At 36.8% G+C, this 72089-nt stretch overlaps 1 long non-coding RNA gene and 1 other non-coding gene across 2 annotated transcripts; both read right to left on the reverse strand.

Moving 5' to 3' along the window:
- Positions 1-894: 894 nt before the first annotated feature.
- LOC103791512 (uncharacterized) lies at positions 895-44055 on the reverse strand. The gene is made up of 3 exons (XR_617931.5): positions 43988-44055; positions 26544-26691; positions 895-1577 (listed from the first exon to the last, which is right to left on the reverse strand). It is a non-coding gene; the product is annotated as an uncharacterized LOC103791512 (long non-coding RNA).
- Positions 44056-53963: 9908 nt separating this feature from the next.
- Positions 53964-54094, reverse strand: LOC118151931 (small nucleolar RNA SNORA70). The gene has a single exon (XR_004740323.1). It is a non-coding gene; the product is annotated as a small nucleolar RNA SNORA70 (small nucleolar RNA).
- Between the last annotated feature and the right edge of the window lie 17995 nt (positions 54095-72089).

Consider the following 72089-nt stretch of genomic DNA (forward strand, 5'->3'; position numbering starts at 1 on the left):
CGCTTTTTAGGTTCATCAGTTCCCCTCTTCCCTCACTGTTTTTCCTCCTCATCACCACCATTGCAATTTCAAAACTAAAAATCAGATGCTTGGTATGAAGACACCATAACCCTGTTATTTGAAACTTGCTCTGAACTAGCTGGTTGACTTTCTGCTCCCCAACGTCTTCCTGGTGCCTCCCTGTAAAGGCGGCATGTCCAACATATGCCGGCATGTGGACCTTAGTTGGTCATGATATGCCAGGAGTGCCTGTTTTAAATCAACCCTTTTAAGGTTAAAAGGACTTTAATGCTTGGCATATTTATTTGCCCTTTCATAACTTAGCTTATGAGATGTAGACGAGTGCTTACAGGGTTCCTGGAATGGAAAGAGGCTACAGGATGAAGGAGCATGGGTTCAGGGTGGCATATTTTCAGCCTTTCCTCCAAAAAAGAAAAAAAAAAGGTCAATGACATTTCTTTTCCAGGATGGCAAAATGAAAACATTTCATGAATAAATCCACAAATAAAATGATATCACTTTAAAGATGTGAAAAAAACTAGGTGTACTTTGTAAAAGATTTTCATTTTAAATCGGTAGCCAGAAGCAGGTATGTGCAAATGAAATGTTTACTATTCATCTAATTTCTTTTTCTAAGAAACACAAAAATGATGATGTCAGAAAGTATTCAAGTAATTCTCTTCAGTGTGTAGGAGGATGTAGGAGTTTCAACTTCCTTTGGTTTTCTATTTGTGGTCAAGAATTCATACAAGAAAGTCCATTTTGTACAAAATAATTTTACAAAATTACTTTTAAGATGGTCAATTTTCATAGATCAACTTCAATAGGTCATATAATATATCTTTTAATATGCGCTCCTTAACTTTATTAGTGAATTGAAAATTATTTATCTTGCAAAACAATAAATTAAAAACAGAATTAGAACGTCTTTGGTTTATATAGCCACAGTATTAAGTTAAAATAGGATAATGCATGTTATACAAAGAGAAATGTAAATGGGGCCTAAAAGAACATTTTTAAGTCAGCTTGACATTAAACATTGAATAGAAAAGTTGACTTATCAAGTTAAGCAAGTCACTACATCACTCTGCTACAAGCAAACGTTTCTTTGTAAATAAGGATGAACTGACAATGCTTGAAAGTATAGTTCATTGAAATCACAAGAAACTAAATATTATGAATGCGTAAAATTCCATGTTTATTTAATATCAGTTACACAGCCAGTTTATTGAAACCAGACTTTGTAAAGAAAATAACATGTCTGATGAACATAAACAATATCATACAGTTGAAATTCATTCTGTATTTTCACCTGAATAAAGATGTCATTATCCAAGAGTTTCAACGATAAAGGCCTTGCCTTGAATTGGTATGGCATCTCTCAGAGGTTCAAGGCAGCACAGGCCTCCATCCAACTCCAGAGAGGTTATCAGCTCTGCATCAAGGAAATTCAGTGATTAGTTTGTCCACACTCAGCTGCCGTGGAACCTTCCCTCAGTATCTGCTTCAACTTCTGGTGTGGATGGTGTCATGAGCACCTTCTCAGAGGACATATCCAGAACTGGAGCTGGGTATTCCTGGGACAAAAAATATGCAGAAAATGTAAAAAGGTTCACTACAGTCACAGAGAAGTATGAGTGTTACAGTATTTAATAATGATACCAACAAATATCAATTTTATTTTTATTGTTGCCTATATATATTAAGGTTTACTATGTGCCAGGTTTGGGTTAAGCACTTTACATTCACTAGCTCATAAAATGGACATCAGAACCTTATAAGTCCTAAAATTATCTTTGCTCCAGGGGCCAAGAACCTTGAAAAAGTGATAGAAGCAGGGTCCTTTTGTGTCGTAAAACACAGCCCAGGCAAGACTAGTAGCTTCCTTTTCCCAGTGTTGTGATGAATGAATAGTTCCCTCAAAGTTACTCACAACACTTTTTCCACCCTACATTTCTCTCTTTCATTCAAATTTATTTTTTAAATTGACATATAAAATGTTATGTATTTACTGTGTACATCATGATGTTTGGAAGTATATATACATTATAGAATGGTTAAACCTAGCTAATTAACAAATTTATTACCTCATGTAGTTATCACTTTTGTGGTGAGAACACTTAACATCTACTCTCTAAGCATTTTCTGAGATACAATCTATCATTATAGTTGCCGTGCTGTACAATAGACCTCTTGAACTTATTTCTCTGATCTAGCTATAAATATGTATTCTTTAACCAACTACATCTCCCCACCCTCAATCACCTAATCACCCCAGCCTCTGGTAACTATCATTATACTCTCCACTTCTTTTCTTTCTTTCTTTCTTTTTTTTTTTTGAGGTGGAGTTTCACTCTCATTGCCCACTCTGGAGTGCAATGGCATGATCTCAGCTCACTGCAACCTCTGCCTTCTGGGTTCAAGCGATTCTCTCACCTCAGCCTCCTGAGTAGCTGGGATTACAGGCACTCGCCACCATGCCCAGCTAATATTTTTTGTATTTTTAGTAGAGATGGGGTTTCACCATGTTGGCCAGGCTGGTCTTGAACTCCTGACCTCAGGTGATCCACCTGCCTCGGCCTCTGAAAGTGCTGGGATTAGAAGCGTGAGCCACCGTGCAGGGGTTTATACACTCCACTTCTACGAAATCATCTATTTTAGATTTCACATATAACAGATCATGCAGTACTTGTCTTTCTGTGTCTGGTTGATTTTATTTAACATAACACCCCCCAAATTAATCCATGTTGTCACAAATAACAGGATTTCCCTTTCTTTTATGACTGAATAGTACTCCGTTGTGTGTATATATACCATATTTTTTTTTATTCATTCCACTGTTGATGGGCATTTAGATTGATTCCATATCTTGGCTATTGTGAATAGTACTGCAATAAACATGGGAGTGCAGCTGTATTGTCAACATATCGATTTCCCATTTTTTCTGGATGTGTATTCAGTAGTGAGATTGCTGGATCATATGGTAGTTCTATTTTGAAGTTTTTGAGGAAGTTCCTTATTGATTCTGTAATTGCTGTATTAATTTAAATTCCATAAACAGTGTGCAAGTGTTCTCTTATCTCCACATTCTCACTAACACTTGTTATCTTGTTTTGTTGATAATAGCCATCCTGATAGGTGTGAAGTGATATTTTATGTTTTTTCATTAGTGTTTCCTGTATGATTAGTGATGTGAAATGTTTTTCTCATATATAGTACCTGTTGGCCATTTGTTTGTCTTCTACTAAAAAAAAGGTCTATTCAGGCCTTTTGCCCATTTTTAAATCAGGTTGTTTTCTTGCTATTGAGTTGCTTTTATAGAGACCAGAGAACTAAAATTCTTGATATTCTAGGAAGACCTCTATATGTCTCTCTGATAATATTTTCCTTTTCCTTACAATTTTTATATTCAAAACCACAACAGTTTCTCTTTGCTGCGAGGAGTTGCCATGTGATGGATTCTGACCAACAAGATGCAAGCTGAAGTTGCTAATTAGGACTCCTTAAACACTTTTAAAAAGAGACGGACTCATGCTCTCTTCACCCTTCTTCTCTGCCCATTTTGAATTGTCTATCGTTAGACTTCTTGATACATGAAAAAATTATTTTCTGCTAGGCCATGTTAATTTGGTTTTCTTCTGCTTGCAGCTGACTGTACTGATTATCTAAAACTGCATTATAAAGTTTTGTGACTAATTAGAGGGTGGGAGTAATGATCACTAATATTCGTTAAGTAAAAGGGTAGATGATTGAATCGTATATCTTAATTGTGGTCTATTCTGTACCACATTTTTACAATAAATTAATGTTGAATGAACTTCTTTCTATTTGATACTAAACACTCACACATCTGAAATAGCTGTCAGTATTTCTCCTTGCTAAAAGTATACAGATGAAAAATAAGATAAACCGTCTGGGCCATGTGTACCTAAAGAACGGCTATAGGGCTTGCCCTGATCAGAAGGTTCCACAAACTAGTACTGAACACACCAGGGGCCCAACAGAGAAGAAAATGAGGAAATCTAGGAGAGAAAATAGGGAACTGTAGGAGAAGGTAGGATACTCAAATTTTATGAAGAATTTTTCGATTAAATTGAATAAAACTTGCTTTCTAATCTCCCGTTAATGATTGAAATCCGATTTCCAACACTTATTGGGTATGTGATCTTAGACAAGGTTGTTTCACCTTTCTGAGGTTACCATATTTTTTTAGCCATAAAGTCAATATTCTACAATCCATCTCATAGTATTGTTTTGAGAATTAACTAAAGCAGTGGCTGTGAATTGCCTAGTACTGCGCTTGGCACATAATATGAAGTTAGCAGATTTTAATTCCCTCTCTGCCTCCTCTCTACCTGATTCCCCACTGCTCATCTCCATTGGCAGAAGAATGACTTTAAAGACATCTGTCTAATCTCTAAAAGCATTTTCCTTTTCTTACCTCACCACTCAGTCATTATACAAAGACATCATTTCGTTAGACACAGATACTAGTGAAAACAATGCCTCCGACAAGGGTGTAAGTTTCTGGAAGGCATTAACCATCACTTAAAATGTCTATATCACTTACATAACTTGAGTTTCTAAAGATTTCCAGCTATGTTATCTGAAAAGAAAAGAACTTTGAGCTATTTAATTTTTAAATAGTTTTTTAAAAATATATATTTTATTGCATTTTAGTTTCTGGGGTACATGTGAAGAACATGCAAGATTGTTGCATATGTACATACATGGCAATGTGGTTTGCTCCCTTTCTCCCCATCACCTACATCTGGTTTTTCTCCCTATGTTATCCCCCCGCAACTCCCCACTCCTCTCTGACCCTCCCCTATTTCCCCCCGACAGACCCCAGTGTGTGATGCTCCCCTCCCTGTGTCCATGTGTTCTCATTGTTCAGCACTCGCTTATGAGTGAGAACATGCTGTGTTTTATTTTCTGTTCTTGTATCAGTTTGCTGAGAATGATGGTTTTCAGGTTCATCCATGTCCCTACAAAGGACATGAACTCATCGCTTTTTATGGCTGCATAGTGTTTATCAGTCCAAATGACTCTCGTTTTTCAAGATATAATCTTGTCAGTATTTACCACCAATTAAGCACAATACTTGAGGACCCACAAAGAAGTTCTGAACATAGACAAACCCACATTTTTTATGATAACAAGAAGGCATACCAAAAAGAAAAGAACCCCAATGTAACATATAATATAATGGTTGCTTACTATTCACTATGCTAAGCATCTTCATACATTACCAATAATCCTTTCTAAAACTCTGCAAAGCAGGTGTTGCTAGCTCCATAGTATGGAAAGAAAAAACAAGGATCCAAGACTTGATTAGCACTAACTGCTAAGTGAATCCAGAATGCCTTAGCCAGAGTGTGAATTCGTATCTTTTATGTTCCAGTGTTTGAGTTCTTTGCACTTACACACTGCAGAGCAGAGGACATGCAGATTATAGAGTTCTGGGGGGAAAAAGTAAAAAATATCATCCATATAGGTTTTTTGTTTTGTTTTTTTTTTTGTTTGTTTGTTTTTTGAGGCAGAGTCTTGCTCTGACGCCCAGCCTGGAGTGCAGGTTTCGGCATGATCTTGGCTCACTACAACCTCTGCCAATGGGTTCAAGTGATTCTCCTGCCTCAGCCTCCCGGAAAGCTGGGACTACAGATGTGTGCCACCATGCCAGGCTAAATTTTTGTATTTTTAGTAGAGACGGGGTTTCACCTTGTAAGCCAGGATGGTCTCAATCTCCTGACCTCATGATCTGCCTGCCTTATAGAACACAACATTTTGGGATCTTAATTATTCAGATCCATGGCATCAAAATTAATTGTTGTTTATACAATAAGCAATAAAATAACAAATATTTTTAAAGAAACATATAAAGTTCTCACTTAATTTTTACAACATTTCTGTAAGGTAGATATTATTACATCTTCATATGAATAGTTGTTGAAATTCAGAGAGATAATGACTTTTGTAGATAACAAACCTTGAACCCACACCCTGGCCTCATGATGTATTCTAAAGTTCTTTCTTCCACACCACAATATTATACTTTCTGTGTTATTTTGATTGAATTTCAATGAACAAAATAAATAAATAAAGAGATGAAGGGTGTTATGGTTTGGCTCTGTGTGCCCACCCAAATCTCATCTCAAATTGTAACCTCCATGTGTCAAGAGAGGGAACTGGTGGGAGGCTATTGGATCATAGGGATGGTTTCTTCCATCATATTTTCACGATAGTGAGTGAGTTCTCACAAGATCTGATGGTTTAAAAGTGTAACACCTCCTTCTTTGCTGTCTTTCTCTCTCTCCTGCCATCATGTAAGACATGCCTTGCTTCCCTTTCACCTTCTGTTCTGATTGTAAGTTTCCTGAGGCCTCCCTAGCGATGCAGAACTGCGAGCCAATTAAATCTCTTTCATTTATAAATTACCCAGCCTCAGGTAGTTCTTTATAGCAGTGTGAAAACAGACTAATACAGAAAATTGGTACCAGGAGACAGGCACTATTATAAAGATGATCTGAAAATGTGAAAGTGACTTTGGAACTGGGTAACAGACAGAGATTGGAACAGCTTAGAGGATTCAGAAGAAGATAGAAAGATGTGTGAACGTTTGGAACTTCCTGGAGACTTGTTGAATGGATATGACCAAAATACTGATAGTGATATAAACATTGAAGTCCAGGTTAAGGTGGTCTCAGATGGAAATGAGAAACTTATTGGAACTGGAGCAAAGGTCACTCTTGCTATGCTTTAGCAAAGAGACTGGCAGAATTTTGCCCCTGCCCTGAAGATGTGTGGAACTTTAAATATAAGAAAGATGATTTAGGGTATCTGAGAGAATAAACTTGTAAACAGCAAAGCATGAAGATGTGACCTACTTTTTCTGAAAGCATACAGTCATATGTACTCATAAGGAGATGGTTTGAAATTGGAACTTACATTTAAAAGGGAGCAAGGCATACAAATTTAGAAAATTGGCAGCCTGACCATGTGGTATAAAAGAAAAGCCCATTTTCTGGGAAGAAATTCAGGCTTGCTGCAGAAATATTCAAAATTAATGAGAAACCAAATGTTAATAGCTGAGACAATGGGGAAAATGTCTCCAGGTCATTTCAGAGATCTTCATGGCAGCCCCTACCATCACAGGCCCAGAGGCTTTGGAGGGAAAAATGATTTTGTGGACAGGGCGCAGAGCTCTGCTGCTCTGTGCAGCCTTGAGACATGGCACCCTGCATCCCAGCTTCTCCAGCTTCAGCGATGGCTAAAAGAGGCCATTGCACAGCTCAGACCATTGCTTCAGAGGGTGCAAGTCCCAAGCCTTTGTGGCTTCCACATGATGTTGGGCCTGTGGGTATGCAGAAGACAAGAGGTAAGCTTTGGGAACCTCTGCCTAGATGTCAGAAGATGTATGGAAATGCCCGGATGTCCAGTCAGAAGTCTGCTGCAAGGGGAGAGCCCTCATGGAGAACCTCTACTAGGGCAGTGTGAAGGGGAAATGTGGGGTTGGAGCCCCCACACAGATTCCCCACTGGAACACTGCCTAGTGGAGCTGTGAGAAAAGGGCCACCATCCTCCATACCCTAGAATGGTAAATCCACTAACATTTTGCACCATGAGCTTCAAAAAGCCATAGGCACTCAATATCAGCCTGTAAAAGCAGCCACAGGGGCTGTACCCTGCAGAGCTGCAGGAAAGAGCTTCCCAACACCTTGGGAGCCCATCTCTTGCATGAGCATGATCTGGATGTGAGACATGGAGTCAAAGTGGTTTATTTTGGGGCATTACAATTTAATGGCTGCCCTGCTGGATTTGAGATTTGCATGGGGCCTATAGCTCCTTTGTTTTGAACTATTTTTTCCTTTTGGAATGGAACATTGCCTATACTCCCATTGTATTTGGAAGTTACTTGTTGTTTTTCTTGGTTTACAGACTCATAGGTGGAAGGGACTTGCCTTGTCTCAGATGTGGCTTAGACTTAATGCTGGCATGAGATAAGACTTTGGAGGACTGTTGGAAAGGCATGATTGATTTTGAAATGTGAAAAGGACATGATATTTTGGAGGGACAGTGGGTGGAATTACATGGTTTGTCTCTGTATTGCCACTCAAATCTTACCTTGAATTTTAATCCCCCCATGTTGAGAGAGGGACCTGGTGAGAGGTGACTGAATCATGGGGGCAGTTTGCCCCATGTAGTGGTTTATCACAAGATCTGATAGTTTAAAAGTATGGCACTTCCTTCTTTGCTCTTTCTCTCCTGCCACCATGTAAGAACTGCCTCACTTCCTCTTTGCCTTCTGCCATGATTGTAAGTTTCCTGAGGTCTCCCCAACTATGCAGAACTGTGAGTCAATTAAACCTCTTTCCTTTATAATTTACCCAATCTCAGGTAGTTCTTTATAGCAGTGTGAAAAGAGACTAATACAAAGGCATGGACTAATCACTGTCTTTAGCCCTTCTTACTTACATCATCTAAATTACTTCCTTCTGAACAAATACTTTTTTTCAACAGGTATATTCTGAGAAGTCATTTTGATAAAGTATAAATTCAATATGGCAAGTCTTCCATTGAGCATGCTTGGACAAGTAGAGAGTTTCTACAGGTCTTTAGTCTGTGCTTGGTGTTCAGCATGTCCTTTTTCTCCTCCTTAATGTTTGTTTTCAAATGAGCAGTGAAAAATCACTTTAAGGGCTAGAATAGCTCTGGGGTATTTAACACTTGCTGAAACTTACGTTTAGGTCACCAGCTATGGTCCAAAAATATATGGTTCTCTCTTCTATTACTCGTGATTTTAAACAGGAAGACCAGACCAATATCTTTAAACCAGCATGTCCTATCATAAAACCATTCTTCCCTACCTTGATTGAAGGTACTGGTGAGGAATCACCTAGGGTTGTTACCACTGAGAACTAGCAGAGCAGTATCCATCATTCACTCCAATGACACATGGTATGTCTCTTACGCTATTAGAAGCAGGACAGCTGGATATAAGCAACCAGGTGAGGTGGAATGACACATATTCCTTAAAAAAAAACCTTGAGTTTGGGAAAGGTGGGATTATGGTGAGAAGCTGAAAGAAGAGAAAAGAGTAGGACACAAAGAGAAAAGACAATAATCCAAGTTTGGGCTAAATTAGGACAGAAAGAATGATCAAATGGATCAATAGCTTAACAGGTGAGGGAAAAGCGGTCAAATGTCAAGTGTATCAACTCTGAAGAGTAGCGAACTCTAGATAGTATAGGTGAAGTTCAAAGCAAAAGGCACTCTACTCTGTTATTCTTAATTATCCTTCTTGGCTTTTTATTATCTGTAAGTGTTATAAACATTACTAAGAAAAGATGCTGAATTAGGAAGACCCAATAATATTTGTAGTTAATATCTGGTTCCTGCAGTGGATGTACCAGTGTGCACCAAAATTTAGGATCTGAAAGGGCTCCTTACCATTTGGGTGTGCCAGACAGTGCATTTTTTTTCCTTCTCAAACCTTTGTTTGCTATTGTGCAATACCTCATTAGCAAGAGTGAACACTTTTATTTTACTGTTCTCTGTAACAAAATCATTACTAATTTGATCATTGCAGCAAACTTGTGAGATCAAATGTATTATTATCCACATTTAACAAATATGGAAACAATGCAAGAGAAAGCCCTGGTGACATTCCCAAGTGTGTAGTTGGTTAGTAAAGTTAGGATTTAAACTAGGGTAGTCTTCTCCACATCCTTCTTCCTAAGCACTACACAACAATGTCTTGCTTAGATATTTCATGCAGTTAAAATATTTCAGCCTTTTAAGGGTGAACCTTCAGTACATAGTTATGTTTGTCAGAATTTAGTGAGCCCATCACTGACCTAAAAATACAAAATTGTTTTGTATTATAAATCTATGATTTAATTCCTAATCCATTTAGGTAAGAAAATTATATTTTTTAGAAATAAGAGATTATAATATTCTTTTATCTACTTAATGATTATTATAGAAATATGAAAATTTTATGTAGAACTTAAGAATTATAATATTTAAATAATTTTGTTCAAAAAGCTAAGCCAGAACTAAATAGGGCACCTCTTTGAGGAATGTCTAGTTTACAAATAATAAAAGATTCCTATATTCCTGCCACCATTTCTGGGCACTGTAAACATTGGTTGTATTAATGAAAATGGTACTTCTGTTGGTGGCATTTCAAAAAAGGAAGCAGAAGCTGTACGTTGGAGCTGAACATAAATACAATCAGAAAAGATGATGAACTAAATCATATTTACAAAAGGATTTAAAATAATGGCTCATTCTGTAAAATATTTTTCCCTTTTTAACATAGAATTATATATAGTATCCTATTGGTTCATTTTTTTGGTGTCATTTATGCTATAAATCTCCTTGCTAGATAGGAAATCTAGACCATTTCATCATCATTCTTCAAATGAAGCTCATTGTTCTTGTTTGGTGATTGGATGAAATAAAATCTAAAGATTACTTCATTTGCTTCATTTCATTGTTAAATCAGAATTTAAATCAGTAGCAATTAGAAAGGCAAATTCCTAAAATTTATGGCATGATCAGGGAGTATATGCATGGGAGTGTGCATGTGTGTGGGTGGCTGTGTGTGTATATGTATCTGTGTGTAGTTTAAGCATGTGCCCAACTGGAGACTATTGCAGTGATGACAAATATTTGGTAGTAGAGACTGGTAAAAAGGGGAAAAAAATTTGAAATGAGGTGAACTTTTCATCTATTGCATATTTATCTACCAAAGTCACAGAAAACCTAAACTCATTTTAGGCTTCTTGAAAAGTAATTCAAAAACTGATTTAGCATCTCTTATAAGATATGCACATATGGCTGGAATGCTGAACATCACATTGAAAAAAAGCTACTTTCTACATTTTCCCCCCAAAGCCCTATTCTGACTATATTGGTCTGCTTGGGCTGCCATAATAAAATACTATAGGTTGGGTGGCTTTAATAACAGAAATTTATTTTTTCATAGTTATGGGGGCTGGAAAGTCTAAGATTTAAGTGTTGGCCCATTTGGTTTCTGCTGAGAGCTCTCTTCCTGGCATGCAGACTGCCACCTTCTTGCTATGGCCTCACAGGGGACAAAAGCATTCAGGCCATAGCACTGACCAAAAATTATTTCCAGGCAATTCCCATGAGCAAAGTCTGACTGTTTTAGCCTGAAGCTTTTCTGAAATATTTCTGATCCGCACAGCTCAATTTTCCATCTCTGGCCTTACTAGAAGCATAAACTTTCTGGCTATACATCCCAGATATACGCTATCGAAGCAAACACCATCATAAAGTACAATAGAAAAGTGTTTCTCAAAATGTGATTCAAGAATTCCTGAAGTTCTGTGAAAATCCTATGTAGTCTATGGGTGGTCTCTGTGTTATGTAAAGTTGTCAGTTTTGAGTGATAATGTCCATCCTTTTTGTTCTGACATGAGCTAATAATTTACTCATCAGATATAGCAGAATTAGATATTAGTTCATTATTGCATCATCAAAAAGAGCACCAATTCCGATGAATTACTTTGACAGGTACAGCTGGAATAGGAAAGATAGGCAGTGGATTCTTTGGCTTCATTCAAGTGGGCTGAGGATTGAAGTATTTTTCCAGTCATGTTCTTGAACACCTACTTTTATGGCATTCTGACATTTCCAGACTACTGAAGATGTGATGATTAACTGATCCTACATTTGATGAGAAAAAAGTTTGCACATTCTAAAGGAGATGGGTTTCAAATGACTATAAAAGGTATAATTTCCACTGAAGTGATGTCTCTTAATCTTGATCCTTAACCATACTCACTGCTACAGTACCTTCCAAAAATGAGCATAGTTCAGAAAGTCTTCAGACTGCCTTTCAGCATGTTAACATACTCTTCACAATCCCACAGTAAGAGCACCTTCAGTGCAGGAATATTTTTCTTTCTTTCCTGTCTTTCTTCTTCCTTTCCTTCCTTCCTCTCTCCCCTTCTCCCCTACTTCCCTTTCTCTCTTCCTTTTCTTTCTCATCCCCAGTGCTTAAGAATTTGTTCTATGGAAGTCTATTTGAATGAATTCATGGAGATACCTAAATTGAATGATTCGTTGTATAGTGATACTTCATCACCTATATGTAAATAACTATCATAAGGAACGTGAAAAAAACATTAAAATGTACAACCATGTCAAACCATGCCAAAATGTCTGCTAATATAAAGAGCTCCTCTCACTCTCTTATATATTCATTTACAACAGAACAATGGTCTCCAATTTTATATCATCACATGCCTGCCTAACATATAGGATTCCATGTGAATTTAGAAAGCCACTTTCAATCCCAAGGTTTAGACTCACTAACTTTAGGCTTCAGTGCCCAATTCTATGAAGTTTTAGAATAGCATCTACATTATAGTGCTCAAGCATCTTACAACATGCTCTTTGATGAGCTCGTTTTGGCAAAAAGTGACCAGTCTCTGTCACTATTCAGATCTCCTAATTTCAGCTCACTTCTCTACTGGCATCTGTTTGGCCCACCAGAGATTGAGGATGAAGAATATTGTGAAAAGATTATTTAAGTCTGGTCACTGAAGCAATTAGACAGTGCATTAGATTAAAGTGATATCTCTGTTATAACAAACTAGCTTTCTTATAGCACTGGAGAAAAGAAAATTTACTGATGAACTTTGGCTTCAAATCTCATAGAACTCTAATTTCAGTTGTCATTTATCTTGAAATACTTTGAGATATTTACCTCCTGAGCTTAAAATGTCCAACTTTCATACTTCTGCACCTTTGCATAATTTTTTCTTCTTTGTGAAATATTCTTACCTCTTCCAAGCAACAAATGGCAACTCAGTCTTCTGGGACCATATCCAACATGGTCTCTTCCATGAAATCTTTCCTGACTTCTTTACTAAAATATGTGCTTTGTTTAATTTTTCTGACAAGTATTTCTCCTCGGTCCAGGCCCAAGGCCTGTGTCTTACTCATTTGCCTGTCCCTAGCATTTAGTAGAGCATCTGACTGGTACATGTCAGGTACTCAGCAAACGTAGGTTAAATGTATATAGTTAATGAGTGCAACCACCTCCCAGACATTTCAGCTTCCCCCTAAAGTGGCATATAAATTGAAGTCATGATGGAGGAAGCCATCTTAAAATTTCATATTTATTATTATTAAAGAAGCCACTATTTTGGGAGGAATGAAAGATAAAAATATTTTCTTATTCAAACATTCCCAGGGAGGTCATGTCCTTATATTATCAGAGTGGGCAAAATCAAAGCACATTATTAAGATCAGTTTAATTCTCATTGTTCTGGAGCCATTTAACATTTGATGCAATAATCTGCTTGTACCATGAATAAGGAAGAGGAAAATGTATACAAAATAAAGGTATTTACCCTGACAAAACCAAGTTTCAAACAATTCCATACTCTTCATTCTTCCCATGTTTATTATGTCTCTAAGAGATCAATGTTAGAACAGATTTTAAACTCTTGGTCATTTCCTCAAGCAAATATTCTGAAACAAAGGATTCAATAACAATTTTCAATTTATAATATCTCACTACAAATTTTTAATTTTTAATAAATGAATTATTCAAGTTGCAATTAATAGTGGATTCCTTTGAACATTATTTAAAGCTCTTTTTAAGTACTTAAAGGATAACAGAGAATAAGAAAATTCTTCTGTGATTGGTTAAAGAGCAAAGGTATGTGTGCTATGGACAATATGAAAAAAGTCTGCCAGGTGATTTTAAGCCCAATAATGTGAACCCACACTTGATGAGTAGGAGAACTAGGCAAGAAGCCAGTCATGGAGGATGACATGAAAGATGGGAGATCATTGAGTCTGAAACTCTGGAAGCAAAGATAAATGACTTTTTTTTTTAACCAAAGGAATCAGTACCTTTATGACTAACTTAGTTGGCTTTTCCTCCATCAACTAGGGTATATTCTTTCCTCTCCTGAAGACTGTTTTCTTTTCTGTAAAGTGGGACCACTGTAATATCCTTCATAAATGACCAGGATAGGCAGACCTAAAATAACAGTACTTCCTTAACTCAGTCAGATAGGGTAAAAGCTGAGATAGAGAATGCTACTGGGAATTGCATTGCAAAAGAAACATCTGGCTGGACACAGTGGCTGGTGCCTGTATTCCTAAAACTTTGGGAGGCCAAGGCGGGTGAATGGCTTGAGCCTAGGAATTTGAGACAAACCCGGGCAATGTGGTAAAATCCCATCTCTACAAAAATTACAAAAATTATCCAGGTGTGTCGTGCATGTCCGTAGTCCCAGCTACTTGGGAGGCTGAGGTGGGTGTATCACCTAAGTCCTGGAAGGTTCAGGCTGCAGTGAGCTGAGATGGCACCACTGCACTCCAACCTGGGTGGCAGAGTAAGACCCTATCTCAAAATATAATAATAATGATGATGACAAAAAGAAATAAAAAGAAACATCCAAATGGGAGGCTGAATATTGGAGTTTATTCCAATTATGACACAGCTATGGGTGACTTGGTGTTGATAAATAAGTAAATAGTTCTTTGTGTTGGATTCCTCCCTGATGAAACAAGGGAGATTTGCAATATACATAAAGCAGTTGACCCTTCTAAGCAAGAGCAAAGTCCTGAAAACAATTTGTGGGTTATATAAACCAAATTAACTAACACTGACATGGATTGCTAAAGAGGAATCCACATACAAATAGTGCTGCTTCTAGTCTACCCCATCATCCTCTTTTCAGGAGAGATTACAGGAGAGATATTTATTTTTTATTTATTTATATTATTTTTTATTTATTTTTATTATTTTTTTATTTTTTATTATACTTTAGGTTCAGGGTACATGTGCAGATCATGCAGGATTGTTGCATAGGTACATACATGGCAAGGTGGTTTTCTGCCTCCATCCCTCCCTCACCTATATCTGGCATTTATCCCCATGTTATCCCTCCCCAACCTCCCCACCCCGCTGCTGTCCCTCCCCTAGCCACCCCCCATCTCCCAACAGACTCCAGTGTGTGATGCTCTACCAGGAGAGACATTTCTAAAGATAGGACACTTAAACTCTCAAATGACGTGGGCTGCATGATCTGTTGCTATTGGATGAATGACAGTCTCATGAGTGAGTCAAGGAACTGTAAAGATGAATTTCAAGCCTTTGTGAAAATGGTTCAAAAGCGGTCCCCAATTTAAAATGATTGTCATTTCTGTTTCTGTTCAGATATTCTGCAACAGAAACAGGACTGCTCATGAATCCCTGCAAGAAAATCTAACAGGGTACAGCAGTCTTCCCTTTCCTGGTGAGCTGATGCCAGGAATCTCCATTTTAGAGTCCATGTTGTGCATGGAATGATGGTTCTTGGAATTTCCCAAGGACTGAAACTTCTCCAACGACTATTCAGTTGGGCTCTCAGAATCAGAAATAAATATGTCAGAGCCAGAGGGTGGGGCCTGAAAATGGAAATCCTCAAGATGAGACAATGTTAGTTGGAAAAGGTGATACGTTTTCTCTGTCCCTATTTCACAACCTCAGAGTGATTTAGACATTAGGATACATAGCCTAATGTCCCATTTCAACCCTTCGCTTTGTACTTCCCTAACTGCTGTTAGTTATTTCTTTAGATAACCCAGTAACATAATTAGTCCCATTATTTGAATAAAGAAAACTGAGGCAGAGCAAGGATAAAAAATTAGTTCTTGTCTGGCTGGGATTTTAAAATGTGTTAAATGTCTTACTCTGCTTCACCTCTTTCCATATACAAAATTGATTTTAACAACCAATCAATTGATGAACCAGCTTGACTTTGCTGCCCACCTCTTCGTTCCCTCCACTCTGACAAGAGACAGGCTTCAATAAATAGATAATTAGAAAAGGTGATACATGTTCTTAGTTTAATTTATTTTAATTTAATCTATTTTTTTGAGGCAGGATCTCACTTTGTTGCCCAGGCTGGAGTGCAGTGGGACAATAATGGCTCAGGGTAGCCTCAACCTCTTGGGCTTAAGAGATCCACCTGCCTCAGACTCTGGAGTAGCTGGGACTACAGGTGTCTGTCACGATGCTCAACTAATGTTTTTTAACATTTTGGCTGGGTGCGGTGGCTCACGCCTGTAATCCCAGCACTTTGGGAGGCTGAGGTGGGCAGATCACTTGAGGTCAGGAGTTCGAGACCAACCTGACCAACACGGTGAAACCCCAAATCTACTAAAAATACAAAAATTAGCTGGGTGTGGTGGTGGGCACCTGTAATCCCAGCTACCCAGGAGGCTGAAGTAGGAGAATGGCTTGAACCCAGGAGGTGGAGTTTGCAGTGAGCCAAGATCACACCACTTCCCTCCAGCCCAGGTGACAGCAAGACTCCATTTCAAATAAAGTGAAAACACCCACTTGGTAAGTGGCCTACGTCCTGCAGCCCTTATGATTTACTGACCTCTCTGGGCTTTGGATTTCCCATCTGTCCAGTGAGGGAGTAGGTTATAGCCAACTCCCCAAGCTATAGTCATTCCCACAGCTTTGTGCTTTTTACCATGTCACTGACTACAGCCATTATGTAATACTTGCACTGCTGTATTCACTGCACTTATTTTCACTTAATGTTTGTCTTTAAACTAACTCTATTTTTATTTTTAACTTTAAGCTTGTTTTAAAAGGAAGCTTTATGTATCTGCCATTTTAGAAAGTGTCATCCACATAGTTGGTAACCCAAAAAGTTCTGTTTTAATGAAAACCATCTAGTATTATTAAATTCTGGCTGAACATAGTTATCTGCTGAAGATGCTGAGCCTGAGGCTTGTTTTCTATTTCTCAAAAAGGAAGATAAAAGTGTTAGAGACTTCTTTGTTAGCACCAGACTGAGACTTTCTTCTTGATATAATTAGAAGTCTCAAAAAACCTGAAAGAGGCTAATTTTCTCATTGTGTTATTCACTATCCATATGCTTTCTAAAATTATGTTGTATACATTAGTGATCCATACTCCTCATCCCAGAAAGAAAACTGGGCTGGATGTTGTTCTTAACAGTTTATTATATTGCAGATCAGTAATTTCAGTTTACGGACACACAAAAGACACAGAGGTACGGTTCTCTTCTGGTGCTTCAAAAAGCTGAAGCACAAACATCTTGTAAAAAGAGTTGACTCCTCTTTGCTCCATGACTCTGGGCAACTTGTTCAGACACGAAAAGGTAATAAGGAAGTGTGAATAAGAGCAAAAATGAGAATCCAACTGGTCAACTTGATTTGGTTGTTGTAAAAGACCGTTATCTAACAATCAGATTGAAAAATATCATTAAATCAGTCAAAACGATTTTTGTCAGAGCTGAAAGGCAAATGCTAGAATCCATTTGACAAGTAGTTGTATTTTAATAGAGAATTGATGCAGTTTGGGTAACAACTTGTTCTAACTACAAGTAGCCATTCATAGAGTAAAAGTGAATCTTTCAAAAGCTGAAATAAATATTTCTGCTGTACTTATTCATAGTTTTGTTTGTATGTTTGTAGTTTTTTGCCATAAGCTTACATAGTTAGACACAAAGTAAAACTTCAGTTCCAAAACTTTACTTTCCCCTTTGTTTCCCCTTTGCTGCTAGAGTTACCCAAATGGCCAAAGTTTAGAATCTTTTCATTATGCAGCGTGAAGTAAAAAGAATAACTAAAGCAGACTCATATTGAAAGTAACAGTAGAAAATTAGTGGGATAACTCACTGCTTTTTGTTTTGTTTTTACTTCTACTGCCAACATAAAACAGCATAATGACAATTGAGATATCAATATTTTTAATACTCTCTTTTACTTGGCAGGAGCTGCAAGGAAACCTATCCATCTCCCCGGGTCTTCAAGACAATTCAAGACAAAGCTGGTGTTAGCCATTTCTGACACTCACTTCTGAGTAGGAGATGGGTGGCTCACCTTCGCCAGAAGCAGTCTCAAAAAATCACCATGGCATCTGCCATGATGAGAGAATTTTCAGTTTGTGCAAGCTTCAGTTGCTCCTTTATGCCTTCACCTGCTTAATTCCTACTTTACCTTGTCTAGAGAAAGAATAAATGAACACAGTCTGGGTCCACAGACTGCAAGGCAAGTTCCCCACAGGATCTGCAAAATCAGACCCTGGGTTGGATCTTAAAATTCTGTGACTTGGTGTTGTGGAGAACAGTGGCCTGGGAATCAGGAGCCCTGGGCTCCAGGCCCAGCTCTACCACTAACTGTGTGACATTGAGTAACTCTCCTGTATTTACTGGTCTTCGGTATCCCCATCTCTAAGGGAAAAGGCAAGAAGGGATCTAGATAGTCATTTCTTGCTCTAACATTCCATGATTCTGTCTACTTGCTATAGCGTTACGGTAGTTGTCTAGTGTTAAAACATAATGTCCAATAATCTCAGACTTCAGAGTAGCAACCCATTGTGGTTAAAAGTTTTAAAAAGACCAGGCAGCGTGAGTTCTCATCAAGTCATGCATTTTATTAAGGAATTAATGATAGTCTCACAACTAGATAGATACTGTAATTTTGATTGGCTGGTTAACTCATTGACTCTACTATGTATTGACTTTCAGGACGTTAGAGAATAATATAGACCTAACCATTAAGCAGTTGATCTTCAAATACACTTGTATTAATATTTTGTTAATTGCATTTTAATTGTAGTGTGGCTAAAATTCCAGAGATAAATATCTTCCTTTATGTGAAGTTCTTAGGGAACAGCAGCATTTATACATTTATCATTAAAATAAATGTAGCTATTTATGCAAAAATTATGTATAAAAATGCTTTTGAGTGACTATGCCAATATATGCCTTCATATTTAGTTAATTCTATTTTGTTTTGTTTTTTAAAGAGACAGGATCTCTCTCTGTCTCCCAGGCTAGAGTGCAATGGAGTGATCATAGTTCACTGCAGCCGCAAATTCCTAGGCTCAAGGAATCCTTCTGTCTCAGCCCCTCAAGTTTCTGGGACCACAGGCGTATACCACCACACCTGGCTAATCCTTAAAAGTTTTTGTAGAGACAATGTCTCACTACGATGCCTAGGCAGGTCTCAAACTCCTGGGTTGAAGTGATGTTTCCACCTTAGCCTCCAGAGTAGCTGGGATTATAGGCGCAAGCCACTGCACCCAGCTTAATATAGGCCTTCATGTAAAAGCAATGGCTAACATCAAGTTTCACAGGAAAGGCATGTTTCCACAGAAACGTGGATCATTCCCAAGCTAGAGGACTAGCTGAGAAAATGCACCCAAACTTTATTTACCTAAACTCTTTACTTTTCCATAGCAACTCCAACAACAGTGTAAAACTGAAAACCAAAGACTATGTTTTCCAAATATTTTTTCAAAAATAAAAGACTATATTTATTTATTTTAAATTTCAGCCAAAATGTGATAACTTATAATCACACAATATTATTCTAATAGTATTTTTTTCCCAAGAGCAGTATTCTGACTTTAAGAAATGTAGTAGATAATAGTAAGTTCCTAAAAGAGTCAGTCAACATCTGTTGAAATTCAGCTATTCTAAATAGATAGCTGGTAAACTTTAGTGAGATTTTGTGCCTCAGCTTGTTATTAAAGTTACACCTGAGAAATGAGCTTCAGTTTGGTGAAGTTCCCTTCCGTGGAGCATTCAGCAAACTAATATGAAGGGCCTATTATGTGTCAGACACACAGTAATCTCATGTGTGTTCCTTCGCACACTCCTTTCTGATGGAAGTAGACAAAAATCATCCCATGGCTCAAGCTTGGGACCACATCCCAGAGGCCAAAATGTCCACCCACTCCTACAAAAGAACAGAAAAGAGAGTCCGAGGCTAGAAACCGTGAGAATGTGTTCTATACCAGAGACCCCAAGGTCTCCTTTAGCTCCTCTCTGATTTACTTTCCTCATTTCCATACTTACACCTGATTTTCTTCATCAAGAGGAGGCAGCATAGCAAAGAATAAGAATACTGCCTCCGTGCCCAGACAAATTTGTTTCTGAATCCTCACTTCCCCGCTTACTAGATGTGGAACTTAGGGATGTTCTTAAAACCTCTTTAAGCCTAAGTTTCTTCTTCTCTAAGTTGGAAATATGCTGCAGGGATAAAATGAGATAATGTGAGTAAAGCTCTTAGTACTGCGCCTGGCAAATGATAAGCACTCAGGAAAGTGTAGCTTCAATTTAATCTTGTCATTAGCTGAGCATAGAGATGACAAATGAACTAAGATTTATTAAGTTCCTAGTGCTCCTTGGGCAAAAGGAGATTCTGGAAATTACCCTCTCCCCTTCTCTCTCCCCACTCCCACCTCACACAAGTTTCTTCTTTATGGATTTGAGAGCTAATTCCCTAGCTTGTGCACCATGCTTCTCCTTAATATCCTCTTTCTAATTCCTCATGATTTACTTTGGAAATAACACTGTATATCATGAAAACCATCAAAAAAGGAAAAAGGAAAAATGGTAAACGTTTATATCATAATCTAAGAGACATTTATTAGCAGCTATTTCTATGTGGTAGAATTAATAATGATTTTTATTCTTTTGACTTGTGCTTTTTTGTATTTTCCAAATTTATACATTAGCGAGTATTACTTTTCAAAGAACAAAAAAGGTTTTTTAAAAGTATGTGTGTGTATGAGAGTGTATAGCTGAGGAAGTGACGTATTGAAATCAATAAAGATGTGGTTGTAGGAAACTATGTGAAAGTAACTGAAGCAGGCATGACAACTGAAAGAAAATTATTTTAGTAAAAAGCCCAGGATTTAGAGCTAGAAGACAATGGGTTAAATTCCTTTTCACTGATTTGGTAGCTATGGGACCTTGGTCATTTAACCTTGCTAAGCCTCATTTTTCTTATCCATAAAATGGGAGTAGTAATATCATTCTCCAGTGATTCCTCAAAATTTAAAAGTGAGGTTGCATGTAAAAAATGTATGACGCATTGCACAGTTAATGCTCAGATGGGTTAGTTGACTTACGATCTGAAGAGTACCTACTTTTAAAAAAGGATTAATCAGAAAACTTAGACAAAAGCTCCTGTACTAATTAACATTATCTCATGTACTTGGTTGTCTCATCCATACCTGATGTGTAACATGGTAAAAAATGAATGTAACTTTTTTTTCTCATTTTCCCCACTAAAACCATCTCCCTTTCTTATATTTATTATACCGTTGATGAAAAGTTCCACTGCAGTGTATTTTCCCACATTAATAATATTGATTTATTCCAGCTCTTGGTTTTGTAATATTCAATCTGTTCCTTATTCCAATTGAGGTTTTCCCTGAAATATTGGTTTAGTTCCATACTTTTTCTATATTTCCATTGACAGTCCTGACATATGCTGCTCTTTTCCCATTCAAAATGGATTTTTAAATTTTTTTTTTTGAGACGGAGTCTTGTTTTGTCACCCAGGCTGGAGTGCAGTGGTGCAATCTCGGCTCACTGCAACCTCTGCCTGCCAGGTTCAAGCCATTCTCCTGCCTCAGCCTTCCTTGTAGCTGGGAATACAGGTGAGCGCCATGATGCCTGGCTAATTTTTGTATATTTAGTAGAGATGGGGTTTTGCCATGTTGGCCAGGCTGGTGTCAAACTCCTGATGTCAGGTGATCTGCTCACCTCAGCCTCCCAAATTGCTAGGATTGCAGGAGTCAGCCACCACTCCCAGCTTCAAATGGATTTTTATGATTCCAGTCTCTCTTCTCCTGAACATATTCAAGTGGCCTACAAATCTTCAAACTTCATGCTCATCACATCACTCTTTTTCATTAAAACCTTCTATTTTGGCTGAGTGTAGTGGCTCATGCCTGTAATCCCAGCACTTTGGGAGGCCACGGTGAGAGGATCGCTTGAGAACAGGAGCTTGAGACCAGCCTGGGCAACACAACGAGATCCTGTCTCTACAAAACAATTGAAAAATTAGCTGGGTGTAGAGGCAAGCCTGTAGTCCCAGCTACTCAGAAGGCTAAGGAAGGAGGATTGCTTGAGCCTCAGAGTTGGAGATTGCTGTGAGGTGTGATTGCACCACCCACTCCAGCTGTCCTCCAGTCTGGGTGACAGAGTGAGACCCTGTCTCTTAAAATAAATAAATAAATAATACATAAAATGAAAATAAAGCTTGCAATCTAAATTCTTCATGTTACATTCAAGACTCTCCATGAAATTATAACCAACTGCCCCTCCACCCAATTCTTTATTTCTCCAACATTAGTTCTGAGTATTCTAATGGCCCTAACTTGGCCCTGTCCTATACCCAAATTTACTTCATCATTGTTCTTTACACAGAACATACCTTTGAACACTGTTGTCTTTCAGAGTTTGTGAGCCTCAGCACTATCAACATTTTGGCCGGTATTATTCTTTGTTGTGAGGGACTGTCCTGCACATTGTAGGATGTACAGAAGCATCCCCGACCTCTATTTTGTGACAACCAAAAATGTCCCCAGATATTGCCACGTCTTCCAGGGCAGGGGTAAAAATCATCCCCATTTTAGAACCATTGCTCTGCTTCTATGTTTTTGCCCATATCCCATACCAATTGCACTCTCAGATTACACTATAGTGGTACATAATAGTAATAGGGAATTTTTAGAACATGTACCCCAGATTTAGCATTTGAATCTAAATTTGCTATAAGAATTCTCCGTGTAATTGCCAGGGAGTTGTACAAGAAAATATTGAGTACATTGCATTCATTTCTTGAAAATCATCAGGATAGGATGGTGCTTCATGTTTTCCTTCTTTAAAGGAGCTACATTTTATTAAATGAAAAGGTCTCTCTCACCATAAGTCTTCAGGAAAGTAACAATTTTTCTAAAAAGTCCTCTTTTAGCTATGTGAATTACATTAATCTGTATTTTTACATCTTATATTATCTTGTTTGTCTATATTAGAATACATGTTCTAATTGCAGTGTAGGCGGAAAATGCAGTTCATATCTGAAGCTGTCTATAATTTTCACAAATGTATTCACTAATATGTTCATTAAATGTTAAATAATCAAGTATTAAGTGCTTTTATAATGCATAAAGTCTTAGTAGATTATTAAATACATGTTTAAGAGAGTTTTATTGATTAGTAGAGAAATTGGGGTTTTTGCATGTACTAAGGATGCATTATTAGTTTTCCCATTTACAATATAAATTATTTGCTTCTGCTATGCAAAAAAATGCCTTCTCACATGTTTCCAGGAGTGGATTAGATTTAGATAATTAGGAATGGCTATAGTTACATTACTTGAGCACTTATCTTATGTAAAGCTTTGTGCTAAACATTTCATATACGTTATTTCTTTAAAATAAACACCAGCAGACATACCTAGCAGGGAAAAATAGAGAATAGATGTGAAAAAGAGGTAGAATATCTCATTTTAATTTTTTTAGAAAATATGTAAGTAATTTTTGTTCTTAATTCTGAGATGAGACAAAAATCTGCCTGTTACTGTAAGGTAGGACATTTGGTTCCCTTACTTTCCAATTTATTTCTCCATCCACTAAATTCTAGCTTTGACCCCCACCATATCACTAAAACTCAGTTTGCCATATTCATCAATAGCATCTTGTGGTTAATCCGATCGGTTTTATTCTTTATTATATGTGATTTCTTGACTTTCTTTAACAAAACGTTTGACCATCGGGTCCTTTTAAAAATACTCTGTTCTCAAATGTTTATCCCAAGCCTAAGTTTCTTGCCTCATCTGCAGACCCAATATTCAACTAAACACCAGGCATCACAACTTAGATGTCTTACAGACACACCTATGATTCGATTATGTGACTGAATTCATCACATCTTCCTCCTCTGTTCGCCATTTAAATAAATGGCTTCTTATCACCTCAATGTTTTGAGCCAGAAATAAAGAATGATCCGTGATTTTGTCCTATCCTTTGCTCCTTTACCCAACCAGTCATCAAATCTGTAGATTTTCTGTTTTTCATAGCTCTTAAATGCTTCATTTCTCCATCCTCACTGCTGCCACCTTAGTTTTGAACCTCATAGTCTTTGACTACTTTATGCAGCTATTTCCTAATTGGCCTCCCAGGTGGTCAACTAAGTATAAAAATAAAGTGCTTATTTTCCTGAACTGACCAATCATGTGTGCCAAAATAGATAAGACACCTGACACAGCTGTCAGACAATGCACAACGTGGAACTAGGTACAGCAAGACTGCAGGAAGAAGGCAGTGAGCGTGCTACTAAAGTGCCAGGGGACCTTAGTTTAGGTGAGTGATAAAAGGCAGCCAAATTTGACTACCAGGAGTCATAAGGAAAATACAAAATTCTAAGGCAAGAGAAAAACCAAGGATTAGCAACTACTGAAACCAACCAGAATTACAGACAGAAACCAGGCAGCATCAGCAGAGGGATTTAAGGATTCTGCAGGATATCTTATTTTTGTCCAGGTCGTTTTTCACAAACTAGATGTACACTTGCAGGTTCTTATACAATGGCATCTTGAAAGATGTCCTTCAGCATCTTCCTTGAGATACATGGTCTTAAGAAGTGGAGTAAAATATTTCAACTGTATCCACAGTTAGAGACGATTGTATTGAGTCACAATTGGTCAATATAATAGAAAAACTGAGTAAACTGTTCTGGAAAAAGATAAAATGTATGTCTAATTATTTGTCATTTTTAGCTCCTCTACCTCAACTTCATTCTAGGAGATCTTAAGGCAAAGAACTTTGCCTTTGTCTCGTATATAACTATCTGTTTCTGCTTTGATATCTGCTTAGGCTACATTGGCCTCTCACTTAGTAGAATTTTGCTTCTTTAGATACAAGATTTTGTACAATTTGTTCTTGCTGCTTGCGATTGTATTAGACAAAATGTTGGCATGATATGTTGTTCCTTAGATAGTAAACAGTCTGTGAAAATAATTAGTTACAGATAATGTGTATAGTAAAGGATGTCATTTTAGCTAAAGTAAATACATGGAAATTGGCAGATTCTAAGCAATAAGTTTCTTTAGGCATAAATTAAATTCATGTTTTGAAATATATATACCTACTATGTACCCACAAAAATAAAAGATAAAATAATAATAAAATAAAATGTTTTGTTTTCCAATCGTAACTTCTTGCAAACAATTCTTAGGCTCTGAAAACTACCTTCTCTTAATTTTTTGTGAAAATTTTAATGAAAGTAGATAAAATTGTTCTTTGTCTTACCAAATGTTACAAACTTGTATAGATAAAAATGTGGGGTCACCACATCGTTTGGCTAGTTGATAAATACAAGAAATGTACACAATAGAATATGAAGATTGTATTGTTTTTCAATTTCAAGAAATTTAATCTGATCCAGACAAAATAAACATAAAGATTTGCAAGGTCTGTCTAGCTCTTCATTTTGAAGTGCTAAATACTTTTATATATTGGTTCTGATTATTGTCCATAACTGATACTGTCTGTTTCATTGTTCTCAGGGGTAGCTCTGAATTCTTTTCAAAGATGAAGAATTATGAACAGATTATATAAAATGTTGTTAAGAGTAATTAATAATGATTTTCATAGCAATTAATTAGTAAATTCATTCTATTTATAATTATTTATAATAGTGAAGTAGAAAGTGACTTTATGTTAATGGGTCAATCAGAGAAAAAGGAAAGTTTTTTTTTTCTGCTACCCAGTGGCATGATGATAGCTCACTGCAGCCTTGAACTCCTGAGCCCAAGGGATCTTCCTGCCTCAGTTTCCACAAGTAGCTGGGATTACAGGTGCATGCCACCACACCCAGCTAATTTTTAAATTTTTTTGTAAAGACAGGGTCTCTGTCTGTTGCCCAGGCTGGTCTCTGGCTCCTATCTTCAAGCAGTCCTTCCACCTCAGCCTCCCAAAGTGCTGGAATTACAGGCAAGAGCAACTGCACCTGGCCAGAAAGCCTTTATGTTTTTGGGAGAATAGGTATGTGGAAATTTAATAGAGGATAAAACCTGTTAAATATATCATCTAAATGGCTTGACCATAGATATTTGTTTCACATTTCTTCTGAGAAGACAAGATTTTTTAAATTATAATATTTTCTACATCCAAATGGTTCGGCACTGACAGTTATCCCAACATTAACACGGTAAAATACCATAAGGAGCAACTCACCGATAGTACCTAATGATCTGATTCTCTATGAGCTAAAAAAATAAAATAAAATAAAAAGTGTATTTGCACAGACAAGGTGATGTCAGGTTTTATTAATAAAATTATGAAGTGCTTGAATCAACTAACATGTACGTGGTTGATACTGACATACCACATTAGTTCCTAGTCTTCTGTTGTTTTCGGTAAAACCATCTTATATTTTTACCATACATTATAGTTTGCAGAAAGATTTCACAAAAATTATCACACTGGATTCTAAAGAGAATCCAATGAGATGGGTAGGGCAAATTTTTGCCAATGTATGCTAATAAGAAACATAGACTTCTAGAATGTGGCCATAACATATCATAAATATGATGCTGATTCATATCTCCCCACAGATTAGGAGCAGGGAAGGGATGAGAAGTTAATTGAGCTGAGCATCTCAGCAACAGAAAGTCACAGCTGAACAGCAAGACATGATTCCACCGAGAAAAGAAATCACCTTGGACAGAGATCTTCATCTCAACACCAAAAGGCCCTTTTGAGTTTTTCCAGCAAAAGAGTCCCCAGTTCTAGGAAGCCAAGAACAGGGCAAACTCTTTGTGTATCAGCTTCCAAACTGCTTGATTTTGGATCCCTTCTCACATAGTCTGAAAGGAAAGAAAGGGTACTTATTTCATTAGATTGTATGAAACATCGGAAATAAGGTAGGATGGGAGTGGTGTAATCTTTTAAAAGTCTTTTGAAATCCTTCATCACTGAACTGGTTCTGGTTAAAACTAAAATTCTGAGCTAAGAGATTAAACAAAAGAAAACAATATCACAGATACTGTACAAAAAGGAATAGTTCATGTATCTGAAGAGCTCTTTAATCCTAACCATAGTCAAGAAATAGTTGAAGGGACTTGCTTAAATCAGTTTCACTTCAGAATTAAGTCAATGTCTGGGTCACTGACCAACATAAATAGCAGAAAAAAAATTATTAGTTAAATAATGAAGTGACAGGAGTGAAGGAAGGTGAGAGGAAAGAAGACGGTAAAATGAAAAACAGAAAGCATGAGCAAAGGACAAAGGAAAAGTAAAATAAGTTGAATCTTTCTCATTTTTTCCACCTTGCTAAAACATCCAGAAGAAAGACTATAACCATACTTATTGTATAAAGGTTTAACATGCAGGAGTTAGTTACACATCAACATAAGACCAGTTAGACGTTTATTTCAAGGTCAATGATACATTTTTCTTATTGCAAATCTTACATTCAGAAACCTAACTATGAGGTATGAGAATTGACCCTGGCAAAAAGAAAAACATTTTAAAAATCAAAAATATACCTAATTCTCTAAATAAAAATGTTTTTATCAACACATTTTAAATATAGAATCTCTAAAATCAGAACAATAAATTTAAGTCATAATATGGTAAGATGGAAAAATATGCTTTTCAGGTAATATAAAACACATGCATTTCTGCATTCACAAACATATTCCACTTGCTAAATAGATTTTGGTTTCAATTTTATTGACATATGTTTAATAAACCCAAAGTTCTAAGCATATTCTTTTAGTAAAATGTCAATGTGCACATATATTCGATTTGCTTCCAGTCTTTTTTCCCATATGTTTGTTGGCTTTTAACTTAGTCCCTGAGGTTCTTACAAGTTATTTTCTCCTCCCTTGAGATGGGGACTGATCTAACTCAAGTTATGCACCTAAAAACTTAGTCGCAAGTGAAAAATAGAACAATAAAAATAACAACCTGGAGTTATCTCAGTTATGTGCTCTGCACCAAATAAGACACTTCATTAGGTAAATCAGTTAATAGTGTTTTATTTCAGAAAAGTCTCAATATGATGTTTTTGCACTTCATTATGGATTTTAATAAATTTTTTGCTGAAACAAATTGAAATTTATCAGCCTATGTAGTGATATCCACCAGAGGCAAATATAAAGGGAACTTCATTTTGGCTAACAACATCCTCCAGTGAACATCGCCATTCCATTTTTGTCACACGTGGTGGTAAAGAAAGGGAAGAGAAAAATCTTTAGAGATGTTGTGACAGAACACACAATTATGAAGTCAAAATGCTTGGTGGAGAGATCCTATTTTCTCTAGAAAAAAAAGTATCTTTCAACTTACCTCTGTCTCAAACAATTGGTCATATTCTGACGTTACTTTAGTCACCTGTCCTAAATCACACAGTTTGTAGTACTGCTAGAGAAAGAATCTGAAACTTGTGATGCTCACCTCATTCAAGACTGTATATTTTTTAACAGGAAAACATGGAAAATGGTTTTGAACTAAAACAGGGTTCATAAACATCAACTAGGGGTTGAAGAAGGCTGTCTGAATATCCAAATTCTTTACATTCAACTATGCATGGTCCCAGTTGCCTAGATAACTCTGAAACCTAAAGTTTGAAATTTTTGGTTATTAGCTAGCATCCATTCTGATTCGTTGCTAAATCTATTTTAATCAGTCTATTTATATTTAACAGTTCTACATATTTGTTTTAGAAACAAGGTCACCCAGGCTGGAGTGCAGTGACACAAACGTGACTCACTGTAACCTTTAACTCCTGGGATCAAGTGATCTTCCCATCTTAGTATCCTAAGTAGCTAGGACTACAGGCATGTGTCACCATGCTTGGCTTTTTTTTTTTTTTTTGTCGAGATGGGTTTTTGCTATGTTGCCCAAGCTGGTCCCAAACCCTTGCACTTAAGCAATTCTCTCACCTTCGCTTCCCAAAGTTCTGAGATTATAGATGTGAGCCACCGTGCCGGGACTTAACAGCTTTATTGACCTAAATTTGATATGTAATAAACTGCTCATATTTAACTACATAATTTAAATATATCTCTATGTATTCACTTGTGAAGCCATTACCACAATCAAGATAATGAATGTATCCATCACCACCCCCAAGGTTTCCTCGTGACTCTTTGTAATTCCTGCCTCCTGTCCCTCCCCAAAGATAAATGCTGATGTGTTTTTGTCCCTATACATTAGTTTGAATCTCCTAGAATGTTAAATAAATGATTTGTGCTCATTTTTGTCTAGCATCTTTCCCTCAGAATAATTATGTTGATTCTTCCATGTGTAAAATGCATGAGTGGTTTATTCCTTTGTATTGCTGGGTAATATTCCCTTGTTGAACTATACCATGATTTGTTTATCTGTTCACTTGATGATGGACTGTTGTCTAAATTTTTAGGGTTATTAGAACTGTGCAGTGTTGAGCTTTAGATGAGTGTACAACTATAACTGCATTTTGCCTATTTTTCTAAGCCTAGTTAGCAGTTCATCATAATGTAATCCTTTAAAGGACTATTTCTATTTCACAAAATGTTAACATCTTAGGGTTTGCAAGCTATTGCACTTTTCCCCCCTTTAATTTAGGCTGGGTCTATATATTAAATGAATTTGTCAGCCTAGTCAGTCAACAGTGTTTGAGAGACCTGAATAGCCAAATTAGAAAAAAGGATCGCAAGTTTATCTGAGATCCTTGAGAATGAAGATAATTTTCCACTGAATTTCATTGATTCTTTCCTTACTTAATCTTTTGTTTCTATTTGTTTGAGGAAACTATGTAAAGCTTAGATGTTACTTTTTTAAATGAAAATTAATTACAGTCATATTTATAACTAAGCTAAGAGTAAAATATATTTAGATAGGGGGAAATGCATTTTTATTTTCTAATTTCAAGAGGTATTTTTAAAACTAAGAATTTTTTTTTTTGGAATTGGAAAAATCTATTGATGTTATTGTTTTAACTGAAGGGTGTAAGGCCAAGATGAGGCAGATTTCTAATTTTACTGATTGGCACTATAGGAAAATGCTCATATTTCACAGGTATCCCATTATTAATGGCCAATCCCATAGTCCTTTTTTATTCAGAACTCCTACTGGAAGTACCATATGAGAAAGAAATGCAGGATGAGACCCTATTATTGTAACTCACAAGACTAATTATGACTTTGAGTTTTTCTGGATAAGCTAATTCTTTTTGCACTCTGGGATCAGCAAGTACGAAAGTAGTCTCATAAAGACTTCACTGCATTTAACATTATGTATATTTACAAATAAATTCAGAGACATTAAACAGTACTTCAGCTCTCCATTTTCTTTGTAGTTTGTTTTTAAAATTATAAAAAATTTAAAGAAGACAATGCCACAGGTGTAGTTTTACTTTCAAAATAATGATAAGGCACACATCAGTCATTTATTTTTTGGCCTTGACTCATCTGTTTTAAATAGACTTTATTTTTATCAGCATCACTAAGAAGTAAGACTAAGGAGGGACATGGGAAAACAAGGATTAAAGAGAAATTGAAAGAGAAAAGAATGATAGACAAATAGGAGTTGGAAGGAAAAGACAGAAAGAGAACCACTTGTATATAAAAGAAGACTGGCAGGAGGGGCTTTACTTAATTTTCATTTTTATTTGTGGAGAGCTTTGTGAATGACATAAAATGATTAGATATTCTTGAATGATTTAAAAATCTGTGTTTGATTTTCTGTCTTGACAAATCTCACAGTCACTGATTACAGAGTTTTCTATGATGTCACTATCAACAAATCCCTCCAACAGCCTTTTTAATTCAGTTTCCCATTATACTTCTATATGAGAGGGAGACTCTTTGTGTACTACATAATTTCTATGTTGTGAGGTTTCTTGTCTTCAGATACCTCCAGTGTTATGCTTTAGTCGGAAAACTCACATCGCATTCAAAAAGGAAAATGCAAAGCAATATAGACTTTTGTGCCATTTACAAAGAATTAGAGCTGTGTGCCCCTACCAATATAGCAATATATTATATAGGTCAATACTCCTTTTCACATGCCTTTAATGCAGATACATTTTATAAGGTAGAACAGCAAACACTGAATCACTCTAGTAGAGATGCACAAAACAAGTAATTATAGTTAGTTGCAGAAAAATAATTATGCAGTTGTGTGTTGAAAACCAGTTTTTAACTGGGAGGGGAAATTCCACCAAAAAAGCATTTGGAAAAGCTAAATGTTGTGCTCTGGGAAACTTCCAAATGCAGCTGTATCACCAAAGAGAGGTACCATACTTTTCTTTCTTAATAGCACATTGTACAATGGCACATTGAATGTAATACAGTATGCTCATGTACAAGGCACATATAATTACTGCTATTTTCTGTTGACTTTTCTGTCTAAGTGACCATTTTCTCTATTACCAATTCATCTAATATTTTAGAAAGAATACCCTTTATTGTCACTTAATGCTTACCAGGTAGTCCTTGATTATGATTAAATAGACACCAAGGATCACTAAGAGTTCTTATTTGGTGTCAGCTATTACTATCATAAATGTTACTGCATATTCCAAGTGTTCAAGATATATAAAATAGCATTTAATATAGGGAAAAAAGCAAACAGGGCTTTATTTATAATGCGGCATATTTTTCTATACATTAGAGAGGACATCAATGAAATGTGTACATTTCCACAGACGGTATTTATCTCAAACATCTATAGTGTTCATTCTGCTCTTACATACAACTAACCCTCATTGAAGCCAAGAGGATTTTGCTTCTTTACTGTTAAGCATGACTGTTCTGGGCCTTTTAACTAAATCCACTACCATGAATGAAGTTAGAGCAGAAACAGCAAGTGCAGCTACATTTAGGCTTATATCAGCATTTCCGTTTAACACATTTTAAAACTACATTTAAGGAATGTGGAGGTTATGACATGAAATGACAAAACCCAAGTGTGTGAGCTGGATGAGACTATCTTTAGCCAGGCTTCCTGGGCCAACGGGAGTGAAGTATATGGTCTAAAGAAAGAGGTTCAGCTTTGCCTCTGAATTTTCAGGAGTGTGGAGGCTCTTTTTAAAGTCTTAATATTAAGCGTATCTTATCTGTATACCATAATGGCATCTGTGGCCAGCGAACAAGCCCGTGAAGCTCGAGGAAGTTTCCATCCTAATCTTTTCAATTGCTTCTTGCTACTTCCTGCTCCCTACAGCTCCCTACAGTATACAGCCGTATACTGGACTCCATACAACTACAAAATGAAAAGAGCAAACAATAAGACTACCTTTGGGGCAATTTCCATGGTTGTTTCAAGTGAAATGCAACTTTTCTGCGTTTAGTACTTTGAGTTACTAAACTCTAACACTGGTTTAGTAATTTGGGGCTAGAAAAGAATTGGTCAAGATAGAATCTTTAAAAACCCATTTTATTATATGATGATGAGTGTTTAAGAAAATGACAAATCTATCTATATTGCACATACCTGTATATATATATCCATATACTTTTGTGAAATATAGCATCCTTGGTGCACAAACAAAAGGCTCTCTGTTCATTTTGCTTAGTTCTTATCATTAATATCTTTGGGACATTTACTCATTGTAAATCTATCTTTATTTCCTCATTTTCTAATCAGTTGTAGAGCTTGATAATAAATGTACATGTGAGTGTGATATATTACATTGCCATTAATAACAAATTATTATATACCATATTCTAAATGTTTTAGCAGACTAACATTTTCTCTCAGCAATTTTAATGATGTAATATAACCCAACATAAATTCTGAAATTGTATCTATTGAGGTTTTTGATGAAAAAATATTATAAAATCTGTTGCTATTTTGCAAGCTATTTTTTTAAAAGGTAATGTTTTATTTTAAAACTTGGAAAAACAGATATTTGTTGCTAACTTCATACATTTATTTTGGCTTACAGCATAGTTATGATTATTCTGGTTATTTAATATTAATAATTATTGTCTTTAAGAAGTCAATCTACTCATTTGGGGCATTGGGTTTTTAAATATAATGTTAAGATTAGTGTGATTAAGTACTTTGAATTCTTTAATATTCATTTAACCACTTCTAAAAAAAATCTAAGTTGAATGCTTTTAAAAGGTCTTAAAAAAACCATTGTCAGTTTTATTTTGTGAAATCTGCTTCAAAAATTAGTCTACCACTGTGAAAGAAATGCTTTTAATAGAGAGATGAAAAAAAGGAGGGAGGAGGGATTCAGGAGGAGAAAAATGTCAAGTGAATCAATATGATTAATTAAATTAAATGTGGATTCATAAAGCTCATATTCACAGATTTACACAATATATTCACAGTGACATTTAAAACATGTTTGGAAATCCCTAAATAAAGTCCCACGTACATGAAGACATTTTTCATCTTTAAAAAATAAAAAAAGTATCTGTAATAAAATCATATATCTTTACTGCTAAACTACTCTGTATATTAATAGTTCTTGACAGAAAAACAGAAATGATTTTAAGATGTAAAACTTTTAAAGGAAAATATATCTAGTTTTGCTACTTTTCTGGGAGCTTTATCCTTGAGCCTATCAATAATCTTGACTCCAAATATAACATAAATACTTTTTCTTGTTTTTAATTCATATCAAGGTCGTTTTGGTGTTAAGCCATTAAATTTACAGTTCTCTATGCTATTCTTCTACTGGGTCACTAAATTGTTAAAATTTAGTGGGTCAAATATTTATAAGAATAAATGTTAATTTTTACAAGTTGTAAAATATGATGTAGAAGAACTGGTTCTTAAGTTTCTGAAATATATTGCTTTTTAAAAAAAAAACTCAGGCGACACAAAGACAAAAATGATACCTTAAACCTACTCGTAGAATTAATATCTCTGAATTATAAAAATGACAACAAGGTCTTTTAACACAACATAACACCTAAAATAAGAGATTTGGAGAGAATATCCAGGTTTTGACAGTACTTACTGGTGTGACTTTTATGTAAGTCAATTTAACTTAAGAAAATTAATAGTCTTTAGGTATTAATTCTGAGTTGTTTATGATTACTCTGTCACAAAAGTCTATTAATGTTAGTGGGTTTCTCCTCCAATCCTGTGTATTTCCTATTAGGGTAAAGCCTTTTATTCCTGCTTTCATGAAGAGTATATAATATTGCTTTCACAACAATTCAGTCATAGCTCAAGCTATTTTAACAAATGACAATTTTTCCCTGTAAAAAAGGTTCCAAGATAAAGATTTTACATCACAGAGAAAATGGAGGAAAATTGAGAGAATACTTTATTTCCTTTAGTGGCTTGCTATTGATGATGAAAAACAAGGAAACAAATGTAATTGGTAAAACAAACCCCAAAGGAATTTTCAAGTATCTTAAAGAGGGGAATATTTTTAGTTGTAAATAGCTCAATTTTATTTCTAGAACCTAAAATATGTATCCCTGCCCCCCACCCCAATCTTGCTTCCAATTTCAATACTTCAGCCTTATCAAGTAAACAAGCTATTGTTAGAATAGAAAATCCAGCTAAGGTTTGAGGGCTGCTGCCACGTCCCTCTCTTCCTAGCACAATTCGGTGCCAATAGCTTTTGGAAAAGGGAAGAAAGAAAGGTCTGCCACTATGGTGTGTGGAAGTAAAGGGGCAGAGGGGCATCACTTCAATCTCTTGGCTCTGGTTCTTTCTCACTCTCGCATCTCCAGAGAAAAGAGATGCTCTTCATTCACAAAACAAAACAAGAAAATCTCTATAATTATTTTTGGCTCAGCTCCATTGAAATTCATTCTCCTGGAAGCGTCTCTGTTTTAGATTAAAACAATGCTTAGAATATTCATTCTCTGCTCCCCTTTTCTTTCTTTCTCCCTCACTACCCCTGCATGCCACCCACCCCCAACCCACCCACCCACCACCATTTTCCTGTTGCTTTCTCTATTTCTCAGTCTTGGTTTCTTTTGCTCTCTGCCCCTGCCTTTGGTTATATTTTTTTTCTCAGTCATACCAAAGTTAGGCCTCAGACATTGCTAATATCAATGCCTACAAGTGCCTACTCAAGGTCTCCATGCTTAATGTCAGTTGTTCAATCTCATCTTCTCTTTTAAACAGGGAATTTCCCCAATCCTGTGTCACTGGTCATATTTTATGATTGTTGATTTGCTGATATAATGTTTCAAACCAAAAAATAGATCGCTTCTTGTCTTATCCTGTTCAGTAAAATTGAGAATACAACTCACTTTCTCTTTTCTACAGACCTCTCTTCAATACCCAGTCCTCAAACAATGAATGAAATCTTCTTTGTCCATGGTAGATGGTAGTTATTAAATTTCAGCAGTAAAGCATTGAAAATTATTATTTAAAAAAATTTGAATTCTATCATTTAGTCAGACAAAATTTATTGCATGAAAGAAGAATGTAACTGCAAACATTTTTTATCACTTTTAATTTTGATTTTCTTTTCTTCATGGTAAAACTGTTGCCTCCTCTCTTTTCTAAAAGAAAACAATTTCAGCAAATGGAAAGTAGAATTCCTTTTCCAAACAAAGTTTGTGTGTACATATTAACAAAAGTTATTTGTGCTGTGAAATGTGGGATCTTCTTTCCTGAAACAGTGGATTCACTTTTGAACCTACTACAAGAAACTAATTTTATTTATAATGACTTACATCCTGTGGGACTCCAATTTCTCATACCTTTCAATTTTTGGTGACTGTAGACAAAAGTTGCTGATAACCTTTTACGGAAAGAGGCGGATCTGATACCTACATTCATTAGCATTAATGCATTATTCTATTTCTCACTTTCTAATTGGAATAATGAATTTGAGTCCGTTTCAAATTCTTGGTTGTTAGCAAAGGCATCCAACCTTAGTACCCATCGCTGGAGTGCACATCCTATTTAGGGGTGCATTTCTGCTCCTTTGAACAATGAATGGTTTATGTGGATACTGCATTCATATATAAGTAAGCCCTACCCTTTCTGCACCATCTTGACAAACAAAACAAAATCCGGACAGTTGCCCAGATCTGAACTGTCTCTAGGATTTCCTATATACTCATCAACACAAAGGCAATTGTGTAAGCATGTATTTAAAAGAGTTTGAAAATCTATTTCTAAGACTTCACAAGAACTGATTACTGAACTCTGTTTGGTTTACCAAAAAAGAGGGGGAAAGAAAAAAAAGGAAAACCACACACACTGTCATTAATTACACTGTAAACATTAAATAAATATTCTTTCTTTCTATCTTTTGCCCTTTTCAAAAGGAAGGGTGGTAATTTACATGTACTGTGCCTCTTTCCTCTCATTGTTTTAATGCTTTTCTTTCTGGCTTATTTTTACTCATATAGAAAAGAGGTAGACATGTTTAAGAAGATAGAAATGTTTACCTAGTTCATTTGCACATTTTTTTTCATATAAAGAAAGAGCCTAGCCACCTTCTACTTTGTCTTATGACCTTTGTTAAGCCACTAATCTGGAAGCTGCATTTTAATTACAAAATATTGTAAAGGGAATATAGTAGGAATACACAACCTTTGATTCTTAGCCAAATGAAAGGAAGTTTAATAGCAATGTATGGTTGCAGGAATGGTTATGCTTGGGATCCATATGCATGTTCAACTCACACATTCAGGCAGTGCAATAAAGCAGGGAAAAAACAGCTGATACACAAAAGGGACCGTCTAGACAGTACCCCATCAGTCTGGCTAAATTTGGTGCTGGCATTCCCAACGGGATTGTAATATAATTGTTCTGGTGTCTGCGTTCATTCTCCCTGTCAAACACCATTCCAAATATACATCCTTCTCCCCCCAACCCTTCTTGTTCCACAAATATAAGCCCAAACTGTGCCATGTTGGAGAGGGTGTTAGATGGCTCAAGCCAAATAAAACGTTATAATTTAGCAAAATCACATTTTTTAATTGCTTTAAAAAAAAAAAAACCCCTGTTACATCTTAGCTCCAAATAGAATTAACTTCAGTCAAATTTTAATCATTTAAATTAAGAACATGGAAAATATTTCAATGCAAATACAAATAATCTGAAAATATTGAGCATCTTAGATGAGAGCAAATAGTCCTTTTTACTCTTTTATATTTATTAACCTCTGTCAGAAAATTTAAGGGAAATCAGAGATGTGAAAGTGTAATGATTGACATGGATCATAAATTCTAATGAGGAAAAAGTCTAATAAAAAAATGTTAAGCAAAAGGATTGAAAAAATGCAAATTGTATATTTTTTCTTTCTTGGGTTTAAAGCCATAATTTTTTTCCTGTAAATACCTTCTGAAAATTAAATTTGTGATATTTATATATAAACAATTTCATATTATTGGACTTTTAAAAAAGAAATCAGCCATATTTACTCACCAATATATAACTATCAATTAATATTTTTAAAATATTTTGGTTTAAAACACTGAGAAAATGAAAATCACCACTTACAAAATAGAATAAACTACATCATTAAAATGAATAATACACAGATTATTGGCAAAAACATTTATAATCTAAAAACGTCCACAACATTGAAATTAAAACTGTCAGATTCCCTTTTTTCTTTTAGAGGAAAATGCAGACTTTAGGATTACCATATAATATAACCACCAGATACAATTACTTTATTTTCTGTTTTAACATGTCATCTTTAGGCATTGTTTAGATATTAAAATTGAGCAGTAAATCTATTTTTTAATCTTTTTTTTTAATTCCAAGAAAAATTATTTTGGGAAAGAAGTTGGGCTGTTTTGCGTTATTTTATTAAGTATAAATCTATATTTGTACTTCTGATTTTGGAGGTTTAATAATCCTTTCCTTGATGCTGTAAATAGAAATTGGTCTCTCCCACCTCCCAGTAGTTTTGAGATTCTAGACTAGGAACCCAAGTGAGTGAAGAAATCTCCCAACCCCCATCAGGGACTACTCTAACTAGAGAAAAATCAAAGAAAATACTTCAGGCACTACATCCTGCCTTTATCCAACTTTAGGAGGCTGAGAGACAAACCAACCAACCCAAACGGGGCACAAGCGAGAAATGGCTGTTCCAGAAAGAAGCGAGACAGAGCCTCAACTCGCACAAAGGCAGACCAATTACACAGCAAACCACCACCAAAGCAACCCAGAAACACTCACATATGCTTTAGAGATGCCTTTAAACGCTCATATGGAAAAGAAAGAGAAAATAAGTTTAAGAGATTGTATCCTTCCATTTTTAATTAAAAAATGTAATTAGTAACTTCATACTTTTTCCTTCTTTGTATAAAATTGCTATTCTGCACGTGCACATGGCTACTAGAAACAGTCATTTAAAAGATAACATGATAATATTTAAGCAAAGTGCCTGCCTGAAGCTGGGTACTTTGCTTGTGATTGTTCTTTTACGTGATTTTATTTTATTTTTTTAAGAATACGTACATGGTGTAAAGTGAAAGAAAGGCATACTGTAGGCCTCTGTGAGATGAAACAGTGTAGCAAAATCTGAGTTTTATACTTAGTTTTTAAACTATTGAATAATATCCTATGAGACCTCTTAGGTCTTAACTGGATTAAAATGAATATATTTGTGCTTCAGCTCTTTTCAGCTAACTAATGTGCATGTGAATTGATAGTGTGCGAGGGAGCAGGCGAGAGCAAGTGTGTATGACACCGGGAGTGGAAGCAGGGGCCAGGCCGAGTGTGACTCTGTGAAGGAGCGTGCAGGACAGTGTGGGCTGCCTGGACAGAGTGAGAGAAATGAAAATTAGCAGGCCTTGAGGTCTGGTGTATTTGGTCCAGAACCACAAGAGAAGCTTCGTTGGGAGATGAGGGGGGAGGGGAAGAGTGGTGGTGAAGGGAGGGTGGAGAAGGGGGTGTGGCGTGCGTGCGTGTGTGTGTGTGTGTGTGTGTGTGTGTGTGTGACTCTGAGGTTTTGAGGTTTCAGTAGTTATGGCTGATCCTCAGGTTTTTGTTTTGGTGGTTCCCAGCATAAATAGGCTGGAGTTTCAGGTTCAGGGTAGAGTGCATGCCAGGGGATCGGATCGTCCTTCTGAGTTTCTCTTTCTGGCCCTTCTCTATGGTGGCTGCTCAGAACATTGCTGCTGTGAAGGAGTGGGGGGAGAAGCAAGGGGTGGGGGTCTGTCTGCAGCTGCCCCTCTCACACTTGAATAAAAGAACTTTTTTTTTTCAGGGGTAGGGAAGCTGTGAATACCTTTCCCAATAAGAGATGAGGCATATTGAAAACTATATTAAATTACCCTGATTAACAATTTAGCCACGAACAGGGGAGCTTTGGGAGATCTCTATAGGCAGGACTGGGGGCTATTCATGCCAGCAGCTAAGAGGTCGAAAGGTTTCTGAAGTTCACAGGCTCAGAGCCTTTGTTATGCTAACAGACAATCTCAAATCAGCTGCCTAGTGGAGTGTGAAATATAAATGATTCCTTGAGAACTTCCAATAAGTTGTCACTCTTGCTCTCCAAATACCAGGACAGGCTGCTAATTTCTAGCGGGCCCTTTTGCAACATTGCTAGCCCTAAATGAATGCCTTTGTAGTTCAAATAATCTTTTCAAGGGAGCTGTCCTATCATCATAGCCCAAATGCATCTTGGTTTTGACTATTAAATGAAAATCAGGGCTCAACTGTGCTTGACTTTTCCAAGAGCCCGATGTTTGGGAAGGATGGTGGCGGCTCTCACGCACAACAAGTTAGCACCCACTGCAGGAGGGCCAGGGCATCAATAACAGCCCGCAGCCCTGAGCTACCCCAACTCTCACCCCCACTCCCTACTGGGAACAAAGCTCCAGGAGAGATTTACGTGGCTTCCCTTGGGCTGGACTACCTTCCTCTTTCAACCATACCAACATTTCTCTGATTTATGGACCCTCTGGCCAAGAGGATAGCCAGCTGACCTGCTAGCATCTGACTGGTCACTTCCAAGCATCTGCTTCGGGGATGGGTGCATTTATTCTTCAGGGTAGACGAGGCTAGGGAGAAGAGGGCAAGGTGTGTGTCCAGGCCATGCCCCTAGTATAGGATGGCTGTGGATATTATTTTATCATTTTCCCATAAGAAGGATGTGAACATGGGTTATGATCTTGAGTGTGACCTTTGAGCAGGTCCAGATGGATAGAAAAACAGTCCTGGCTCTTGGAGTCTAAATTACAAAGCTTTTAAAATAAGGAAAAGCACCCCCATTCTAAATCTCAAACAAGCTGAGGGGAGTGAGAATGAGAGTCTATCAGGGAGACTGTGCTCAAACATTCTTATAGAAAGGACAATGCAATTTATACAAATAAAGAAAACACACAGACAAGAGGACAGAAACCAAAGGAAATTAGAAATCCATCTGCATCAGCCTTCACAAAGGAAAGGATAAAACCTTACAGCAATAACTGGGGTCCTGAAAATTTTGATATTTTTGACTCTATGACCTCAACTTCCTTGCTGAACTACAAACAGGTCCATGATAGCACAGAAGCCTCAGCTTTTTCCAAACAGAGCAGGTTTGATTTTTGAGGCAAGGAATGGGAAGAAATCAAATGGACTACATTTCTTAGTATATAATTAGGGTAAGTTTACAATCATATAAATGATATTTTAAAATACATCATTAAGTAACTTTATGAAGCTGGATGATACAGCCATACAGAAAAACTGAGGGCCTTGATTTCTCGTCATCTTATTGTTCTTCTAATTACAATGATTTAAAATGATTACATCAAAAATATTCTGAGGGAGTTAGCTTTTACTGATATAGAAACTGGTTTAAGTAAACACTTCTTTCTACTCTAGGTATACTAAAACTTATGACCATATATTAAAACATAAGTTAGATATAAATAAAAATGGTAGCATAACTTTCCTCAGTTTTGAAATCATCTGGCTTACATTTTAAAATCTTTTTTAAAAAAAGCCAGGGTACACAGTACAATTGTAAAGGACTCTGGGATTCAACTCAGAGAATTTGGTCCTTAGATAGGAGACAGTGTTTAAGAATCAGGTCATTTGTCTTTCAGATACTTATTTGTTTTACCCAGTAAAACAATCTGCAAATAATATTGCCTAGGAAAATTAGTTCAGATTTCTTATATTACAGGAATAAAGGTTTATGGTTTCTTCTGCCAAATATCAGAATTAGACAATAATGTATTATTGATCCACTCACACCCTTCTCAGGGGGACTTTGTGTTCTTGTTATCCTTATTTTAGAGACAGGAAAGTGACTTGCTTTGGATGCACTTCTAATTACACAAAACAGAGGCAACACTGATAAGCTAAAAGTGGAGAGACAATGTGCCTAAATTTAACTATTCATCTCTTTTCCATTTTAAAAAATTTAATTAATATTAAATGGTAGAGTATCTACACGTTATTGACACATTCTAGACATTCAAAGGAGAAATACTTTCCCTGTGCTTTCCAAATACTTATTTTACCATGTCGAAGTGTCCTCTCTCTTTCCGTCTTTAACACATCAAAACAGGGAAGAAAGCGCTTTTGTATTATAACTACAGAGAAAACATTTGAGAATGTGTCAATGCACTGAATACCAGCACCAGTTTGGGGGTTGGTTTGTTTTTTCCCCCTGCCGTGGTATTTCTTTTCCCTCTGCTTTTGCAGTCTTTAAACTCTGACCACTTTGAGAAAAGCAATGGTTGAAATGAAAAGTTAGGACAAATTGCATTAAACCTGTGTGTTGCCAGAATATGAGCGTGATGAAAGCAGGATTGGGACATTATGGAGCCATTGCAGCTCTCCACACACAGAAAATTAAATAAAATAAAAAGTAAAAGCTTTTTTTTCCTTTTTTTTTTTTTTTTTTTTTACTCTTTCTTAATTCCTATGATCTAAGAGAAAGGGAATTCCTGTTTTAAAAAAGTTTCCAGGGTTGCCTTTTCTCCATAGTGGGAGTGTCTGAATGCGTGTGTTTGTGTGTGAGTGAGTGTTGTTTGGGGAGAAAAGAAAGAATGGGGAGGAGGGAGGGCAGATAACTTTACTGACATATTAATTTTTTAGATAGCAGTAAATGAATGGTCCAAATAGACATTTGTTTCCCTTAATAAGTTTTGTACAGGTCTCCTACAAGCTGTGGCATATGCTTCATTTATATGTATATTTATTTAGAAGGTTAGAGAATAATAGGTAGAGTTTGTCTATAGTAGCAGTTATTATTTAAAGTCCAAAGAGGTTACAACTTTTCTTCTATACCAAACATGAATACAAAGGTCTCTTGTATATGCCTCTTGCTTTATGTTGAGGGCCAATTAAAAATAAAGATAATATTCTAACTGTCGAGCCTTAGGAGGCGAAAGAATGAGGCTAAAAGGCAAAACGACTCCAAGATGGCTGCCTCTTCCTTCTTCCCCCTCCTTACTGCCTGTTTTCCACATGAAAATTAATGTAATATTTTGTTTAGAAATCACATTGTAGGTCATTTGCAAATGAGGCAGCCTCTGAGGCACCAACATCTGCCTAGAATACCCTCACGATGCCATCGAGGTATGGAAAGAGATTAAAATGCAAACATTCAAATGTATTTAGGTTTGTACATAGTGACTAGACTCACGCACATACACTCTTGAATGTGTGAACAACACACACAGCTGCTAATGGAATAAAAGGCCAAAATCCTTCTTAATTCTTAGGACAGAAGCGCAAAGGAAGGCGCCAGGCCACCACCTTTCTCCCTAAAGGTTAGAAAATTCACTGTTCATGGTCTGGATTCGATGTTTTAAAAAAGATATATCTTACTGATGACTCTCTCATTTGCCAGACTTCTGAAGTCTGGGGAGACAAGATTTCCATAAATTATCTCTCTAACTCATGCTGGTGCAAAATGCAAAACTATTTTTTTAATTTTTAATATTTTTTAAAAAGAGAAAATACTAAGCTAACCAGCTTCCTGACAAACATGTTAAAAGATTAAGATCACTAGTAATTATTACTATTAATTATAATAAATATATTTTCTATCATAAAACCCATCCATACAGCCAAACTAAAAATAATGTAGGAAATAAATAAAAGTATATTTGGCTCTTTCTAACAGATTGATAGCAGGTTACTGTGCAGATTTAACTGCATTAGGCAAAGAACAAAGCAAATGGTTTAGTTCCTGTAGGAAATATATTAAAAAAAAAAAAAAAGGAAAAAACCCCACAACCCTTTATCTAAAAGCCATCAGGGACAAGCACTCAATACAAGTTAACAAGCAGGAACTGATAAGATAACATTTATATGAGGTCAGAAGTCAAATGCCAGTCAAAGGCTTTTAACCTCTTGGGTCATAAACAGGAATAGTTAAAAGTGAGAGGTAGTTATTTATCGGATTTTAAGGGTACCTGATCATTGACAGAGAATCACCGATGATGAAACTAATTGGGATTTATAGAAATAAAACTTTGTAGCTGTTCAAAGAAAATTAACCTACAAACCCACGATTCTTCAATTGGTAGGGAGAAAAACAAACAAAAACCCCTCTTTTGGGATAGAAATAAATCTGGCAATTTAAACAGTAACAAAATCTCTCTCAGAAGCAATAATTTATTACTAATATACATATCGATTAATATATAGTAAATGATTTTAAAAATAAATTCTGTATCAACAACCTAACAGAAGTAAGCATTACATGATGGATTTCCAAGTTTTGTTCTTTTTCTTTTGTTCCTTTTCAGAACCTCTAAACTAGACAGAATATAACTCCAATATTACAATATTTCTTGCCCTCAGAATGCCATCATTTGTAAATTTAAATATATATACTCTAATAGCAATTCTTTTTAAACATTGGAATACTGAAACTGCTTAATTAAATTTTTATCTTTATCTATCCAGAGAAACAGATGTCTCTTTTATTTGCTGTCAGAATATTTTTTCTTTGTTTTGATTTTTGTCCTTTTTGTTTCTCTTTAGGTTTACATTCCAAACTCCCAAACGTTCCTGGTCTCTGCATCCATGCTGGTTCATATTTTCAAAGCATACCCACCCCTCTTTTTTCTTTTGCAATAAAAGAAAGTAGATCTAGATATTTCTTTCTAGAGAGAGATAGAGGGATTGTTGTTAGGCCTGCTAAGGCCCACTGTTTCTTTAAACAGAGTCCATAATACCCTAGGCGAACATTGTGGATTTAAAATGCTTTTAAATATTTATCACTAGTATTTTATCATCATATTCAAATGACACCTGGAGTGCACTCACCTTTATTGACAATCTCTGTTCTGAAAGTCCATTTGCTTCCTTAAAGCCCCCCAAGCAGAACAAGGACTACCCGTTTTCATTCAGTTAATGTTTAGTAAAAAACCAAGCAACCTTAATCAGCATGCTGATTGCATCGTCAACTAACAAATAATTTACTACTCTGAGCATTGCATTCCATTAAAAGCTCATTAAATTTTCTGTTCTCCAATGGGAGGTTTAGCTTTTGAACTGCATGCTTTTGCTTCGAATGATCATTTATTCAATCTTTGCAAAATGTTGTGGTTTTTATTTCCTAAAGTATAGGTGAGCATTTCACTACCTATAGATTGTAAACCTATGGAAACACAGCCCAGAATTGGAGAATGTTCAATTTGATTTATAAACTCTATTTAATAAAAATTCAACACAATCTCTTGTACTTTTAGTAAATCCTGAAATAGTTGAGTATATCTGTAATTCTGTGTGACCCAAACAAACCTAGTCTCAGAAATATTAATACATAATATAAAATATTAAATCCTTTCTTTAATGCTTAAAATTTTCTTTTCTGCCTATTATAGCTATTGTTATTTTTATCCTTATAAATAGCTGTTTTCTACTAATTGAAAAAGGGGCATGATACGACAAAGCTCTACCCTATTTGATGCCAAATTTAATACTTCGAGGCGGGGGGGGGTAGGTGGTGGCTAGCTACCCAAACAAATCCACATTTTCTGAGGTTTGCACATTTAAAAAAAACTCATAATCCCCCGAATTGTTTTCATGCCCAGGCTTGTCTAGGAAAGAGTGTATTTATTATTTTTAATTTAGGGAAATGTAAGAAAATATTAGGCCCCCAAATTAACATGCATCTTTGGATTGCTAATTGTGCTCATTGAAATTTGGGTCATTTTGCATGAGTGACTCTAATGTAGGGCTGAGATTGCCACGCAGCCAGCGCAGTGGATTCCTGATTCCCCGTGCTAATCCTGAACTCGGTGATTGTGTCAGGTGCAGTTCTGTATGCTCTAGCAGCTGGCTCATCCTCATCAATGCAAATAAGGCAACTCCTACAATCAGAGCCTCGCGAGTGTGAGGCCTGATTGCTGAGGGCAGGCTAAAACACTACACAGACTCTCACTTTCAAATCCCGCTAAGTGACAAGACAACTGCAATGTCCCTCCAGTTCAAAATCAACCTTTCAAAAACAAAACAAGAATAAAGGGATGGCTACAAAGAGGAGGAAAACCCCAATGTTTGGGAAGTGGACTTGTTTAGATGGGTTTTATTTAGATACAGAGATAATGTAAAGTGCATTTCAACAAATAATTATTTAGCTCCTATTCTGTGCAAGACACTTTGCTTTAAGAACTGCAGGGGATACAAAGGTGAGGAAGAACATACTTCTGGCTTCCAAGGAACCCCATCACTTGATTGCAGAAAATGGTAAAGATTAAGATAATAGCAGAACTATTATTAAGGAGCAGTCACCAAAATCATAAATGAAAACCAGAAAACATACTTTTAAGGGAAGTATTTAGAGATGGCATATTTATGGCATAGATGTTAAGAGCAAGGCTCTGGAAGCTTGGGGTTCAAGTTCCAGCTTTGCCACTTATTTGCTCTAGTTCCTTTGCCTTTCTAAACTGTAATGTCATCATCTGCAAAACGGTGGCAACACAAGCACCTAGCTCAGAGATCTCAAAGAATAAAATGAGATTATGTAAATAACAACTTACCACAGTGCTTGGCACATAGTAAATGCTCAATAATGTCAGCTATGATTATTATTATTTCCTTCTTAACACACAAAGAAGGAGGGGATCCAAAATTAGCAGTGTGCCACAGTTTGAAAGGCATTTATTTGATCTTGTCTCTAAATTCCCATTTTACATGTAGCACTTACCCAGTGGAAGTGAAAATACAGTAAACGCTAAAGAACCCTGTGTCTCTCGGTGGTGTCTGGACAACCCTGGCAACTCAGAACATGAAGGAGAGAACAAGAATTCCCTGTGCTTTTCCTTTTCTTCTTTTCCAAACACGTGTGCAGACTTCCCCTGCATTTCAGCCCCACCCTCTTTATTTTACTGCCTAATCTATAAAGGAGGATTAACAGCAGCACGCTGCTTTGGCACGGAGCAGATTCTGGGTGAGGACCTGTAGGTAGAGTTTAATGAATTCAATTTTCTAGGACTGTGAGTGCATATTTTTAGCTCCATGCTGGGCTTCAGCATTGGCTCTTGAGACAGATGAACAGACCCTTTGATCAGATTTGGGTGTTGCTTCAAGAAGAACCTTTTCTCAGAAAGTAGTTAGGGGAAAAAAATTGTCTTCTGTTTCCCTTATTCTTAATGTGCACTCTATAGATTCAGATTCCAGATAACTGGTCCGGGTCCCAATAAATTAATTGCACTGCATTACTGAGTTACACCATTGTGGAAAGAAAAGGTACTTCTGGGCAGGAACAGATCCACTTTCTCACGAAAGATAATGGCTGGTGCTCAAGTGTGTGGTTGCCATCCTTTCCCTTTTGAGAGTAGGGTAGAGGTAGTTAACCTTCCTGGGGGAGGTTTGGCCCAGGCAACATCATAGACACTATATCCCCCCTGGAGTTACCAAACAATAAAACTGCTTCCTTTGCCAAACACAAAGAATGGTCTGGAGTTGGATATTAGCAAACAGCAAACCACATAAAGAAGATAAAAAAAAAAAAGGGGGGGGGGAGAGAGGGAGAAGGAAGAAATGAATAGGAAGAAGGATGGAAGAAAGGAAGCGAAATTACATGAGGAGAAAAGCATAAAATAAGATCTGTTTTCTGCTTTAGCTTGCCAGAAAGAGAGGGCAGCCATCCAGTTTTGTCATGATTTTAGCTAGTGCCAGGCAAAGATGGGAAGGTGAAGAAGAAGGGATTTTGATGTAACACCAAGCAGGTCAGGTATGAGGCACGGGGTCTTTTGGAAATAGCTGAGACTTTAATACCTTGGCATTGGGAGAGTGTGCACAAGATGGGGAAGGATTTGATCTTTTGCATTCCTGCTCAGGACCCTCTCCTTCTCCTATCTAATAGGATTAACAGATATTTTCCTAAGCAGAAATCAAAATGTGTCAAATCATCTGAGACAGTCAATTTGTTCACAATGCCCACGTTCTTACAGTACAGATGCAACACTATTCAAAAATAGTTTCATTTCAAGGGATACAATGCAGCAGAGATGTAAACATTTATCTTCATAATCTTACCCTCCTTTCAGACTGCTTAATTTTTCCCAGTGATTTTCCCCTCCTCTTTTACTCTCCCCGCCTCACCCCCACCCCAGCCCAAGCTTCAAAACATCTAGTACATAAAAGACATGACTTCCCCAGAGGATTCGGGTCTCAGTGATCCTGATGATGCAATGTGTGCTCTCCATTATTCCTGGGAGCTCACTGGATATGTTCCTGTATCCCGCCTCACAGCTTCAGTTGTCCTTATTTTTGTATGCCTTACAAATCCTCCATGAACACCTGCAAAGGTTACCTCCACTTCTTCCTCCCACCTCATTCCAAGTTATCAGGACTCCTTCCCCACCTCGACACTCTTCTTTATTGTTATTGTTGCCATTATTATCCTCTTCGCCAGTACAGCCCGTGTGGTTTCTCTTTAGGGAGGCATTAAGTTGCCTTCCTTTGTGCTACCTTAAAACTGCTTGTCCTCTTCCAGCTCTCTTTGAACACAACAGACCACTGTCACCTTTGGAAGGATGAACAAAAGTAGTTAGAGTAGGATTCCAACTTCACATTGTTGGCATTCCTGAAAATCTCATGCATTTTCATTGCCCCCTCCCCACTTCCCTTCTTTCTCATTGAGACCCCATAGCAGCAATTAGAAGTTCTGAAATGAATAGAAACAATAGCTACCAGTGTGTGTTATTCTTAAAACTTGAATAGTAGACATTTAGCAAGCAGAATAAAGGCTGGTTTTATTCCTCTTTCTTATCACTTGTATATTCAGTATACATGTATAGTTTTTTTAAAAGTGGATTACAGGCCCGGGCGAGGTGGCTCACGCCTATAATCCCAGCACTTTGGGAGGCCAAAGTGGGCTGATCATGAGGTCAAGGGATCGAGACCATCCTGGCCAATATGGTGAAACTCGTTTCTACTGAAAATACAAAAATTAGCTGGGTGTGGTGGTGCGTGCCTATAGTCCCAGCTATTCAGGAGGCCAAGGCAGGAGAATCACTTGAAACCAGGAGGTAGAGGTTACAGTGAGCAGAGATTTCACCACTGCACTCCAGCCTGGTAACAGAGCAAGACTCTGTTTCATTAAAAAAACAAAACCAAAAAAAACAAAAACAGAAAAGTGGATTACTAACTATAATCTCCATAACAACATATTTTCCTTTGATATATTTTGGGTGTCTATTTCACCATAATTCCCTATGTGATTGTGGTGTCAAAATATAATAAATTGGTCCATTCTATCTAGAAAGCCCTCTCCACCATTTTTCTTTCCCACCTGTTAAAACCCTACCCGTATGTGGGATCCAACTTATACCACATCTCCTCTAGGAAATTTTCCCCGATCCTCCCAGAAGAGTTACTCTCCCTCCCCCAGGGCTCCTAGTGAGGGTGTTTATGTCTTTCCTCTCTCACCCACTGGAGTTGGTTTTGTATTCTAGCCACTGCTGACCTCTGTCTGCACACCAGACCAGGAGGCCTAGAGCACAAAGAACTTATTTGTCCTTTCTAGTTTCTCTGCCACTCCTGCAAGAGAGCCTGGAATAGCAGAGTGACTCTGTCAACTGAAGATGATGTACATATGGATGGTATCTCAGCCTTCTGAGCCTGAGAAAAGGCCACCGGTACCTGTTATGGGCATGTCTGCATGAAGGAGGTGTCAAGCCACTCCTGGCCCTTTTCTCCCACCTCACTTCCACATATACATGACAATGATTTTGAGGCTTCCTCACATTAGAATTTTTAATATTTTTTTCATCTAAATGCTCATCTTTAGTAAATAAAAAACTAGATGAATTGTGAAGTGAGAGAATTAAAAAGTGCTATCTTATATCTGAATGAATAAATCATTTATATTAGCTCTTCTGTTTCTAGGCTAGTGTGAATTGGCAACAAATACGTAAGCATCAGTATTCTTCAACATAGTGTATTTATTTATTTTTATTTCTTAAGCAGTCTGACAAGTTATTTACTGTGTCAATTAGCATTGGCCTGAAAAGGAGAAAAGGAGTTGCTGTGCTACATGTGTTTATGTTCAGCTTTTGAGTCATCCTGGTAATTTTGGCTTTTATTTGTAGACGGTATTTATCTTGAGAGAATCACCACCACCACTACAAAAATCCTACTTCATATTTTAACATTTTCTCAAAACTATACCTTGCTCACAACCCTATCATTTCAGTATTAAATTTTTTTCCTGATAAGGCAAATGACACTTTAGCCTTAGTTAATGTAAAACAGGAAGGTGTTAATCTCATTTTCAACATGTCAGCTCTTCCAGGTAGAGTATTAATACGCAAGATTCCCTGCTGGCAGCCTCAACAGAATCTTTCCAGCTGTGAAGTGAAGTCCAAACCTGGTAATTTTTGCTTTCCTTTATTGTGTGTGCTCAGGTCCGCTTCATTCATTGAAAAAGGTATAGCAATAGCTAAATACATATAAAGAAACAAAGGGATGTTTGCAAACTATTGACTTAACTGTATTCAGACACTATGCTAGGTTCTTTTTAAAATATTCACACACTACAAACATTTGGGTATGTTTGATGATAAATAGCAACTAGGTAAGACATATTTAAAAGATCCCCTGAGATCTAGAATTTTGCATCAGAGAACTCCAGTCCAGTGTCACCATTTGCTTTGTTTAATTTGCTTTCTTTAAAACAATAGTCTGGACTAAACAAGGAAAAGTAGGGACTATGTTGTAGGAAGTATTTCAGGATCCTTATCTAACAAAAAATTTATATTCTTGAAGTAGTGTGGTAACCAAACTTTTGGTTTTTACTTTTTCTTCACATTGTAGAGATGAAAGTAAAAAAACGTTTTCATGATACTGAGTTGGTGTGGACAGTGTGAAGGAAGTATGTTTCCTACAGAAATGCTTAGGAGTTTGGGGAATTTGTTCTCCTTATCCTACTCTGTTTCTGTAAACACGGACAGTGTTCTTTTAGGGGCAATTTCAAAAGAGGGCAGTTAGAACAAAGAGGAAATCAGTAACTATAGTGAATATGTAAGAATATTAAAATTAAGCTTTCCTATTTGTAAATATGATTAATAAGAAAGCTTAATTTTAAAAATATGTAAATATGATTAATGGGTTTTAAAGAAAATTTTAAATGGTTCCAATTTAAGAAAGAATTAGCCTGGTACGGTGGCTCACGCCTGTAATCCCAGCACTTTGGGCCGAGGCGGGCAGATTACAAGGTCAAGAGATCAAGACCATCCTGGTCAACATAGTGAAACCCCGCTTCTACTAAAAACACACCAAAAAAATTAGCTGCGCATGGTGGCGCATGCCTGTAGTTCCAGCTACTCAGGAGGCTTAGGCAGGAGAATTATTTGAACCCAGGAGGCGGAGGTTGCGGTGAGCCTTGCACTCCAGTCTGGGTAACAAGAGCGAAACTCCGTCTCAAAAAAAAAAAAAAAAAAAAAAAAGAGATTAAGATCATCCTGGTCAACATGGTGAAACCCCGTCTCTACTAAAAATACAAAAGTTAGCTGGGTGTGGTGGTGTGCACCTGTAGTCTCAGCTACTCAGGAGGCTGAAGCAGGAGAATTGCTTGAACCCAGAAGGGGGAGGTTGCAGTGAGCTGAGATCCCGCCACTGCACTCCAGCCTGATGCCTGGCAACAGAAGGAGACTCTGTCTCAAAAACAAAACAAACAAAAAAAGTAAGAAAGAATTAGAATAGGCATTTTAATTTCACACAGGAATGGAGGTATATGTGGCTTTAAAAAATTACTAATACAGAGGCTGTAGATACTGATAAGCTCTTAGTTCATTTAAACTAAAAGCAGGAGAGAAACAGAAAAAATAAAGTGGGATGGCAGCATGGACAAAATAATATTTAGAGGGCGGGCAAGTAAGAGGATGCAGCCCTGGAAAAGCATGAGAAGACATGGGTCTTGAAGGAATGCAACTAGTCTTGTAACTAGTTGAGGAGAGATTTGAGAGGGGAGATAGTGATGATGCCACTGAAGATGTTAATTTTTGCACATGTCCTCCCACTTGCTAGTCACGTCTCATTTCATAGTTGGGACAGGTATTGTTGTGCCCACTACACAGACAAAGAGACACAAGTGCAGAAAAGTTGCAGCTCCTCTGACACAGAGAGCTACGTGCAAGCCCCAGCCCTGTGATCCTCCTTTGGTTTTCTTTTCTTTTTTTTTTTTTAAGGTTAGGATGAGAGCTTAAAAACTGCAAAAGGATGTGAAAAAAAGATGAACCAAAAATACGTGAAAATTTTAAAAAGAGTCACTGAGGAATTCTGAGCTGTCAAATCTATCCAGAAAAATAAGGCAGGGAAAAGTGAGATGATAAGGTTTTTAAAAATTCCTGTTCAAGTTTGTAACATGCACAGTGCCTCTTTTTATTCATCTCCTGTCTGTACATATTTTCCCACACACCATTCTGTAGTTATAGAATTCATTCCCTTGCCCACTGGATCAGTATTTTATTACTTTACCAGTTTCTTTTTGCAATAGCTTTTTATGCTCCTTGCCAGTGAAAGTATACCCCCAGAAGAAGACGACGACCAAAGGAAGGAGAACATGGGCAGAAAAGGCCTGGCAAGCAAGGTCACTGCTACAGCCATGTCTCGTTTGTTCCATTTCCCCTGTGGATGCTATTACACATTTCCCCTTAAGCATGAGGCCATGTTATTTTCTGTGTTTAACTTTTACCTACAACATAGATGAGCTCATCTGAAAATATAATAAAATTAAATTCTATCATTGCTCATTGCAACCACGTAGCTGATATTTTATATATTGCATCTTAAAACTCCTTCTGCAATAGTTATAACCTGTATAATTTGTACCATTGTTGACATTTTTATCTTCTTCAAAAACAATTTAGTACAACTTTAATTGAGGATTTGAAGCCTCACAGGTTAGTAGGCTTGAAGCAGGATGTGGAAATAATGAGAGAAAAACCACTCACCAAAGTAGTTAAATGACTTGTCCTTGATCACACAATTGGCTCAGTCTGGACTGGAAACCTGGAGTTTTATTCTAGGTTCTGTACCTTATCACACTGCCTTTCAAATTCATTTCAGCCAGATGTGGTGGCTCATGCCTACAATCTCAGCACTTTGGGAAGCTGAGGCAGGCAGATTACCTGAGGTCAAGAGTTCTAGACTAGCCCAGCCAACATGGTGAAATCCCATCTCTACTAACAATACAAAAATTAGCTGAGCATGGTGGCAGGTGCCGGTAAGTCAACTACTTGGGAGGCTGAGACAGGAGAATTGCTTGAATCTGGGAGGTGGACTTTGCAGTGAGCCAAGATCACACCACTGCCCTCCAGCCTGGGCAACAGAGTGAGACTCTGTCTCAAAAAAAAAAAATTCTTTTCAGTCCGTGTTTATTGATCACTTGCCATGTGTTAAATGCTATAAAGAATCGCATTGGAATTCCCCACTCATGAGCTTATTCTTTTATTAGGGTATGTCCAAACAGTTCTAGAAGAAAAATTTTAAAATATCTTTTGCAGGAAGAGAAATTTCTAAGTCAAAACATTCATTCCTGAAAAAAACGAAATCCTAACATATATTTATAATTATGCAACAACATAGATAAGGGAAATCTTTAGTTAGAAGTAGTGAAAAACAATCAATAATACAAAACTATTGGCCTTATTTGTATGTCTGCCAAAATAAGTAAGAACATAGGCAGAGAAAGAAAAACTTGACTACCAAGATACCTTCCCTACTCAAAGCTACCATCTCCAGATATTCTCCCAGTCAGCCAATAAATACTGAATATTCATTTCCTATCAGGCACTGGATTAGAGACCTGAGAATGAACAAAACATGTAATTCCTACCCTGCTGAATGAAGTAATTTGAATTTCTTTCTACTTTCAAAATATAAGCTAATATATTTTCCAGCCATTCATATTTTAGTAAGAGTTAACTTAAATGAATAATCAACTTTCTTGGCCCTCTCTTATGGGAGGATATTAGTTAGCAATAGCTCAGTTTTATGTTTATGGTGAGATTGCAGGGCAGAAAACGAAGGAAGAGCAATAAAAAATGAGAGGTCATTTTAGAACATGGAGTCTGGGGAGGGCATCGCAGAATGTAATGCCAACAAATATCAAGTATGCATTTCCTGTCAGGCACTGGATTAGAGACCTGAGAATTCTATGGTGGAATGACACTGCCACCATAAAAAACTCTTGGTTAGGGGTTTGGGTGTCTAGAGAAAAGTAGATCGAGGAGTGACAAAGGAAAATGTTGCATTCTTGCCTAAGGATCTGGGTGTCAAATTCATTGACCCAGAAATCTGTGAACTTAGAAACCTTATCAAAGAATTTGGATTTTTTTTTCCACACAAATAGGATTCTTTTTTTTTTTTTTTTCCGATAGAAAGTAGGACTTACTTGTTAGCATTAGGAGACGGCTACACAGTGGAAGCCCTTATGAGTACAGGGCTTGTCATTTGCTTAGAGGGCCACAGCTGGGGATATATTTGACTCCATAGTCATCTGGGATAAGCTGCTTCTCAGCCACCATGTTGCCAGATTCATTCAAATTGAACTTGATGAAGCCCCACTTCTTTGAGATGTGGATCTTCTGGCAGCCAGGAACTTGAATTTTGCCCTGTGAAGGGCCTCAATCACATGATCCTTGTTCTGCTTGGTGCAGATGGACTTGATGACTTGGCCAATGTGAACCCAGGCTATGGTGTCCTGAAGCATTCAAAAGGCACCTTTCATACCTGTCTATAGCCTACACTGGAGAGCATAAGTTCAGAGACATGAACATACATTGGAAAGAGCTGTCTCCAAGGTCCCTTAGAGACAACCCATACAAGAAACAGGCTACATAACAAGGAACCTGCGGTTTGCAGTCATTGCACACCAAGCTCCCATGAGGAAAACAGCTTTGTCAATTTAATTGGCTGCAGACAAATACGCTTTTTAATTTGCCACTATTAAAAGTCTGACCTTTAAACAGATTCTTGGACTTGTGGCTCATATCCATCAGTTTATTCAATGTTAGCACCTGTCTTGCCCCCAGTAGCTTTTCCAGAACAACTAACTTCAGAATTTCATGAGTTTTTCTAATTCAAACTTGGACTTTTCAGCATTTTTACTTTTCTAATGAATACATCATGAAGAGGATAAATAGATTGGCAAGCATTTTCTTTGTCTTTTCCAATGTTGTCTGGAATCAATTTATTGACCACTTCTTTCAAGTCCTTTGTCTGCACTTCTTTATGATTTCTGTCATCTTCTTCTGAATTGGACAGACCTAGAAACAATCATTAGAGTGAACCAGCAACCAACAGAATGGGAAAATTTTTTTGCAATCTACCCATCTGACAAAGGGCTAATATCCAGAATCTACAAAGAACTAAAACAGATTTACAAGAAAAAAACAAGCCCATTCAAAAGCGGGCAAAGGATACGGATGGACACTTTACAGAAGAAGACATACATGAGGCCAAGCAACATATGAAAAAATGGTCATCATCACTGGTCATTTGATAAATGCAAATCAAAACTACATTGAGATACCATCGCATGCCAGTTAGAATAGCAATCATTAAAAAATCTGGAGACAACAGATGTTGGAGAGGATGTGGAGAAATAGGAATACTTTTACACTGTTGGTGGGAGTGGAAGTTATTTCAACCATTGTGGAAGACAGTGTGGTGATTCCTCAAGAATCTAGAAATAGAAATTCCATTTGAACCAGCAATCCCATTACTGGGTATATATCCAAAGAATTATAAATTGTTCCATTATAAGGACACATGTACACAAATGTTCATTGCAGCACTGTTTACAATAGCAAAGACTTGGAACCAACCCATTGATAATAGACTGGACAGGGAAAATGTGGCACATATACACCATGGAATACTATGCAGCCATAAAAAATGATGTTTGTGTCCTTTGTAGGGACATGGATGAACCTGAAAACCGTCATTCTCAGCAAACTGACACTAGAACAGAAAATCAAACACCGCATGTTCTCACTCATAGGAGGGTGATGAACAATGAGAACACATGGACACAGGGAGGGGGGCATCACACACTGGGGTCTATAGTGGGGACCTAGGGGAGGGACAGCAGGGGGTGAGGAGTTGGGAAGGGATAACATGGGGAGAAATGCCAGATACAGGTGATGGGGAGGAAGGCAGCAAACGACATTGCCATGTATGTACCTATGCAACCATCTCACATGTTCTTCACATGTACCCCAAAACCTAAAATGCAATAAAATATATAGTTTTTTAAAAAGAGCTCTTCTGTATTTGTTGCATTTTTTAGTAAAGTCAATACAGAACTGAGTAAGCAAATAACCATTTGGTTGACTTGACATTGACATGAGCTTCAGTCATGGTCTACCATTTGTTGACCAAGGAACACATTTTGTCATGGGTAAGATCCATGACATGGAAGTTAGGCAGTTTTTGCCCTCAACATCTTCAGGAAGCAGCTTGAATATTCTAAATGCAACTTTATTATTCTGCAGATCAGCAACACCCACTTCAAACACATGACCCTTAAGGCCATCAGGTGTGATTCTTGTTCCTTGAATCCTGGTAACTATTGTCTTTTCAATATTCCTTAAATTGAACATAGCAGGTGCTTTCACATGATATCAATCTTTCTTAGAAAATGGATTGACATCTTTCTTCTTGGCTCCCTTTCAATTGCCTTTCATAAGGCACTTATTCTTGCCAACTACCACGGTGCTGTTCAGAAAGTCAAAAGGCAAGAATTCAAATTTTATCAACCTTAAATAATGTCTACAAAACACCACCTCTTAGTAGTCTTTCAAGAGTGGTAGTTCTAGCCCCCAAAAGATAGAAAGACTGTTATATGTTCTTATATGCTCTGACATAGAACAGACAGAAAGACTGTCCTATGTCAGACCATATCATGAGCCAGATAGCTGATATTTTAGGTAGGTTTAGAAGAGTTTTATTTTTTTTTAAGATTTTCTTCCAAAGTACCCCTAACTGGCAGTATAGGAGAAAGTTTTGAGTGGCAAAACTCCATCAACAGAATTACACCAGTGGTGGTAGAGAACAAGAGGACTGTTGAGGGTAAGTCAAGGCAGGAAGTCTGAAATGCATTTAAAATCTTGTGGTTGTTTTCCTTAAAAGTTTAAGCAATTATTACATATTACTCCATAACAGGTTCATGTTTTTTATTGTTTTTGTTTTTGTTTTCAGACAAGGTCTTGCTCTGTTGCCCAGGCTGGAGTGCAGTGGCGCCATTATGAATCACTGCAGCCTCAACCTCCCAGCCTCAAGCTATCCTCCCACCTCAGCCTCCCAAGTAGCTGAGACAGGCACTCACCACCATGCCTGGCTAATTTTTGTTTTTTGTATTTATTATAGAGACAATTTTTTGCCGTATTGCCCAGACTGATCTCGAACTCCCAACCTTGTGTGATCCACCCACCTCAGCCTCCCCAGGTGCTGGGATTACAGGCGTGAGCCTCTGTGCCTGACCTCATGTTTGTTTTACATTTAAGCAATGCTTTAAAGTACTTACTGTGGTTCAAATTGACTCTCTGGGAAGAGATGCCATAATAACTGTGTGGCCTCAGTCTACTCACACACTTTGGCATGTGCACGAGGATGTTTTAAAGGGTTTTGTTGAGGAAGATACTAAATACACACGTTCTGTTGTCTCAGCAGTGACAATAACATGGTTTCATTGAATTGAGAGTACCTCGAATTGGTTTATAAGAGTGTGTTTGGTCTGTCTCAGGACTCCCATTCATTATTGGGACTCCAAGTTTCCAAGGACTTTTCAATGATCTACATCTGACTGCCAATGATATTGGCTCAGATGGCCAGGACAAGTAGAAAATATGGGACCCAACATTCAGGTCAAATGATTCTGGATGAAGCATCCCTGTCAGCCATTCCTGTATGGGCTGTTGATAGAATTTTGCCTTCTAAACTTCCCTCTCTATTATCAGACATGGCCCCAGACAAGTCTGAATGAATGTAAGGCACAGAGAGCACAGAGAAGCTGATCCAACTCTGCTACTACCTAGGTTCTTTCTTCCCATCAATAGTTGTTGAATGTGTGGCACACATTGTTTGAGACTGGGGTTAAACAGGGAAGACAGAAAAGGTCACAGTGGTAGGCAGAATCCTGACTCCCAAAATGTCTGTGCACGATTCTCTCAGAACCTAAGAATAGTTACCTTAAATGGCAAGAGTTCTTAGCTACAGTGCACACACTTGTAGTCCCAGCTGAGGTGAAAGGATCACTTGAGTTCAGGAGTTTGAGATCAACCTGGACAACATAGAAAGACCCCTGTCTTTAAAAATAAAAAATAGGCTGGACGCGGTGGCTCACATTTGTAATCCCAGCATTTTCGGGGTCCGAGGTGGCTGGATCACTTGAGGCCAGGAGTTCATGACAAGCTGGCCAACACGGTGAAACGCCATCTCTACTAAAAATTAGCTGGGTGTTGTGGCATGTGCCTATAGTCCCAGCTACAATGGAGGCTGAGGCTAGAAGATTGCTTGAACCCAGGAGGTGGAGGTTTCAGTGAGCTGAGATTGCGCCACTGTACTTCAGACTGGGTGACATATTAAGACTCTGTCTACATTAAAAAGAAAAAAAGAAAGTAAGTAAGAAAATAAATGAAAAGAAAATGTGAGGGATTCAACCCACTGTTGCTGGCTTTGAAGTGGAGGGAGAGGCAATAAGACAAAGAACACAGCCTTGACAACACATTTATTTGGTCCAGTGAGACCTGTGTCAAATTTCTGATCTACAGAACTCTAAGATAATAAGTATTGTGTTATTTTAAGCTACTCAATTCGTGGTAACTTATCACAACAGCCAATAGGAAACTAATACAATTCCCATCCTCTTTGTGCTTGTATTCTAGTGAAAAGAAAAATAAATATAAATAATAAGGCATTTAAATATTCTAGCAAGAGGTAGGAAGGAAATGAATGAAATAATGTGAATGGATTCATCTGTCAACATTTCAATGCTTTGAGAATGCTCCAATGCATGAATTTTGGTATTAGGCAAAGAATAGATCCCCCTATAGGAGTTATTTATCTGTCTCTTTTCCAGCTAGAGAAAAGTATTTGACTTGGTCTCCACTAATTAAATATAGCCATGCTAGAATTTAAATCAGAGGCCACTGATGCAAAAGGGAAGGATAGTTCAGATAATTTCTCTTTCTCCCTCCCTCCCTTCCTCCTTCTTTCCCTTCCTCCAGCCCTCTTTCCCATTTTCTCCTCACTATCTCCCTCTTTCCTGTAATAGTAGCTGGGATGGCTGGGACTACAAGATAATATACAGCACAAAACAGCCAACTTGCCCTTGATAGCTAGAGTTACCCCCTTCATCAGATCAGTTCTGCAGTATAGCTTTAGATGCAGTTCTGGAAGCTGAGCTCAAGCCTAGCTCTCCAGCCCTCAATAATTCAGTAAACCAACAAAACATCTTTTTATTACTCTTTTCTGCTTGACCAACTGAAGCCACCTTTGATCTCTCGCAACTGAAGACCTTGAAGAAAACAGTCATTAGACTTTGGACGCTGAGGTTAAGGAGGTTTCTCCGAAAAGCTGAGATTTGAACTGAGGCAGGAAGAATGTGAGGGAGCAAGTAGTATGAACAGCTGGGGAAAGCAGTCAGGCTGAAGAAATGCAAAGACTATCATACTGGAGCTGGGGTGCAAAGAAAGCAGGAAAAGCAAGGCCGTTGTCTTTGTGTAGTTTACCTCTGGTAGGGGGATATCTAGACAGTTAAAGGGAGGCAAATGACAGGCAGCATAATTTCAGATACGTGTTATAAAGGAAGTAGAAGAGAGAATTGTAGGCTTCAGGCCAGGATCTATTTGGATAGGATGCGCAGGAAAGGCCTCTCAAAAAAAAGTGACATTACACAGAGACACCGAAAGATTTATAACTTAGAGAGTGTCCCTCAAATACAATATTGGGACTCCTTGCTCAGGGAGGTGAATTTCATAAGAGTTCTTCAAGCAAAAACATAAACAAAATATTGCAGAGTCATCTCTACCAAGGTTAGGAATATTGGGAAACTTCAACAGTGTTTAAAATGCTTCTAGAGACATACATTTTTCAATAGCAGCGTGACCATCTTTTTGATGATGTTCTCAACTTTGAACTTGCCAAACACAAATGATAACTTTTTTAGGGAGATAATGCCTTACATTATGAACATTCGTTCACATCTACATATTAGCTTGAATTCTGTCTTGGATACTTTCTATGTAAACAAGTACTAAAAACAAAATAAGACGCAATGTTGGTTCTTCGTCACTTTTGTCAGAGGCTTTTCTAGTTTGACGGACTAGGCTGTCAACAATGAAATGAAGCCAGTGCTAACAGAAAGAAGCATCAGCTTCAGGCAACAGTCTTCTAAAATAATCTATTTGCAGGTGGAAGTTGCTGAGTTTATGTGAGCATGAAAAATTAATTATCAGTGAAAGGGTATTTATTTCTTTCAAAGTCCATATATTTATTGACAATTTTTTTAAAATCTTCCCAGAGAAAATAACTATTCTCTGAAGCTGATTAATCAACTTACTTACTGACTTAAGTCAAATCTTTGGTGAAAAAAAAGGGAATATACTATCTCATATAAATCCCAGAAAACATAGGGCAGGTTTTTGGCTTGTTTTCCCACCAAAGCAGTTACCTGAATTATCTTTTCCCCTGAAAAATAAAAAATTATTCGAGTAAAATATTAACAGACTTACTAGTAAATATGGCAAACTGAACACGTACGTCTACTTTTACTCTCTTTTCAAACCCCAGAAATGGCAATAAGACACATTTTTAAGAAGCACAAATCAATAAGGTCAGAGAGAACAAAAGAGCACAACAAAACAAAGACACAAGAAGACAAACAACATAGAAATGAAGAAGCAAGTGAATTAGTGGTAAAAAGAACATAACAGCCTGGGCACAGTGGCTTATGCTTATAATCCCAGCACTTTGGGAGACTGAGGTGGGTGGATCATTTGAGTCCAGGAGTTCGAGACCAGCCTGAGCTACATGGTGAAACTGCATCTCTACTAAAAGTACAAAAATCAGCTGGGCTTGGTAACTTGCACCTGTAGTCCAAGTGCCTTCGGAGGATGATGTGGGAGGATCACCTGAGCCTGGAGAGTTTGAGGCTTTAGTGAGCTGAGGTCACGCCAGTGGACTCCAGACTGGGTGACAGAGCAAGACTGTGTCTCAAAAAAAAAAAAAGAAAAGAGCGTAACAGATCTAAGAATACAGAACTTAAAGTCAGCAAAGGGAAAAGCTATGGACTAATTCAGTTTTACACCAGAGGCTGCACAAGGTTCTGGGAATTACAGCACTAGAAAGTCACTGGAAAAATAGGAAGATTGGTTGAAAGTCCAAAACAGCAGTCAGAGCCATCATTGATGTCTCCAACTCCCAGCATCCAGGCAACCACCACTCTCTTCTCCTTCTTTCCCTACCATCTCACTTTGGCAGAGGATCAGAGATCTAGTCTCTGGGCAAGGTAAGAAACAGAGTCTTTTGGCTGGTGGGGCTTGAAGGTGAGGATAGGATACTGAGGGAAAATAACACACGTTAAATGCTAAAAACTCTACTCCTCTTTACCTACTCGGCTCTCAGAATACTAGTTGACAGACTTTTGCTGTTAGCCTGGAGATTGGAAAATCTTTCCCCACCATCTGACCATCTTAAGAAAAAAGGTTTCAAGACATTCTAAGTTCCCCGACAAAACAGCCAAGGTAGAATGCCCCAAAGTAAAACTGTTATTGGATAAGCTGCTTCCCCACTTCTAGCCTCAATTACTCCCAGCCCTTGCCAACACACTCAGAGAGGCTCATTACCTTTTAATTTTAAGGAAATCTTTATCTTGAAGGGTAAAAGAACCAAAATAAAACAACAGATAAATGCAACTTGGAGCAAACACATACCTATGTGGAAAAAAAAAACTCTAAAAACAAAATAAATCAGAAATCTCATTATTATTATATTCAGAAAGATAAAAAACATTTCAACCACAATATAAGAATAAGATACTATTTAATAAATGAGAATATTCAGAGGAAAAAATCTATTAGAATTTTAAAATATATGTATAATAGCAGCAATGAAGACAGATTAGAAATTTTGCTAGTCTGTTTTGTGCTGCTATAATAGAATACCAGAAACTGGGTAATCTATAAACAGTAGAAATTTCTTTGACTCATGGTTCTGAAGGCTGGGAAGTCCGTGATTGAGGGGCCACATCTGAACAGGGCCTTCTCACAGTTCATCACGTGGCTGAAGAGTGGAAGGGGGCACACGGGAAAGAAAGGAAGAAAGCCAAACTCATCCTTTCATCAGGAGTCCACTTTTAAGATAACTAACCTATTCCCTTAATAAGACAATAATTCATTCATGAGAGCAGAGCCCTCATGACCTAAGTACCTCTTATAGGTCCCACTTCCCAACCCTGTTGCATGAGAATAAAGTTTCTAACACATAAACTTTGGGGACACATTCAAACCATAGTAGAAGAGTTGGAAGATAAAAATTTCTAAAGAAATTTCCCAGAAAGTGGAACAGAGAAACAGAGATATAGAATATCAAAAACAGATTTTTAAAAAACAAAGATAATTAGCCTAGGAGATCCAAAATCCAAATAACAGGAGTCTCAGAATCAGAGAACAATAACAAAAATAAAGTGTGTGTGTGAATGGAGGAGATGCGTTAGTCTTATATTGCTGCCTACCAAATTACCACAAATTAGAACTTAAGACAGCACGTATTTATTGCCTTTCAGTTTCCATTGGCAAGAAGTCCAGATACATTGACTTGGATTCTCTGCTCAAGGTCTCACAAGGCTACAATCAAGGAGTTAGCTAGGGCTGGAGTCTAAGTAGAGGCTAAGGGTCCTCTTCTAAGTTCATGCATTTGTTGGAAGAATTCATTTCTTTTCAGTTTTAGAATCCATGATAGCATTTCCAAGGCTAGCAAGAGAGAAACTCTCACTTCTAGACCTTCCTTTAAAAGAGTCAATTGCTAGCTGTGGTGGCACATGCCTGTAATCCCATCACTTTGGGAAGCCCAAATGGGAGGATCACTTGAGCCCAGGAGTTAGAGGTTACAGTGAGCCATGATTGCACCACCGTGCTCCAGCCTGAGTAACAGAGCAAAACCTGCTCTCAAACAAACAAACAAACAAATAAATAAATAAATAAATAAATGGTTCAATTGACCAGGTCAGGTCTACCCAGGACAATCTCTTTTAATTAGCTTACTTAAAATTAACTGAATAGGGACCTATATTATAACTGCAAAATTTCTCTCCTTTATCATATAACATACTAAAATTGTATAATCATGGGGAGTGCTATTTCATCACCTTTATCATATTCTTTTTATTTATTTGTTTTCTATTTTTATTTATTTATTTATTTTATTATATTTTAAGTTCTGGGATGCATGTTCAGAATGAGCAGGTTTGTTACATACACGTGCCATGGTGATTTGCTGCATCCATGAACCTGTCATCTACATTAGATATTTCTCCTAATGCTATCCCTCCCCTGTCCCCCTACTCCCTGAAAGGCCCCAGTGTGTGATGTTCCCCTCCCTGTGTCCACGTGTTCTCATTGTTCAACACCCACTTATGAGTGACAACATGCAGTGTTTGGTTTTCTGTTCCTGTGTTAGTTTGCTGAGAATGATGGTTTATCACTTCATCCATGTTCCTGCAAAGGACATGAACCCATCCTTTTTATGGCTGCATAGTATTCCATGGTGTATATGTGCCACATTTTCTTTACCCAGTCTATCATTGATGGACATTTGGGTTAGTTCTAAGTCTTTGCTATTGTGAATGGTGCTGCAATAAACATATGTGTGCATGTGGCTTTATCGTAGAATGATTTATAACCCTTCGGGTATATATCCAGTAATGGGATTGCTGGGTAAAATGGTATCTCTGGTTCTAGATCCCTGAGGAATCACCACACTGTCTTCCACAAGGGTTAAACTAATTGACAGTCTCACCAATAGTATAAAAGCTTTTTTATTTCTCCACCCCTCTCCAGCATCTGTTGTTTTCTGACTTCTTAATGATCGCCATTCTAAATGGCATGAGATACTATGTTATTGAGGTTTTGATTTACATTTCTCTAATGACCAGTGATGATGAGCATTTTTTCATATGTTTGTTGGCCACATAAATGCCTTGTTTTGAGAAGTGTCTGTTCATATTTGCCCACTTTTTGATAGGGTTGTTTTTTTTTTTCTTGTAAATTTGTTTAAGTTCTTTGTAGGTTCTGGTTACTAGCCTTTTGTCAGATGGATAGATTGCAAAAATTTTCTCCCATCCTGTAGGTTGCCTGTTCACTCTGATGATAGTTCTTTTTGCCATACAGAAGCTCTTTAGTTTAATTAGATCCTGTTTGTCAATTTTGGCTTTTGTTGCCATTGCTTTTGGTGTTTCAGTCATGAAGTCCTTGCCCATGCCTATGTCTGAGTGGTATTGCCTAGGTTTTCTTCTAGAGTTTTTATGGTTTTAGGTCTTACATTTAAGTCTTTAATCCATATTGAGTTAATTTTTTTTACAAGGTGTAAGAAAGGGGTCCAGTTTCAGTTTTCTGCATATGGCTAGCCAGTTTTCCAGCCTCCACTGGTGGTACCTTTGCCGTATTCTATTGGTTTGAAGTTCAAAGTTTCACTCATACTCAAGGAGAGGAATTTCTATAAAGACATGCATAGCATGGGGCAGAAATCATGGGGGTGATCTTAGAATTCTGCTATCAGAAGAGGGGGAGGAAATCATTAAACAAACAGTATGAGACAACTATTCAGACCTGAAGCATGCAATTTTTCAGACTGAAATAACTCGTTGAAATATCAGCATAAATGATGAAAATAGACGCACACCAGACTTTGAGAAAACTTCTGGCTACAGGAAACTCTGATAAGAGGGTGCATGTCACAAAACAGATTAGAGATGGAAATGACATTAAATTTCTAAATAACAATACTTCAATCTCAAAGGCAATAGAATAATGTGTTTAAAACTATAAAGCAAAAATTACTCTATGCTTAGAAAAACTACCTATCTAATTTCAGGATACAATAAAGACATTTTCAGACACATAAGATCTCAATTATTGCCCAGGTACCTTTTCCCAGAAGAATGCCTGAGGATTTGCTCTATTAAAAAGGTGAGAAAACAAAACAAAAGAATAGTACAGGATAATTAACATAAAAATAAGGCAAAGGAAATTCAGAGATCCCAGTAAAGGAGGATTCCAAACTATCATCGTGCAGGGTTGACAAAGCAACACACCCGGAAAGATTTCTTCCATAAGATGAAATTGAGAATAAGAGAAGAAATTGATAGAATGTAAACTGCATCTTAATATACTTAAGAGAAATTTAGATAATTGACAGAGTTTGGGCTTGAATTAGGTATAAACAAGTCAGAAAAAAAAACAAATAATAATATAAAATAATTAGGTCAAAAAGTTGTGCAGGAAAGGAAAAAAAATACTTGTTGACTATGTGGCACAGATATGTACTACATGAAACAGGCAGACATGCGACAATGTATAATATGTATAATTTACTATGGTCATAATGTAAACACTAAGTTGGGATATAAATATACATAAAGAATGAAGAAATGGAAAAGTTGTGTTTGTGTTGTAGGGACATAAAGAGGGAAGTAAGCTAGATCTTCAACTTCTATTGCAATAGATCTACAGATAAAACCTCCAACTGTGAAAAAAACAAGAGGCTAGGCAAGCATCCCATTTGGAGACATAAGGGTAAATATCAAAATATCAGCTGAAAATGATAGAAATGCTTCTGGGGAAGAGAAAATAGAACCAGGAAAGAGAAGGCGGGAACCTCCGTTTTTCTATAACAAGGCTTATACATGTATTTTACATTTTGCATTGTGAATATATATCTGTTACAAAATACAAAAGAAATAAGCCCAAGCAGAAGTGATCAAATAAAGCAATTATTTGGATAACTGCTTCACTTTTTTTATGCTAGATACATTTATTAATACCTTACGTAAGTTCACTATAATGTTCATTTTGTTTTGTTTAAAATAAAGTTTACCAAAACTTAAACATCAAATGAATGTTTTTCTTCAGAGCTTTCACCTTAAGAAGTAAGGCACTTAGTTCAAAGTTGTTGCAACTACCCGAAATATTTTTGGAGCTGTCTTCATAATTTCAAAGCCTATGACAAATTTCTTTAAATAACTTTGGAAGTGTCAATTCATGGATTTAATGTTTTAAAGAAACCAGAAATCACATAGCAGGAACATGTGACATGCCTGTCCTACTTCACTTTCCTTCATAATTGTAAACTTTCTTTGGCCTCCAGAGAAGCCCAGCAGATGCCAGCTCTATGTTTCCTGTAAAGTCTGCAGAAACCTCTCTAACTAGTTCCTGTGGCTCTTTGATATATGCCCATTGTGGTTTTCTGTTTCTGTTTCTTGAGCACTTCCTAACTTTCTGGAACTACCAGATATTCTATACTCATCTTGTATATTTTCTGCCTCAGTTCTAGAATCAGTCATCTCTCCAAGGAGCCCTGATTCCTTTCACTGGAGAATGGTATTTAAAAAAAAAGATCTGTGTACTAGGTGTGCTAGTTTCTTCTGGGGTTTCCTTGCCTCTAGGCTCTTTGATTAAAGGAAAGCTGAAGTGAGAAAATATATGTGTGTATACTAACCCATGTATATTCACATACCTCTAATTATTTTCCTTTATTCATCTGTCTACATTAAGCTAAACATGATTTCATATTGAAGTCCCAACTGTAATTAATTACCATATGGATCATTCTGGACTGTTACCCTTGCTGATCTGTAAGCTCCCACTCCAATGGTGAGAAACCTGGCTACTACCGTCCATCATTGTTTTAGTCCATTTTGTGTTACTATAACAGAATACCACCAACTGGATAATTTACACACAATGGAAGTTCATTTGACTCATGGTTCTGGAGGCTGGGAAGTCCAGAACCAAGGGGCCACATCTGGTGAGGGCTTTCTTGCTATGTCATATGATAGAAGTCACCGCGTGGCCAGGAAGCATGTTCCAGAGAAGACACGAGAGGGCCAAACTCAACGTTTTAAAGGAAACCACACCCGTGGCAACTAACCTACTCGCATGATAAGAGAATTAATCCATTTGTGAAGATGGAGCTCTCATGATATAATCACCTCTTGAAAGTCCCATATCTGACCATCATTGTATTTGGGGTTAAATTTCCAACACATAAACTTTAGGGGACATATTCAAACCAGAGCGATCATGCATTTACTTAACTGTTCAATTCCAGTATACATGTATGCTGTGTATATGTACTCATACCCTCATAGAAAAATCTACTTGGTCAACTATAATAGCGTGCTTATGAACAGTTGCTTTTGCCTTTAGTCTTACGGATTCCTCTCATTTTCAAATTCCTTAGGACAGCAAGTGATTCTTCAACTACCTTTAGTGAGGTTATTTCATATAATTGCAGTCCAATTAGATTCTTATGTGACAGTTGCATTTCATTCTGAGATCCTCCAATCTCTGAAATATCTTTAAATTTACATACATTGTTTCATTTTTTTGATATAAAATTAATTCTATGAGTTTTGACAAATGCATAGACTCAGGTAGCCACCATTATAGTATCAGATAAAAGAAGCTCACCACTTGAAAAAATTCCCCCGTGCTTTTCCTAATCAACATCCCCCAACCATTACTACCAAAAGCCCTTGACAACCACTAATTTTTTTTAATGTCTCTGTAGTTTTGCCTTTTCCAGAATGTTATACAAATGGAATCATAGCTTTTTAGAATGGTCTCTTTCATTTTGCAATATGCATTTAAGATTTTTCTTTGTCTTTACATAGCTTAATGGTTTATTCCTTTTTATTACTAAATAGTTTTCCATTGTATGGACGTACAACAGTTTGCTTATCTACTTATCTTTTAAAGGGCATCTTGATTGCTTCCAATTTTTGCAATTACAAATAAACATTCATATACAAGTTTTTGTGTGTACATAAGTTTTCAAATCAGTTAAATATCTGGGAGCATGATTGCTGGATTGTATGGTAAGACGATGTTAACTTTGTAAGAAACTATTACATGTTTTACTAAGTAGCTGTACCATTTTGCATCCTATCAGCAATGAATGAGAGTTCCTTGGTTTGGTATCCTTGCCAGCAATTGGTATTGACAGTTTTCTTTTTTTATTTTAGCCATTTTAATAGGTGTATAGTGGTATCTCATTTCTATTTTAATTTGTATTTCTCTAATGACGAATGATGGTGAGCATCTTTTTACATACTTATTTGCCATCTATATATCTTCTTTAGTTACATTTCTTTTTAACACAGTTTTTCCTTAAGAAGGGTGAAATATGGTCAACTGGGTTTCACATTTTTTAATTCGTCATATTCTTGTCCTAATTTATCCGGATTGGTGTTTTCATAATTCTCCAGATCTCTGCCTCACTTTTACACTCAGTATCTTGGATTACTTCTAAGGGCCTAATCTCTTTCTTTAACTTTAAATGTTTTAGTTTAAAGCTCAGTAGGATTGCAAATTCTTAATGCGAGGAAGAAAGAAATGACTTCATTGTTGCTTAGTAAATTACTATACTAAGTATTTTTTCTCTTTTTTAAAAAAATCATAGTATTTAACTGTAGCCATACCTCAAATATTTTTGAACTGCTTAACCTACTTCATAGGTTTCTTTTTATTTTCCTAATAATATTTTCCTTTAAGCTTTTGTTTAGTGTAGTGGTTCCCCAACTTTGGTGTATATGGGAATCTCAGGAAGCCAGAAAGAACACTGCCCCAGGCTCATTAAATTAGGATAGGGCATGAACCTTTGTATTTTTATCAAGATCCCCAGGTGTTTTTGATACCAACCAAAGTTTGAGAACCACTGGTATGGTGTTTGGAGAAAAGGTGAAAATGAGGCAGTCCTCTCCAGCTGAGGGCCAATCTAATGCTGAATAGAGAACACAATCAGCCTGTCTAGACACCAATAATAGCTTCAGAGGCCAGTGCTTCTATCTCACTAAGTTCTCAACCTAATACTTTACTGGGGTTTGTGTGCAGGATTTTTGTCTAGAGTTGAAATTGAACATCAGTGGAATATTTTTACAGAACAAGATACTATAAAAAACTGGGTTTATTCTGAAGAGTTCACCAAAGGAACATTTCTAAGTCATCTGGACACATCATACCAGGTTAAATTAAAACTGTTAAAAGATGTGCCTCCAGAATTTGCATTTTAAGAATGACACTATAACATATAGGGCAGACAATCCATATATCTTTTCATATTACTGGTTCACTACTCTTCTATACAGTGAAAATTAAATTGCATTTTTTTTACAGCAAAGCATTAAGTTAAATTGAGAAGACCAATTCAACAATATAGCATTTTTTATAACTAGAAAGCAACTATTTCTTAGATATTTTTATTTAAAAACTAAGTCTTCACGAGCTTTGTGTCCTAAGCTATGGCTAATATTCAGTATACCTTAAGAGAGAACAGTTCCATTCCAAAGAAAAACTTTATCTCATCAAAACATTATTTGCATATTCATAAGATTTCACCTTCAGGCAGAGACGTGAGCTCTTTTTCTTGCAAACTATTACATCAATAGAAATATACAAATAAGCATCAATAAAAATGTGAATAAGGATATTAAATTAAAAATGTTCGCTCACCAGTGCACAGTTTAATATTAGGTGAAGAGTATACTTGCTTGATTGCAAGTAAATGTTAAAGGTGAATAATTGCACTCATTGTTCATATAAATATTTAGTCACCATTATTACTAATAATTGCTAATACCAATGAGTGTACTTCTAAGCAATTGTTTGAATTTGCTAGAAAATATGCTGATATGACTTTCTTGGAAAATATATCTAAATTTTACCTGAGGGGCTATTTTTTAAATCAAACTAACACCCTAAGGCATGATTGAAAGCACTTTGCTTTTTCAAAGATCTCTCCAAACTCAATTGTAATCCAGAAATGAGTATTTTTCCCATGAAAATACAAAATATCAAATGTTTGACCATCTTTTGCCAGAAATTGGATTATGCTATTCATTTTACCAGAAGCTAATGATCACTCTTATGAGATAGTATATTACCTCAAATGTTTTTGCTGTGAGGGTTAACTTTAAAATCACTATCAGGCAAACATAAATGTTTTCATGTTTTTAAGAAATTTAAATTATTCCTCTTAATTTAATTTTCAGCATATTTGGATGTATCTAAACTTTGACCTTAGTGATTCCACATCAGGTCATTTCAGTCTTTCCTCCAAGTTAAAAGGGATCTTATTCATTTCATTTAATACTTATCCACGAAAACCACAAATCCTTAATGGCTTTGATTTATTAATCACTAAGAAATACTTCTGTTTGACCCCCACTGAAGCACTAACTGTTACAGTGTTGCATAAGCAAAGCATTTTGAACAGCAGTGGGACATAAACCCTATTAAGGAGGGAGACCCTTCCTAAATCACTTTTTATTAATACTTATAATTATTAATTTACTGATTAGGGACAAATGTTGTCTCCCATAGTTAAACAAAAAAGTTGACTTCCTTAAACATAATCATGCTATTCCAGTTCAACAACCCTAAAAAGTCTGAGGTGAGGTGATACAATTTCCATGAACTAAGGCTGCCTGAAGTTTTAGCTGGTTTAAGAAACCAAAAATATCCTGCTGCAGTTTGCAAAAATGCTGATTTGTGAGGCTCAGGTCATTATTTATTGGTGTCTAGACTTAGAGCTTCTTTAACTTCACACTTTAACTTCAGGGGCCCCAAACCAGTTTCAGGGTTAGCAAAGTCCTTTGGTTGTATTTTTGTGAGAATGGAGGATCAGTAGGTGGAGAAGCCATGCCCCAGCCTTGGAATACATTAGAGAGTGGGCCGAGAACACTTCTGCACGGCTTTTGAAGGTGATTGCCATCAGGTTGTTAGCTCACTCCCCAGCCTCAGAGCACATCCTACTGACTTTATTCTTTACATGGTTTTCTTCTGAAGCAGTGGAGAGGTTTTAAAATTCCATTTCTGACCCACAGGACCCTCAGTGATCCTGTTCTTGCACCCCACATAAGCTACTTTCCTTCATTCATGCACTGCAGGTACAAGTCTATTGTTCACATCTATTAACTAGACATATTGAAAAGGCCTTTACATTTTCTTCAGTACAAATCTAGAACACTTTTTTCAATTTTAAGTTCTAATAATCATGCTAAGACTTTCAGACATGCAAGCCACGAGAAAGTAGACTACATTTAAGTTAATTAAATTTGTATTATCATTCTGAAACACCAATTTTTAAAGGATTTAAATGTACCTGAACTGTAAATATTTTTTTAAAATAAAATAACTGACTCGAATGTATGTGAAGAAGAAAATATCCAAACTTCTCATATGTATTTCAAAAGAAATAAAACCTTCTACTGAGAGTTATTGTTGAAGCTGTATTAGTGTTTAGTAGTTAAACCAAGTCACAACATACTGCAGGTCTTTCCTGAACCTCCCACATTTCTCAGCAAGAATCCACTTTTTGCTCAACAACTTTATTCTTAACTTAAAAAAGAATAGTTTCACCACTGATAAGTAAATTAAAAGTTAGCATTAGAGGAATAGTAACCATTTCATAAATGAAATAGAGTAGTTTTCATACTTGGATGTCAAAAGACAAATCCCAAGTCTATCATTTGCTTGCCTAAAATATATGACACAACTTTATGAATATTCATATATGACTTTATTACAATACTAAAAACTGTGTTTATTACCCCCTATATTTGAAAAACAATAATTTGTTTGAGAGCACATGAAAGGGTTTTTGGTATTTGGTGCCAAAAAAAGAATGATTTATTGAAGAAAGATGATTTCTGAAAAAAATTAAATGTATGCTTGTGTGTGTGTGTGTGTGTGTGTGTGTGTGTGTGTATATATGAATGTGCATTTGTAGTTATCTGTTATAAAGAAAATTATGCTGATATTGATTACTATCCTCACATGCAGATGTGGCTGAAAAGACTGTTTCATAACCAATACCAATAACATATGTGGCAGTGTAGGTGGATGAAATTTGGTTTGGGACTATATGTCTGTTGTCTTCCTGCTGCTGTCTTCCCATCTTAGAACCTGTCTAGACACTAAGAAGAGCAGGTCTTGACCACCAACACTAACATCCATGCATCATCTACATGGTGGCCAGACTGTCAGAGACCCAGATGTACTCTTTATTGTAGTTAATCTGCTGTATAGACAAACTGAGCTAATTAGTTTTGTCAAAAGTTTTGGTCTAAACTGTTCTTAGAATGTACTTTGGCATTATAAATGAAAAAGTGACTTATAATTTATAAATTAAAGAACTAAGGTGACTACATCAGTTAATTTTGCCAAGAATAAAAGAATTTCAAAGCATTCATCATTGAAAAGTTCCTAGGCTCCCTAGGAGACAGTAGAGCAGCGAAGAATGCATGGGATTTGATCTGACTAATCTAATGTGGTTACCCATTACCTGTCATGTTCCAACTTAAGCAAACAGGCAAATCAATGAAATATCTTTATGCTGTGAATGAAGGAAGAGCTGAACCAGAAAATGAGATATCTGAGAAGTTCTTTGGAAACATGTCTGCTACTTAGGACCCTTTATTGATGTACTGTGTTTAATTTCTGAAATTGTCTAATTCCAAAAGGGAAACAAACTATATGAGTACATTTTGCACAACTTTACCCTAAAATCTTTAAAGATGTTATTTAATTTTTTTTAGATAATAATGTAATAAGCATCTTCAAAAGCACCACACAAGACAAAAGTCAGGACCATGGCAAAAACCTGTAACTAACCTTGTGGTTCCATCTCAACTGGA

The sequence above is a fragment of the Callithrix jacchus genome, chromosome 2, assembly GCF_049354715.1.
Source record: "Callithrix jacchus isolate 240 chromosome 2, calJac240_pri, whole genome shotgun sequence".
Taxonomy (NCBI): Eukaryota; Metazoa; Chordata; class Mammalia; order Primates; family Cebidae; genus Callithrix; species Callithrix jacchus.